This window comes from Hordeum vulgare, chromosome 5H, assembly GCF_904849725.1.
Source record: "Hordeum vulgare subsp. vulgare chromosome 5H, MorexV3_pseudomolecules_assembly, whole genome shotgun sequence".
NCBI classification, from domain to species: domain Eukaryota; kingdom Viridiplantae; phylum Streptophyta; class Magnoliopsida; order Poales; family Poaceae; genus Hordeum; species Hordeum vulgare.
This window is the reverse complement of record NC_058522.1, coordinates 569,485,850-569,557,938: the sequence shown is the minus strand read 5'-3', so window position 1 is coordinate 569,557,938 and position 72,089 is coordinate 569,485,850. Positions and strand designations below refer to the sequence as shown.

The following is a 72,089-nucleotide window of genomic DNA, read 5'->3' as shown; positions in this document are numbered from 1 at the left end:
ATTGCTCTCTAATATGTATGATCTATTAGTGTGTGGAAAATAAACTTTGTACGAACCTGTGATGAGGAAGACATAAAAGCAAAAGACTGCATAATAAAGTTCTTTATCACATGAGGCAATATAAAGTGACGTTCCTCCACACTAAGAGGACACACATTCACACCTCAAAAGTGCATGCCAACCTCTGCTTCCCTCTAAGAAGGGCCCATCTTGTACCTTTACTTTTTGCCCTTGTAAGAGTCATGGTGATCATCACCAATTCCCTATTTTTGCCTTTGTCTTGGATACCGTCACATGCTTGGGAAAGATCTCTATTCATATATCAACTTGGGTTGAGTACTTATGCTTTATTGTTGTTGACTTTACCTTTGAGGTAAATGGTTGGGAGGCAAAACTATAAGCCCCTATCTTCCTCTGTGTCCAGCTGAAACTTTGACACCATGAGTACCACGTGAGTTGTAACAATTGTGGAAAACAAAATAGATGATTGAGTATGTGGGTTTGCCTTACAAGATCTTATTTGACTCTTTCTGATGTTGTGATAAATTGCAATTGCTTCAATGACTATGGTTTATTGTTGGTTACTTCTCGGTAAGGTTTTTTTGCTTCATGCTTTGCTTTGTGAAGGAATTGTTACATTCCCATAAGAATCTTTATGATGTATTGTTGTCCTATGTGTGATCATGATGCCCTCATGTTCGTATTATGTTTTATCGACACCTTCGTCCCCAAACATGTGGACATGTTTGTGGAACTTGGTTTTCGCTTGAGGACAAGCGACGTCTAAGCTTGGGGGAGTTGATACGTCCATTTTGCATCATGCTTTCATGTTGATATTTACTGCTTTTTGGGCTGTTATATTACTTGTGGTACCATATTTATACCTTTTCTCTCTTATTTTGGAAGGTTTATTTGAAGAGGGAGAATTCAGGCAGCTGGAATTCTGGACTGGAAAAGGAGCAAATCCTAGTCCACTATTCTGCACATCTCCAAATGCCCTGAAAAGTTACGTGGATTTTTTTGGGATTATATAAAAATACTGGGTGAAAGAACTACTAGAGGGGGGCTGCCAGGGCGCCACAACCCCTGACACCGCCACCCCTTGGTGGCGGAGTGGGGGCTTGTGGGCTCCCTGACGGCCCACTAGCCCCCCTCTTTTGCTATATGAAGCGTCTTGGTCCAGAAAAAATCAGACGAGAGCTTTTTTGTGGTTTCGCCGCCGCCACGAGGCAGAACTTGAGCAGATCCAATCTAGAGCTCCGGCAGGACGATCCTGCCGGGGAAACTTCCCTCCCGGAGGGGGAAATCGTCGCCATCGTCATCACCAACACTCCTCTCGTCGGAGGGGAGGCATCCTCATCAACATCTTCATCAGCACCATCTCCTCTCCAATCCCTAGTTCATCTCTTGTAATCAATCTTCGTCTCACGACTCCGATTGGTACTTGTAAGGTTGCTAGTAGTGTTGATTACTCTCTGTAGTTGATGCTAGTTGGATTACTTGGTGGAAGAGTTTATGTTCAGATCCTTGATGCTATTCATTACACCTCTGATCATGATTATGATTATGTTTTGTGAGTAGTCACTTTTGTTCCTGAGGACATGGGATAAGTAAAGTTAATAATAGTCATGTGAATTTGATATTCGTTCGGTATTTCGATATGATGTGTGTTGTCTTTTACTCTAGTGGTGTTATGTGAACGTCGACTACATAACACTTCACCATATTTGGGCCTAGAGGAAGGCATTGGGGAGTAGTAAGTAGATGATGGGTTGCTGGAGTGACAGAAGCTTAAACCCCAGTCTATGTGTTGCTTCGTGAGGGGCTGATTTGGATCCACTAGTTTAATGCTATGGTTAGACTTTGTCTTAATTCTTCTTTTGTAGTTGCGTATGCTTGCGAGAGAGGTTAATCATAAGTGGGATGCTTGTCCAAGTAAGGGCAGTACCCAAGCGCCGGTCCACCCACATATCAAACTATCAAAGTAACGAACGCGAATCATATGAACATGATGAAACTAGCATGACAGAAATTCCCGTGTGTCCTCGGGAGCGTGTTTCCTCCTATAAGACTTTGTTCAGGCTTGTCCCTTGCTACAAAAGGGATTAGGCCACTTGCTGCACCGTTGCTACTACTTGTTACTTGTTACTTTTTGCTTGCTACGTTTCACCTCGCTACACAATCACTTGTTACCGCTACTTTCAGTGCTTGAAGTTATTATCTTGCTGAAATCCGTTTATCAGAGCCTTCCGCTCCTCGTTGGGTTCGACACTCTTACTTATCGAAAGGACTACGATTGATCCCCTATACTTGTGGGTCATCAACATCGTACTTAGCAAGCGTTTTACGGAAAGCATCATGAATGAAATGTGAATCACCGTCGGTCATTAGATATCTAGGGACTCCAAATCTAGGGAAAATAACTTCTTTAAGCATCCTGATATAAGTGTTGTGGTCAGCACTACTGGTTGGGATAGCTTCTACCCACTTAGTGACGTAATCAACAACAACTAGGATATGAGTATACCCATTGGATTTTGGAAAAGGTCCCATATAATCAAAGCCCCAGACATCAAATGGTTCAATGACAAGTGAATAATTCATAGGCATTTCCTCACGTTTACCGATATTACCTATTCTTTGACATTTGTCACAAGACAAGACGAACTTACGGGCATTCTTGAAGAGAGTGGGCCAATAGAAACCTGATTGCAATACCTTGTGTGCAGTTCTATCTCCCGCATGGTGTCCTCCGTAGGCCTCGGAGTGACACTTCTGTAGGATCTGTCCCTGTTCATGTTCAGGTACACAACGTCTAATGGTGAGGATCATCCCAGAAGTAATGTCTCAAGTCAAATAAGAATTTCCTCGTTTGCTGGTATGTGAAACTAGGTGGTATATATTTGGCAACGATATAGTTTGCATAATCAGCATACCACGGTGCACTACGTGAAGCATTGATGACATTCAGTTGCTCATCAGGAAAGCTATCATCAATAGGTTGTGGGTCATCAAGAACATTCTCCAACCTAGACAAGTTATCTGCTACGGGGTTATCAGCACCCTTCCTCTCGACAACGTGCAAATCAAATTCTTGTAGCAAGAGAACCCATCTGATAAGTCTAGGTTTAGCGTCTTTCTTCTCAATGAGGTACTTAATAGCAGCGTGATTAGTGTGAATAGTGACTTTGGAATCAACTATGTAAGACCTGAACTTTTCACATGCAAACACGACTGCTAAAAATTCCTTTTCTGTAGTGGCATAGTTTCTTTGGGCACTGTCTATAGTTTTACTAGCATAGTGAATAACATTCAACTTCTTGTCAACTCTTTGCCCTAGGACAGCACCAACAGCATAATCACTATCATCACACATGATTTCAAAAGGTAAGTTCCAATCAGGTGGTTGAACAATAGGTGTAGTTATCAAAGCCTTCTTAAGTATTTCGAAGGCTTCCTCACAATCATCATCAAAAACAAAAGGAATATCCTTTTGCAAGAGATTGGTAAGAGGCCTAGAAATCTTAGAGAAGTCTTTAACGAACCTCCTATAGAAACCAGCATGACCAAGAAAACTTCTTATACCTTTGATATCTGTGGGGTATGGCCTTTTTCCTCGATTGCATCAACCTTAGCCTTATCGACTTCAATACCTCTTTCAGAAATTTTATGTCCTAAGACGATACCTTAATTAACCATAAAGTGGCACTTCTCCCAGTTCAAGACAAGGTTGGTGTCTTTACATCTCTGCAAGACTCGATCAAGGTTGCTGAGGCAATCATCAAAAGAAGACCCATAGACGGAGAAGTCATCCATGAAAACCTCAACAATCTTTTCACAAAAGTCAGAGAATATAGCCATCATACATCTTTGAAAGGTGGCAGGTGCATTGCATAAGCCAAAAGGCATACGTCTATAAGCAAAGGTACCGAAAGGGCAGGTGAAATTCGTTTTCTCCTGATCAGATTGTGCAACTGGTATTTGGGAGAAACCAGAATAACCGTCTAGAAAGCAGAAGTGTGTGTGTGTTTAGACAGTCTTTCTAGCATTTGGTCGATAAAAGGCAAAGGGTAATGATCTTTCCTAGTGGCTTTATTCAATTTCCTAAAATCGATCACCATCCTATAGCCAGTAATAATCCTTTGTGGGATCAATTCATCCTTATCATTAGGGACAACGGTAATACCTCCCTTCTTAGAGCAAGTCTAGTAGAGCCCTCAAACCCTCAAACCCCTAAAAATAACTGCTTTTTTACAGTTTTCGTCGAAAAAAAGTCGTAGACTAGAACCCCTAAACCCTCAAACCTGTAAAAAAAATTAGTGGTCCAACCCTCAAACATTTTCCCAGCTTGTAGAAGTGAGGGTTGGGAGGAAAAACTCCCCCAACCCGCACTCCTCTTCCGCCCTCACGCGGGAGGGAAGTTTCATCCCCGCGCCGCGCCCTCCCCCGATCCCGCCGCCGCCGCCAGCCCGTCGCCCCTCCGCGCCTAGCCAACCGCCCCTCCGCACCGCCGCCGCCCGCCGCCCGCTTGCCCCTCCGCGCCACGCCCCTTCGCATCGACGCCGCCCACCCGCCGTCCCACCGCCCCTCCGTGCCCCGCCCCGGCCGCCCGCCCGCCGCCCCTCCGCCCCCGCCCCGGACGCCGCCCGCCCGCGCCCCGCCTCGGCCGCCCACCCGTGTCCCCACCCCGCTCGACGCCGGCCCCCGACGCGTCCCCGCCCCGCTCGAAGCCGGCCCCCGACGCCGGCCCCGCCCCGCTCGACGCCGGCCCCCGGCTCCCGAAGGTGAGATTTTTTTTATTTTTCAGTTTTTAATTTTTGCTTCATTGGCACTCACAGTTGTTGCCACTCGGTATGTAGATGGATGTGAACAACGACGACATGGACTGTTGTCCGATTCATCGGATTGGTCGTCATCCGACAATTCGGACATTGACGAGTTGTTGCAAGACGACGACGTCGAGATGATGAGCCTCCTCATCGACGTGCAAGCATTTGAAGACCGCATGAAGCTTATGGATCAGAGGAGAGGGTCTAAGGTGGGGTGACTCACCATCTACTGGAACCGCGCTCTCAGACATGAGCATTTGATGCAAGACTACTTTTGCAAGCAAGATTTGCCATAGTTCGGGGTCCAGCTCGGTTTTGGGACAAAAAAACCTTGGTGAACATCATGAATTGTTGTGTGATTCTACACAACATGATCCTAGAGGATGAGAGAGGGTTAAACTTCCCTTGTTTCTATGACAATGTTGGTACCCGTGTGCACCGGAAAGAAACCCTTGTCGCATACGCGCTTTTCTTCAAGCACATCGTGAGAATGAGGATGCAACCACTCATGGTCGGCTTCGTGATGATCTAGTAGAACACCACTGGCAGTTGGATGGGCGACGCATTGGCCCATGATGTATCTTTGTTTTACTTTTCTATGTCCTATTTGATTCGAACAATTATTGTAATTTTCTCAAACATTGTTGTAATAATTTGAATGATTATTGTTTTATTCTGTGGTGTAATAATAACTAGAATGATTATTGTTTTATGTCAAATGTGATGGAATTTGTGATATGTCATATGATGAAATGTGTGATATATGAAATGACAATTTTAAAGGTTTGGGTTGAGGCAAAGACTAGAACCCTCAAATCCAACCCTTAAAGCAGTTTAAGGGTTGGGTTTGAGGGTTCTAGTCTTTGCCCCTGTTTTTCAACCCTTAAAAGTGCCAAAAACTGGCACTTCTCAACCCTTAAAACTGCTTTAAGGGTTTGAGGGTTTGAGGGTTCTACTAGACATGCTCTTAGGGACGCAATGCACCGGACTCACCCAATCACTATGAGCAACAGGATAGATAATACCCGCTTCCAGGAGCTTTAGTATTTATTTTCTTACCACCTCTTTCATCTTAGGATTCAATCTCCTTTGATGATCAGCAACTGGTTTGGAATCAGGATCAGTTTTAATCTTGTGCTGGCATAGAGTGGAACTAGTGCCCTTAAGATCATCAAGAGTATATCCAATAGCAGCATGGTGCTTTCTTAGAGTTTTTAGTAACTTCTTTTCTTCATGCTCTCAGAGGCTAGCACTAATTATAACAGGATATATCTATTTTTCACCAAGATAAGCATATTTAAGAGTATCTGGCAACTGTTTAAGCTCGAACACAGGATCATCCTTTGGTGGAGGTGGATCCCCAAGCAGTTCAACAGGCAAATTATTCTTAAGGATATGATATTGTTCTAAGACAACTCTATCTATCTCATCCCTTTCATCCATATGCATATCATTTTCATGCTCAAGCAAGTATTGTTCTAAGGGATCAGTAGGAGGCACGGCAATAGAAGCTAAGGCAATAGTTTCATCCTTACTGGGCAATTATTTTTCATGAGGTTATCTACCAAACTTGGAGAAATTGAACTCATGTGACACACCTTCAAAGCCAACAGTGACAGTTTGCTTCTCACAGTCAATATGAGCATTGACAGTATTGAGAAAAGGTCTGCCAAATATGATGGGACAAAAGCTATCTTGAGTGGTAGCAAGAACGAGGAAATCAGCAGGATACTTTGATTTACCACACAAGACTTCAACATCCCTAAAAATTCCCACAGGGCAGATAGTATCTCTATTGGCAAGCTGAATAGTGACATCAATATGCTCTATCTCAACAGGTGCAACCTCATCTTTGATTTCATCATATAAGGATTGAGCTTTTGCACTAACACTAGCACCCACATCACATAAACCATGATAACAATGATCTCCTATCTTAACAGAAACAACAGGCATGCCAACAACATGCCTATGTTTGTCTCTAGCGTGTGGTTTAGCAATTCTAGCACCATCTTCACAGAAGTGAATGTCATGGCCATCAACATTGTCAGATAGGAGATCTTTGATAATAGCAATGCTAGGTTAAACTCTAATTTGCTCAAGGGGTGTAGGTGTTCTAATGTAGCCTCTACTTATCACAGTTGAAGCTTTAGAATGATCCTTTTATCCTAACAGGGAAAGGTGGTTTCTCAATGTAAGAAGTGGGAACAATAGGATCATTATAGGCAATGACTTTCTCTTCAACTAGATTGGGTTTAACTACATTGACTTCTAAGGGAGGATGATATTTAAACCACTTCTCTTTGGGGAGATCAATATGAGCAGCAAAGAATTCACACAATAAAGCTACTATCTCAGAGTCAAGTCCATACTTAGCGCTAAAATCACAAAAAGTATTTGTTTCGACAAAGGATTTAACGCAATCAAACTTGAAATTCATACCTGACTCCTTACCTTCGTCAAGCTCCCAATCTTCAGAGTTGCGTTTAATTCTCTCCAATAAATTCCATTTGAAGTCAATATCTCTCTTCATAAAACAACCGGTACAAGAAGTGTCAAGCATGGTGCGATCATCTTGAGAAAGCCGAGCATAGAAGTTCTGAATGATAATTTCTCTCGAGAGCTCACGATTGGGGCATGAATATAACATTGATTTAACCTCCCCCAAACTTGAGCGATGCTTTCTCTGTCACGAGGCCAAAAATTATAAATATAATTCTGATCACGATGTACTAAATGCATAGGATAGAACTTTTGATGAAATTCCAATTTCAACCGATTGTAGTTCCATGATCCAGTATCATCACATAGCATATACCATGTCAATACCTTCTCCCTAAAAGATAAGAGAAAGACCTTCTTCTTGACCTCATCCTCGGGCAAACCTGCAAGCTTAAATAAACCACAAACCTCATCTACATAGATTAGATGCAAGTCTGGATGTGGTGTCCCATCTCCTGTAAAAGGATTAGCCAACAGTTTCTCAAGCATACCTGAAGGAAATTCATAGCAAATATTTTCAGTACGTGCAGTAGGTTGAGGAACAACTCTTTGTGCTTACGTTTGAGGTGAAGATACCCCGAACAAGCCTCTCAAAGGATTAGTTTCCATAGTGACAAGTGATAATAAATTTCAGCATACTATATAAATGTTTCCTTACCAATTTCCAATTACCAAAGGCGCTTCACTCCCCGGCAACGGCACCAGAAAAGAGTCTTGATGACCCACAAGTATAGGGGATCTATCGTAGTCCTTTCAATAAGTAAGAGTGTCGAACCCAACGAGGAGTAGAAGGATCTAACAAGTGGTTTTCAGCAAGGTATTCTCTGGAAGTACTGAAATTATCGGTAACAAGTAGTTGTGTGGTGAGATGATTCGTAGCAAGTAGCAAGTAGAAAAAGTAACAACGGTGCAGCAAAGTGGCCCAATCCCTTTCGTAGCAAGGGACAAGCCTGGACAAAGTCTTATAGGAGGTACAACACTGCCGAGGACACATGGGAATTTCTGTCAAGCTAGTTTTCATCATGTTCATATGATTCACGTTCGTTACTTTGATAGTTTGATATGTGGGTGGACCGGCACTTGGGTACTGCCCTTACTTGGACAAGAATCTCACATATGATTAACCCCTCTCGCAAACATCCGCAACTACGAAAGAAGAATTAAGATAAAGTCTAAGCATAGCATTAAACTAGTGGATCCAAATCAGCCCCTTACGAAGCAACACATAAACTAGGGTTTAAGATTATGTCACTCTAGCAACCCATCATCTACTTACTACTTCCCAATGCCTTCCTCTAGGCCCAAATAATGGTGAAGTGTTATGTAGTCGACGTTCACATAACACCACAAGAGGAAAAACAACATACAACACATCAAAATATCGAACGAATACCAAATTCACATGACTACTTATAGCATGACTTATCCCATGTCCTCAGGAACAAAAGTAACTACTCACAAAGCATAATCATATTCATGACCAGAGAGGTAATGAGTAGCATCAAAGATCTGAACATAAACTCTTCCACCAAGTAATCCAACTAGCATCAACTACAAAGAGTAATTAACACTACTAACAACCTTACAAGTACCAATCGAAGTCGCGAGACGGAGATTGGTTACAAGTGATGAACTAGGGCTTGGAGATGAGATGGTGCTGATGAAGATGTTGATGATGATGAGTCCCCTCCGATGAGAGGAGTGTTGGTGATGACGATGGCGATGATTTCCCCCTCCGGGAGGGAAGTTTCCCCAGCAGGATCGTCCTGCCGGAGCTCTAGATTGGTTCTGCTCAGGTTCCGCCTCGTGGCGGCGGCGAATCCTCTGAAAAGCCTCCTCTTGATTTTTTCCAGACCGAAACCCTTCTTGTAGCAAAAGAGGGGGGCAGTGGGCCAGCAGGGAGCTCACAAGCCCCCTAGGCGCGGCCAGGGGGGTGGCCGCGCCTAGCAGGCTTGTGGCCACCTGCTGGCGCCCCTCTAGCACTTCTTCAGCCCAGTATTTTTATAAATCCCAAAAAAATCCACGTTGATTTTCACGGCTTTTGGAGTTGCGCAGAATAGGCATCTCAAACTTGCTCCTTTTTCAGGCTAGAATTCCAACTGTCGGCATTCTCCCTCTTCATGTAAACCTTGCAAAATAAGAGAGAAAAGGCATAAGGATGGTATCGTGAAGTGTAATAATAGCGCAAAAAGCGAGAAATATCAACATGAAAGCATGATGCAAAATGGGCGTATCAGTCACCAAGGTAGAATTATGTAGAAGTGTGTAGTGTGCTTGAGACCAAGAATGCCCGTTCATACATATTATTGAGTCCGCTCCTAGCGTGCCTTTTGTAGCCAGTCTCCACTCATACCACGATTGAGGGAGACCAATCTTTTGAAGGTCCGGAATGAAGTCAACACAAAACCCAATGACATCCTCTGTTTGATGGCCCATCGAGATGCTTCCTTCTGGCCTAGCGCGGTTACGAACATATTTCTTTAAGACTCCCTGAACCTCTCAAAGGGGAACATATTATGTAGAAATACAGGGCTCAGAACGACAATCTCGTTCCGAGAGATCCTTAACCTTGGCAGTATTTCTAGCTCGATCACCTTGAGATTGCATTGAGGAATGCACATAGCTTCACAATGGCTAATCGAACGTTTTCCGGTAGAAGCCACCTCAATGCAATTGGAAGCAGTTGCATCATAATCACATGGCAGTCATGTGACTTTAGGTTCTGGAAATTTTTCTCTGCCATATTTATTATTCCCTTTATATTCGACGAGAAGCCAAACTGGACCTTCATACTGAGCAGGCATTCAAAGAAGATTTCCTTCTCTTCTTTGGTAAGAGCGTAGCTGGAAGGACCTTCATACTGCTTTGGATGCATGTCGTATTTTTCATGCACACGTTGATGTTCCTCCCGTGCTTCTGGTGAATCTTTTGACTTCCCATATACTCCCAAGAAGCTAGCAGGTTCACGCAAAGATTCTTCGTCACGTGCATCACATCAATTGCAGAGCGGACCTTAAGGTCTTTTCAATAGGGTAGGTCCCAAAATATAGATTTCTTCTTCCACATGGGTGCGCGTCCCGCATCGTCAGTCGGAACACATAGTCCGCGAGGACCCTTTCCAAAGATTACATGTAAATCATTGACCATATCAAGTATGTGATCACCAGTACGGAGGGCGGGCTTCTTTCGGTGGTCTGCCTCACCTTTCAAATGCTTTCCTTTCTTTCGACATTGATGGTTGGTCGAAAGAAATCGACGATGCCCCAGGTACACATTCTTCCTACATTTGTCTAAATATATACCGTCGGTGTCATCTAAACAGTGTGTGCATGCGTGGTATCCATTGTTTGTCTTTCCTCAAAGGTTACTGAGAGCAGTCCAATCATTGATGGTTACAAACAGCAACGCATGTAGGTCAAATTCCTCCTATTCGTTCTCATCCCACACACATACACCTCTTTCATTCCATAACTGTAAAAGTTTATCAACTAATGGTCTTAGGTACACATCAATGTCATTGCGAGGTTGCTTAGGGCCTTGGATGAGCACTAACATCATAATGAAATTTTGCTTCATGCACAACCAAGAAGGAAGGTTATACATACATTGAGTCACAGGCCATGTGCTATGCTTGCTGCTCTGCTCCCTAAAAGGATTAACGCCATCTGCATTTAAACCAAACCATACGTTCCCTAGGTCACCTGTAAAGTCGCTCCACTTTCTCTCGATCGAACTTCAACTTCTCCCGTTCACTTTCGCATTCTCTCTGTGCATCAACAATGATCCGGCGAAGATCATCATGGGGCATATCATTTGGTTCGTCTTGATCTTCAGCTTCCCCCATTGCAGCATCACCGTATTCAGGGGGCGGGTAGTTGTCATCATCCTCTTCTTCTTCTTTGTCTTCCATCATAACCCCTCTTTCTTCGTGTTTGGTCCAAACATTATAGTGTGGCATAAAACCCTTCTCAAGAAGGTGGAAGTGAAGGGTTTTAGAGTTGGAGAAAGCCTTCGTATTTCCACAGACAATACATGGACAACGCATAAAACCATTCTTCTTGTTTGCCTCAGCCGCTTCGAAAAAATTATGTAGGCCCTTAATATACTCGGAGGTGCGTCGGTCACCGAACATCCATTGCCAGTTCATCTGCATGCGTTATATAATAAAGTGTATTAAAAACTATTACAACCTATCATGAACAGAGAAGTGACTAAATTAATAGAAATTCAGCATCACATTAAAGCCAAAGTACTATAGTGACCAAAATAAATACATAACCTTCATACATAGTTCTCATTATTGAACAACATATAGCTCTCTAGAGCATATAATTAAAACATACATTGAAACTACAAAATTAAGTTGCAACAACAAATGCGATCATAACCGCAACTAAGGTACCAATTGATTCAACGACATAATGATACCATGCCTTAGTATGAATGGCATATTTTCTAATCTTCAAGCGCATTGCATCCACCTTGATCTTGTGATCGTCGACGACATGGCAACATTCAACTCCAATTTCATCTTCTCCTCTTCAACTCTTTGTACTTTTTCTTTCAAGTAATTGTTTTCTTTTTCGACCAATTTTAACTTCTCGACAAGAATTTCTATGTCGGTTTGAATTTCCGGTTCACATACCTCCTAGATTAAAAAATCTATATCACGTTGGTGGGCATAATTGTCATAAACACTAAATAAAACAAATAGTTATAAAAGATAATATATACCACATCTGAATCATAGACAGGACGAGGACCAACGGAGGCGGATACCAAAACCATCGCACTACGTAATAACAAACAATAATAAAAGGAAGAAAATTACACACGTATCTATCGAAATCATACAAGTAAGAACTTTTTTCTTTTATAAAGAAGATAAGAAGAAGAGGCTAACCACAGTGGTGCCGGCGCCGAGATGGGCGTGGGCGATCGACGGCGGTGAGGACGGGGACGGGACAGGACGGACCGCCAAACCTAGACAAATCTTGAGGAAAATGGAGCTTGGACAAGGAGCTTCGAGAGGAGAAAGTTTAAGTGTGGCTCGGGCATTTCATCGAACACCTCATGTGCATAGGAGGTGAGCTAGAGCACCACAAAGCTCTCCCATGGCCGGCCAAAAAACAGAGCAGTGCACTGCTCTGCTCGCACCGGGTATATATAGGCCAACCATTGGTCTCGGTTTGTGGCTGGAACCGGGACTAAAGGACACCATTTGGTCCCGATTTCAGCCACAAACCGGGACCAATGGTTGTGGGCCAGGAGCGAGGCCCATTGGTCCCGGTTCGTGTGTGGAACGGGGACCAAAGGGGTCAGACGAACCGGGACCAATGGCCCACGAGGCCTGGCCGGCGTCCTGGCCTCACGAACTGGGATCGATGATTAATTGGATTTCAGGAATGGACCGAAGCCCGGTTTTCTACTAGTGTCATTTCGTTTCAAGGAATCAAAGTATAGTGCATAATATGTTTTCGAAAGTCGAACTTTGTAAACTTTGACTAACTTTATAGAAAAAATATCAACACCTAGAATGCCAAATCATTATCATTAGATTCATCATGAAACATTTTTTTATATGGCATAAATTCCGTATCCTAGTCATGAAAAATGTCTCCTTTTTGTTAGAAGTTTCTCTCTATAAATTTTGTCAAAGCTTAAGAAACTTGATTTCTAGAAAACCAACTATGTATTAAGGAATTTGGGAATAATAAGCCAGATGAAGCCAGTATTCAACTCTCTTAAGTTTTGTGCAGCCAACTATAGTGTGACGTCTAGCACTGGACGTCGACCTCGCTTCCGCAACAAATGGCCAAGCTCATCATGCTCCAATGCTTCCAGCTGAACAAGTGCAATCTGCTTACATCGTTCACATTCAGGCAGCAAACATTCCAGCACAGGCAAAAAAATAGCTATACAAGACCGCACCAAGCATTGACCCAAAGGCCCACACTTCCCATATGCCCAGCCAAGCAACAATATCGAAAAGGTAAACGTTTGTGGCCGGTGCGCCGGCCTAACCGTTCGGCCGGCCGCACGCGACCCGCGCACACAGCTGATTAGGCATGCAACTTTTTTCATCTAAATTTGTTGCAATCAGTGTTCATATTTGCTACAATCATTTTTTATTTGCTACATTTGTCCAGTAAAAAGCTGTATATACGTTTGGTTGCAACTCCAGTTCGTCGAATTTTTTATTACAATCGGTGTTTTTACTTTTGCTATAACCGTGTTAATTTTTGCTACAACCGATATCATTTTTTGCTGCAACCGTTCACTAAAAAAGTTGCATCCACGTTCGTCAGAGTTGCAACCCGAGTTCACCGGATTGTTTTGCTACAACCCTTTTTTGTTTTGCTATCACGCATCATCAGCTTCGTTTTTTTTATTACGACCACATTGATATTGTTTTTGCTACAACTAGATTTTTATTGCAACCATGAACGAAAATTGCTGCATCGTGGACGAAATTTATTGCATCGAGAGAATAATGCTGCATGGAGATCTAACAATGCGGCCTGCGTACAGCTGGCGGATCAGGCGGCCCACACGCGACCGGCTGAACGATTCGGCCTGCGCACCGGCACAGAGGACTGCCCTATCCAAAACTATAACTGAAATTCCATTAAAATTTGTCAGACTCACAACTGCAGCATGGATCCAACAGATCGGTTACAAGACAACGACCAGCGCAGAGAAAGTTTCTCCACATAGACTTTATGATACAACATGCAACAACATAGAAAGGCAGCACGTACACAAACACACACATACAACAACATACGAAGGTAGCAGCCGGTCGACAACACACAGGATTGCCCACATAAGCTACCCTGTTCATTGCCCGGGGCTGAAACTAAAATTCACCACTGAAGCGTCTGATACTGCACACAAGACACGACCCAACTCTGCTGAGTGAGATATCATCATCACGTCTGTAATTCAGGCTGCTCCACCAGAGTCAAGTCAGCTCTCAGATGTAGCACACCATCGATGAAGAGGCTATCGTCAGCAATGAACATCGACCATGGCATTCCAAAAAGATCACCGCATCCCTGCAACCAATCACCAGTCATAGTGTTCTTATATCCGTACTTCCTCACAAATTTTGCAAACCACTTTGTCTCGAAAACAGGCTTTCGTCCCATTTTATATATAAAGCAAATATTTCAGCATCCATACAGCCACAACCTAACAGAGTGAAAAAACATAAAATTACTCGGGCCACAACAGTCACGCCCAAAAGAAAGAAAAAGAAACATACAATACCACCATAGGGGCAAGCTAAGAGGCAGGCGAACGGACGGAGAGCCGTTGGACGGACGTCAGCAGCACGTCCAGATAGCGCTGAAGCCGGTCACGGTCTCGGGGCCTAGCGAGCGGATGCCAGAGCTGCAAGAAGGCAAGGAATTTGAAGAACGAGTCAGATGCATGTCACTGAAACACGCGCTCAATCATCATTTTGTTGCGAGTAGTCCAAAGAGACCACATCATATTTACGAAGACCAGCCAAAACAATCGGCGCTTACGGCCAACTTGGGTGGCCCTTACCTGCAAAAACTCTGCAAGATGATGAGCCTCCCACTCCGGTCCTAGAGCCTCGCGCACAAAGCACCAAAGGGCCCGTGCCGCGACGCAGGAGAATAGAATGTGAGTTCCTGTCTCCGGGACGTGGCACAGGGGACAGGTGCTGTTACCCGGACCATGACATTTCAGCACCTCGGTCCCCGAAGGCAGATGGTCGAGGAGAAGCTGGAAAACGAAAATCTTGATCTTCAGGGGCATCGGTGCCTTCCAAAGTGGGGATAGCCACGAAAGGACCGGAACCCGACAGAGCGTCTGATAAGCCGAACTAACGGAGAATTCTCCCGAAGGAGAAAGACTCCAAGAAACACTGTCATTGACCGAAGAATCCGGGAGAGGGACCACTTCCTTCAAGACATCCCATTCCTGGACCTCGGTTGGTCCGAGGGAGCGACGGAACCCCAAATGCCATTCCTCCAAAGCAGCCGCGGAGACAAGGACAGCTGGGTCGTCACGAATAGCAAAGAGCCTTGGAAACCGCAAGCGCAAAGGTTCTCCAGCAAGCCAAGGGTCCAACAAAACTGGGTCCCAGACCCATTGCCCACCGAGAACCGCAAACCCAACCTAATATCGTCCTTGATGTCCTGGATAGATTTTCAAAACTGAGACCCAGCCGAGTGCGAGCAGGCCAAGAGGGGTCTACCCTGCAAGTACTTGGCCTCAATCAGCTGTAGCCACAAACCCCCATCTCCCTGCAGGATCCGCCACACCCAACGAAGCATGAGGGCTACGTTCATGCGGAGAGACGCAGGGATGCCCAAGCCCCCTCGGTCCTTCGGCAGGCAGATTTCGGCCCACTTCACCTAGGGGCGAGCCCACGTTAGCCCAGCAGGTAGCCCATGACACCGGGTAAAAAACTGACTTACCTTATACATATAGAGCTCAGGAGGACGTAGACACCCCTAAAATTCGTAATGGGACACCTGTACAGACCAAAAGGCCACAACTAGCTAACTAAGCCCAGACCCAGACCAAGGTAGTACATTAGAATCGATCTGTACGTACACCTGCGCATCGATCGCCGCTCGGCCAGACGCCCAGACCAATGTAGTACTGGTACATCAGAATCGTGAATCGATCTGTAGCCTGTAGGATTCATCTGTACATTCATATGTAGGATTCATCTGTACGTACTGTCTGCCTGCCTGTTCGTCTCTCCAGGGGCTTGCATCTCTCGCCGCTCGGCCGCTGCGGCGCTGCGCTTTGGCCTGTTGCCTCGCCGCCCTAGCCTGATAATCTAGTTCGTCAGATCGTCCCAATTCATTCAATATCAGTAAAGGTATGTTGCATTAGACCCAATTCGCAGTATGTCTGTCCCTATTTCAATTCGTAAATTCTGTTGTAGTTCTTACTTTGTCTCTCTAACCCTAGGAATTGGTGCTACTGGATAAGACAACAAATTTTAACTGTATTAGCTATTGGACTATTTGTCTTTTGTAATGGTTAGTGGAGAATAATACTACAATACTTAGGAGATTACAAATTACTACTGCCGGAAGCAGCGGCAAGGCAGCAACATGTCAAGTACGTTGTATTTTACTTGCAATCCCCTGAATAATTATACACTTGATTCCTAGTTTTTCCCTTTTGTGAAGAAATAGATGATTATCTAAATAATTACAAATTGCAGGAGAAGCTTAGTTTATGGATAGGTTTCTAAAAAAAAGGAAAATCATAGTGCAAGATGAAGGTCCATCACACGAAGATAATCAGAATGATGCCTCGATCCCGCCACAGATTGACGTCCCAGCCTCGCCATCACCACCTGGACAAAATGATTCCTCAACACCTGAATCTAGTTCTACCAATAATACAAGGAATTCAATTCAAGTTGAAGAAGATATCAATTGGGGAAATGGTAGACCAATATGTGAATCCAAAGAAGCCACGGGCAAAATCAGTTATCACTAATAGGCATCATTATGAAGTGGATTGTTTTAATGATGTTATTGATTGGCTGCTTCAAAAACTTGGTAACCGTTTCAATGAGCCACATGAATCATTTTGTGATTTTAACTTAGAGCATTTGATGAGTCTAGCCAAACTTTATCCAAAAGATTTTGATGATGGAGAACTCAGGGACCTTAGACATCACATTCATCTTTACATTGCTGATGTCCGAGCAGATGATCGTTTCTTTGGTTTAAGTAATATTTGTGAGCTCTCTCAAAAATGGTGGATACAAGGAAACATATTGTATATCCCTTGGTTTATCGCCTTTTGAAGCTAGCACTAGTATTGCCAGTTGCCACGGCTACAGTTGAGAGATCTTTTTCAGCTATGAGAATTGTGAAGACATATTTGTGCAGTCGTCTTGGTGACGCCGCATTGAAGTACAACCTTATTTGTTATGTGGAGAAAAGAGAAATGAGGAAGGTTACTAATGATGTAGTGATTGGTCGGTCTGAGGACATGAAAGAACGTAGGAAACCATTTTAGCAAGGTAATGGCTTTAACTTCTTTATTACACAGCTGTAATTAATATGTTGCTAAGTGGCTTTTTTTATTTGTAGGCAATCAGGATCTATGATGCATTTTCTCGTCATCAGTTATACTTTATTCATAATTTGGACACTTTAATTCCCCTTCATTGTTTAATTCCCAGCAATCAACTAATATTTTGAGTGAACTGTTTATTTTGGACCTTTGACGATCATATCCATGGTCATATCATATTCTATATATATTACACCGTTAAATATATTACTTTTATCTATATTATGACTTGTTATCCACATATATGTGATAGACATGGGACCCCGGGTCATTTTTGTCCTGGGTCCGCCCCTGACTTCACCATATGGTATTTGGGTCGACCATCCCCTGCGTGCCAGAAGAACCTAGACAGCTCCTTGTCAAAGGCGCTATGCACACCTTCGGGCAAGATGTACATCCCCATCATATACATGGGGAGCTTGCAAGGTTAGAGCTAATGAGGACGGTCTTGCTGCCCTTAGACGTGAACGTGCTTGCACAAAACTTAATATCTAAACATATTGAGCCTGGCGGCCCATCAAAAGTATTTAACCAGAAGGCAAAGCTGTACGATGTTGCCTGCTCAGCCATTTTACAGTTTGCCATGAGAAAGAATTTGTGCCCTGCGAGAAGGAGCATTTGGGAGCATACCTCCTGATGGGAAGAGTCGGGAACACTCATCACGCTTTAGAGCCATGTAAACTGTAACCTGTGGGTAGGGTTGATTAAACGCAACCACTCTCACAAGTTTGAAGAAGTAAGCTCGCTCAGCAAATTGCCAACTGGTTGTCACGTCTGCTGCAAGAGCACCTTCCATGATCTGGTATGGGTAAGCTTTGTGTAGAAGTACCTCAGCAATACGCTTAGTTATGTGCTCATGGTCTATATCAACATCATCACATGTTAGGACTTTCCACAGTGGACCACAGCTCATATTACTGAAGCGTACCAGTGGAAGTAAACGATAACTCAAGATCCTGCGTCTTCACATAGCACGTGTAGGTCAGTTGAGCAAGAAGTAATAAACCACATCTTCACATAGCACGTGTAGGTCAGTGCTCGAAAAGATGGCTTCAATCCCAACAAGAGAGATGTTCATCAGTTCATCTTGGAACCTGAAATGAGATAAACCATGCTATGAGTGACATATACACGATATAATGAGATCAATGCCTACATTTTCTCCGAAAATAAAAGAAAAAACCATTGCTCCATAAAATAGTGATCACCTACTTAAGAAAATCCTTGTATTTATTGGCAAGGAATTCCTTGGCTGCATGTAATAAACACTGAACTTCAGCAGCCATTAAAATGGAGCATGGATAGTCTAGGTATAGCAGTGCAGATTCTGTGGTCATAGGCATGCTTGTGAGTAACTGACTGCAGTACCTCATGCAAGCAGGGACCTCAAATTTGTCAGCAGCCACTAAGATGTCGAGCAGAACAATGGGCTCAATTGTTGTCAGATTTCCACTGTACATGAATCATAGAAGCTCCATAAGAGCATTTTCCTCTGTTCCAAGTAGAATGAAAACAGTAAAGGTACAACAATTAAGAGAGCAGTACAAAAAACAGTACGAAAAGCTCCTTGGATTAACCTTTTCCAAACATGGAAAAATTATATCTACTATAATTAAAAAAGTATGAGTTGGTGGAATCCAAAGTTTTTTTTTCGATCCCGTGATTTTTTGGGGTCGGACCGGAAGGGCTTGTTTCTGAAAAATCTAGCAAATTTCGGTGTCTTTTCATCCGAAATATTCAAACAAATTTTGAATTAAAAATAAATAAACATCAAAATATAATTTGTTTAACCAGAAAACTACTCAAGTTGTCCCTTGCTCTATTGGTCACCATGCATCACATGAACCCACAGGATGCGAGCTTGATACTTGACCGTAGCACCCAACTAATCTTTTTTGTCCCAGAGAATGTCGAGCAGCTAAAAAAAATAATGACTCGACCCTCGATCACACGGGACCTAGAGAAAGAGTATGTCCAACCGGCCAAGCTTCAGTATTTGCAAATTATGCCATAGCCGATGCCATTTAACCTTAATTGGAATGTTTGAATTCATAATGTTTGAAATTTTCGTGCGGTATCTATATTTTTCAGGGGCCGCCGGAATTTCTGGTTTTTGAACCGGTTTCTGAAAATCTCGCCCCAAAAAAAACCATGGTGGAATCCAAACGATCTCAACCATTCAATATTGTATAAGATAGCCAATTAGTACTGGTTACCTACCGCCACCGCTGATTGCTTCACAATCCACACTACAAGTTTGAATTATGAAATGAAATTAGTTACTGTACGATTAATTATGAACCTCAATAAAGGGAAGTTCTTTAGTAATTTTAAGACAGTGCGAATATTAACCTGGGAATGTGTGTGTGAAGTCTCCGTAACTAGTCCTGCAGGTGGTAGAAACTAAAAAACATAATATTTATTTACCACAAATAATCAAGGTTTTAAATTAAAATATATAGACGGTAACACAACCACAATAAAGAATTGGAATGAAATATAAGAGGAAGACTGTTACAGTTAAGCTATAATATTACCTGAATCGGCAATCCTAATTTTTGGATGTGGACTCATCAGATTCTTTCATGTCATTTGTGAAAAGCTAAGAAACATGACGGTTATTAGAAACTCCAGTGACTACGCAACAAATACATTTTACATGGTTTTGAAAATTACCTTTAGAAAGAAAGGACTTCTTGCACCAAGAATCGCTGAATTTATATGAAGGGCATCTACTGCTGAAAATGGTTTGCCTGCCATGGTTGAGGAAGAGTCAATAGTCAATACTCTGTCCTTCATCAGCTGCAATACCAAGATCAATGAGATACTAGACAACTAGGAAAAATAAAATGTACAGAGCAACCATTAGATAGGTTTTCTTCTGTTCAAATGCTGGGAACATTCTGTTCAATGGTGCAGATTCATTTAGTCAATCTTCAGATATATGATAAAATGGTTAAAATTATCACAAAGATTGAAGGGTCATTTACTGCAGGCAGCAAGCATGCTTGTAGCTCACCCAGCAAAATGATCACAGAGGTGTTATCCCAATGATCCCACAGGAATTTCGTATAACTTTATCAGATAATTATTTGTCAAAAGCCAACTTACACTATGCCTTTTGAAAGGTTTCAGAAGCTTGACCAAGAATTTCAAAACCCACAATTCAAGAAGCACAACAAGTAGTGGAAGTTCAGGTTTCAGCTGGAATAACGTTTCTTTCCAAAATTTCAGAATTGCATCACTGAGCACTTCCACTGTCCTGACGCTAGTCTCAATTGCAGTGGATTGATCTTATTTTATGTTTGCGGAATGCATAGAGAAGGAATATTGAAAAAAAATATGTTAACAGAACTGTTACATCAAAATGTGGACTAAATATTGTGGCATCATTGTCATATGTAGGGACACTGTTGTTTTCTCTGAATAAGTTTGATGTTGATTTAGTTGAGCCCAAATTTCATTGTCATTTTTATCATACATTTCCACCAAGAGACCTCAGGTGAAAACCTATAATATATACAACATGTATCTGTAATACTTAAACATCAGAGGGTTGTCAAGCAACCTAATTGACATATTACATGCTTGAAACTGCAGAGTTCTAAAGTTTTATGTAATTCTTCTCTCCACATCTACTCTCCAAATATAAAGGATCATATTACTAACGTATGAAATAGAATTATGAAGCCATGAAATATTTTTTCCAGCGTTCCAAATACAAATCCATAGTCAATCAAGCACTACCATATTTAGTAATAATATGTTCTTCCTTTTCTGGGAAACATTCAGAAACATAATAATTGGCAGATTTGGTGTGTGGATAATGTACCATCTCCAGTTCAAAACTAATGTTCATTGGTTACATTTCTCTACAAAATTGAGTTCGCATAAGTGAGCATGCACAGCTATCAATGTCAGAGACAGAGACCCCCTCATATGGGCCAGAGAAAATAACTCGTAGAAGGCCAGTGATCGTGTGACGTTCCTCCACTGACGCGGGTGCACAAATCTGTTCCAGAGAACAGATTTTTCACTCAGCCTTAACTCTCACTCGCACGCGCACAAATTAGCGCATTAATAAACAGATAACAGATTCGGGGTGTCATTTAAAGAGGTGTATTGCCGTGGTGCGCATGGCTTGGTTACGGGGGATATTTCCTCCCGCCCTATATACCGGACCGGAGGGAGTGACTCTTACATAGACACAACATCCCAATCATGCACAGCACATAACTTATGGATTCTCTCTATTGCATTGTTTATTACACGTTATGCTAAACCCTAAAACCACTTTGATAGAGGGTCAGCTAGCCTGAGCCACTTTCAGAAAGGAATACTAGCGTTTTTTGGAAAGATAAACGCTCAAGTTTTTGGAGCCCATGGATGCTGAAAGCCGACCTCGCTTCCACCATGAATGGCCAGAAGCTCGTCACGCTCGAAGGAAGCAGAACAAGCAAAATCTACCTACATCATCCAGGCACCAAACATTGAGAAATGTGTGATAGCTCCCGGGTGCCTAGGCACCCTTTATGAACAGTAAAATAAAAAAAATAGAAAACAAAATCAAAAAAATCTGAAACTTTGCAGCATCAACGATGATCAAACTTTGTAGGTTCCTACAAGTTTTCATGTCAAAATATCATGTAGAGAAAGATGTACAAACAAGTTTCAGATTACAGCTAAAAAGTGCTCAAAACTTCAAGCATTGAAATATTTTCCGTGTGTAGAGCTCCTCGAATAGTTTTTTGACATGAAAACTTGCAAACACCTACAAACTTTTCATCATCTTTGATGCTGCAAAGTTTCAGATTTTTTTATTTTGTTTTCTATTTCTTTTGATTTTACTGTTCATAGAAGGTGCCTAGGCACCCGGGAGCTGAAAATCCACTCTCCCAAACATTCCAACACAGGAAACACAATAACTAAAGGAGACCGTACCATGCATTAATTGTCTGTAAGAACCAATTGAACATCACAACAAACCAACAACAATATCCGAAAGTATAAGTATATAACTGAGATCCCATTGAAATTTGTCACACTTACAAGTTACAACAGCCAGCATGTATCCAACAAATCCACTACAAGAGAATGACCAGCACAGACAATGTTTCACCACATCAACAGCATGATACAACAAACATAAAACATACAAAGTCAAGCACACAAACACATATATGTTACTAACAACCGACCAACAACAACACACAATTCAGCTAGTCTGTTCAATGCCATGCCCAGGGAGGGGTCAAACTTCCGGACCGCAGCTGCACGCAGCTCAACGAAGCAGAAATCCACAGCGCCACATATAGTTAACTTTCATTGCAAGAACATCCACCAATTCCTTGCATCATTCAGGAGCCCAGAAAATCTGAGACTACAACTGAGATATCATCATATCTGCAACTCGGGTTGCTCCACAAGAGTTAGAATAGCCGCCAAGTGTAACACATCATCAATGAAGAGGGTGTCATCATCAATGAACGTCGACCATGGAATTCCAAAAAGATCATTGCATCCTGCCGTCCAATCATCACCTGTAAATTCGTGCCTGTACTCTAACATGCTCACAAAGTTTCCTAGCGGCTTTGTCCTTACTGCAATCTGAATATCTACTGTCAAACAGACAGAGTCTGTCGGCTCCCCAATGGTCACTATCCAGAGGCCAAAGGTGTAGAAGTTAGTTTGCTCATCCAATGTACAGTGTGGCAGGAGACAGTATTTCTGCCCTCCAAGACCAAACCAGTCCGAGGCTATATTTCCTGTTGAGAAGAGTTGGGAGCACTCGTCACGCTTCAGATCCATGTAAACTGTAACCTGTCGGCAGGGTCGATCGAATGCAACAACTTTCACGGCCTTCAACTCATAAGTTCGCTCAGCAAATTGGTGATGGGTTGCTACTTCTGCTGCAAGAGTACCTTCCATCTGTGTTGGGTAAGCTTTGTATAGAAGTACCTCAGCAATACGTTTTGCTACTTGCTCATGGACTATATCATCATCAGTGCATGCTAGGATCCTCTGAAGTGACAGACCCGTCATATGACTGAAGCGTACCAGCGGAAGTAAACGACAACTCCAGATCTTCCGTCTTTCCTCCAATTCTGGGTATCGCCGACGGACCCACTTGAGCAAGAAGTAATATGCCTCATCTTCAGATAGTAACATCAGGTCAGTACTCGAAAAGATGGCCTCAATCCCAACAAGAGAGATGTTCAGCACTTCAGCTTCGAACCTGAAATGAGGCAATTTGCCATGAGTACACTACATACACGATATGATGACATCAATGTCTACATTTTTGCAGAAATGAAAAAAAAGATTGGTCCGTCCATCAAATGGGTATCACTTACTTATGAAAATCCTTGTATTTATCAGCAAGGAATTCCTTGGCTACACGTACTACACTCTGAACTTCAGCAGCAATTAGAGAGGAGCAAGGATGGTCTAGGTATAGCAATGCAGAATCTGTGGTCATAGGCAGGCTTGTGAGCAACTGACTGCAGTGACTCATGCAAGAAAGAACCTCAAATTTATCGGCAGCCATCAAGATGTCGAGCAGAAGAGTGGGCTCAATTGTTGTCAACTTTCCACTATACATGAATCTTAGAAGCTCCATAAGGGCATTTTCCTCTGTTCCAAGTAGAATGAAAACAGAAAAAACACAATATCAACCATGGATTAAGAGAACACTACAGAAAATAAGTAGGAGGGGGAGGCTCATTTAAACCCTAAATAATTGTTTAAGTTGTCTATTGACTTGCAGTATTAAGGAAAGCTCCATGAGAGATTAACCTTTTACAATGACGGAAAAATTGTATCTACCATAGAAAACGTAGGAGTTGGCGTAATCCAAACGATCTCAGCTATTCAATACAATCAGTTCCACTCATAAACTAAGTTTGACATTGCAAAGTACCTCATATTTGAATATTACAGAGAGAGTTGTAAGAGTTAGTCCCTGCTTAAGAGAGACTTAATCAATCCACAAATTGGCAATAGCGATGATTAAAAGAGATGATGCGCATTAGTGATATTCAGGTAGTGCACCGTATATAGTGCTGGTTACCGCTACCACTAGAGTGGTTCGTGGTCCATGCTACGAGTTTGAATTACCAAACGAAATTGGATCAATACAATTAATTATCAACTTCAATAAAGAAAAGGTCTTCGGTAATTTGAAGAAAGTAGAAACATGCAGTCAGGAAAGTTCGTGTGAAGTCTCCTTAACTTTCCAATTAATTGGCAGAAACTACAAAACATAATATTTCATTTACCATAAATAATCATGTTTTTATTAAAAAAATATAAGTGCTAACACAACCCCACAATATCAAATTATAATAAAATATAAGAGGAAGAATGTTACATTTAGGCTATAATATTACCTGAATCAGCAATACTAATTCTTGGATGCGTCTCATTAGATTCTTTCATGCCATTTGTGAAAAGCTAAGAAACATGAAGCTTATTAGAAACATGAACTGACTACACAAAAAATACATTTCACATATAGTTAAGAAAATTACCTTTAGAAAGAAAGGACTTCTTCCAGCAAGAATCAATGAATTGATATAAAGGGTCTTTACTGTTAAAACTGCCCTTGTTGAGGAAGAGTCAATTGCCTGTCCTTTATCAGCTGCAAAATACTAAAATCAATGAAATACAAGATAAATAGGAATAGTAAAAGGTACACAGCAACCATTAGACATATTTTCATCTGCTAAAAACTTAAAATTCTTGGAACATTGTGTTCAAGTGTGCAGATTCATTCAATCAATCTTCAGAGATATAGTAAAATGGTTAAAATATTATCAGAAAAATCTAACGGTCAAGAGTGCAGATTCATTTCTAAGCATGGTTGTAGCTCACTTAGCAAAGTGATGATAGAAGTTATCCCAATGATCCTACATGAATTTTCCCATAACTTTATCAGCCAAACTTAGGCAGTGCGCCTTCGGAAAAGCTTCAAAAGATTGCCCAAGAATTGTGAAGATTGGAATTTCAAAACCCAAAATTGCACAAATGACAAGTAGTAGAACTTAGGTTTCATCTTGAATAACATCTTGAATGACAAGTATCAGTTGCAGATTGATTTTATTTTACATTAGCGGGGACAAGGGGATTGATATTGTTTGAACACCACCGTACATGAATTATTTGACTATACATTTTGTTGCATCACAGCCTGATGTTGATTAGCCCAGAAAAAAATTTCATGATGTAAGACCTCACACGAAAATATATATACAGTAGGTATTTGTGCTATTAAACATAATAAGTGGTTATCGAGTAGACTAATTGACCTTACACACACACACATATATATATGTATGTTGTACAGGATATGGCTGTGGAGATTGGAAAGTTCTTAAGTTTTATGGAGCTCTTCCCTCGAAAACCTCCTCTCCTAGAAATCATGTTTTTCTCATAAAATCAACATTTACAAAAGACCAAGTCATGAAACAGTAGGCATCCTTAGTCAATTAACACGTTTGGTACTAATATGTTCTTCCTCTCTCTCTTTTTTGGCTACATTCAGAAACATAACAATAATTGACAGATTTTTTGACTTTCTCCCAGTTCAGAAAACAATGTTTCTGAATGGGAGTTGAAGTCTATCATAATAAGACTGCTAAACACAAGGGAATGGGACTACAAGTCTACGTCTGCTCCGGAAAAAAAATCCCATCAAAAAATAATGTTTATATGTTAACTATACTTATCTCAGAAAAATTGAGTTTGATTACGCCAGCAAAACTATCAATGTCAGATAAACCCTCCAGACCTTGCGCTATATGGCGTCAGAGAGGAAAAAACACGTGGAGACCAGTATAAAAGGCCAGCGATCGACACTGTGCCATTTCCTCATTCAATTCCTCGGACGCAGGCGGACAGAGCCGTTGCTGGAAGGGGAATCATCGCCCAGCCTTAACTCTCATCCACACGCACATATACTATATATAGCACACTAAACGAACGGCATAATTACAGCTTCATTAAAGAGGCATATTGCCGCGGTGCGCGCGTCCTTGGTTACTTTGTCGTTGGCACTCCATTATGCCGGTCCGGAGGGAGTAGCTATTACATGTACACAACATCAGCTCACTCACAACACAGAACCTATGAATACTCTCTATTGCTTACGCAGTTAGACGCTCCCCTAAAACCCTAAAACCACTTCGGTAGAGGGTCAGCCTGAGACACATCAAGAAACGAAATTAGCCCAAGCATCCCAGATCAAGCGCAGTAATTCTGCACACGCACAGATCAAGGTTCAAATCGCGTCAATCAAATATGCCTACATAGTAAGTTGATTAATGGCGAGAAGAGGGAAGTAATAAGGGGAGAGGTTTGGATCGGAAGTAGGGGAGGGTCTACGCACCTTTCTCCTGGTTGTTGCTCACCGAGTCGGGGCCAGATCTGCCGCCGGCGAGGACCTCTATCTCCAGCATCAGGTTGGAGAACTTCTCCGAGTTAAACCCGTAGCCGACGTCGGGCCCGAAGCCAGGCATCCCCGCCTCCGCCAGCATCGCCGCGGTCGTCGTCGTCGCTTCAACGCCCTCCATGTTCTCCGCCATCTCCAGAACAGGGCGGATCTGAAATTTTGCGGGGACGGGGGTAAGGTAAAACCCGAGCTCGCCGAGGTTGAGGCGACAGTGATCAGATCTGAAATATTTGCTACACCCGCGTACCTTTTTCAGTTTCGAGGAGAGTCGGAATTGCGAAAAGGACCTTATGTTGTGGCTGAATCACAAGTAACTTGGCAGCGTGTTTGGCAGTCTTTAGGGAAGGGGATTGGGAATTACTAGTGGGAATAGGCTTGTGAAATAGGCTTGTAGTCCCATTTCCTTGTTTGGTGAATTTCTAGTGAGAATTTGATAGGGTGTGAACTAAGACATGAAAAAAGAATCCACGCTGAACACTACTCCCTGGCCATCCCATAATATAAGAATGTTTTTGACACTACACTAATATAAAAACGCTCTTATATTATGGGACGGAGGAAGTATATCAGATCTATTGTAATAACTAAAAGTTCATGAAAGTACAAAGCATCTCAAGTTGACACACGATACACTTCTCTGGGTTAGCTTTGCACTCCCCATCTAGTTTCAAACTCTTGCTCTCTTTGGATTCATTGGCAACACCGCGATACAGAATCCCAATCTAGCATGGAAGGGATGATGCACGTGTTGTATATAGCTAGGATTTTCTAACGTATTACCGGTGATTACCAAGGATTTTCCAGCATATTGCGTTGGTTTTCGCACGGTTTCCATTGCTTCTCTCGCGGGAGGATGGGAATAATTAGAGGGGCATTTTCAAAATATTTTGGCCACCCAATCTCCTCTCCCTTGGCTCAGTCACCTGCCCTCGCGTGGAAAGAGATATCCGGAGTTCCACCCACAAAATTTCCGTTCCCCTTCCCCGATGAATTCCCATGTCCTTGAATCAATCATGAGACTTCAAATCTCACATCTTGCAAACTTCCATTCCCCATGTCCAACTGCCCCAACCATACACGTCGTGGGAAGTTTTAATTTTGACCACATGACGAAGTCGGCGTCAACCAAGGTTGGACCGACCAATGCAGATCATACTCAACATACAAAAAATGGATAATGTTACAAAATGTTTTTTCACACAAATCAACGATATTATGTTTACACCATGTAATTCACATATTGTTGCACAAGATGTTGGCCGAATTAATATAGTTAAATCATGAAAAGTGAGTGCATCTTGTAGCTTAGTCGAAGAGAGTGGCTTTCTGAAATGAAATGACAGTCTCATATTTTAGTAAGACCACTGAGATTGCATACCTTAGAGATGTGAATGCGAAAAAATTGGGATTTTGTCACAAGCTTGGTTGTTTACACTACTACAATGAAGGGCTTTAATAAACCCTCATCCTAGTCGGTTTTTATATAACCGTTTGCATAAGGTTTGTCATTAATGCAAAAAAAAATCTTAGTATTTTAACCACCTGACCCACATGTCACAAAGGCGATGTACTGAGGAATGTTGGCTTTCCCCTGATTTTAACCATCAGGACCATCAAACAAGAGCTATATATGTCCACCATAACCCTAGTTTGTGCCCACCTTGATCGATCTGCCAAAGTACCCCGACATATCCTACTTACATCAACAAGTTCCCTATGACAACAATATTGGTGTTGGTTCCCGAAACGTCAGGAAGCATGGTATCATTGTTGTATTCCAACTTGATCGATGACGACATCCACTGGATTGGACATTGGCAACACTAGAAAGCGGGAATTGCTAGAGCTGCCTTGGCTGACGACGGATCTTGAAGGGAAGAGTGTGAATTAGAGAGGTGGGATAAATAGGTGAGGTCGCTGGCTGCAATCCGTCTATGGGTGCTACCGATGTTCATCTTGTCATCGTTTCAACTTTGGAGTTATGATCCGACTTGTTTTCGGGGAAGAGATGTGCGAGAGGGAGGCTCAATCTTCATGTCCAAGGGTCGATTACCAGATGGGGTAACTTGATCTGAGAAGCTAAAATAGAAAACATTGACTTAAGACCCAACAAGGAGGATGCCAACTATAACTTGCAATTTAAGGCCATCGTTGATCCAAACTCTGCAAAACTACCCCCACACAACCAGCTCAAGACGTGGAGCACGGGTAGGTGTAATTCACAAGGGAATTCAGCAAGACTAACCCACACAACTATGCTTAAGCCATGGAGCACGGATCAGGAGCAACTCCACAAGAAATGACGAGAATAGGTGTAGCATGAACTTTTCAGTTATATCGCTATCTATAAATGGAAATGCCAAAAGTCCACTAAAGATGGGAGCACAAGACAATATACACCTGGGAATTCTTCAATGAAGGTAAAGGTAAGGGCTCATTCTATTTAATATATGGCCCTTTCTACAATAAAAATAAAGAAACCGCAAGTTGTAGTCGCATGGTATATTGGTAATTGGGGTTAGGATTCCAAAGCAAGGTTTTCGTTGACGCCTTGGACGGGTCCCCACCTTGTGGCAGCCTCGGGCCTCCATTTTATGGCATATAGAGCTACATTTTTATTAGGTTTATTTTCGTTGTGGAATTAGAAGGTGATCATGTGATTTTGGGTGGCTCTTGGTGTATAGGAGCAAGATTTCATTAGGTTTTTCCGGGAATAGATTATTCCTTGGTTTAATCCCAATCTGCACGCGCCCGCACTAGCACATTAAATGAACGGTAGATATGTAACATCACTACACAAGATTGTTGTCACGGTCCACACAACCATAATTTCTAAGAATATTTTCTTACCCTATATAGAGGTCACATAACTTATGAATTCCTTCTATTATTTACACAGTAAAACTCTAAACCACCATAATATAGCCATTTAACGAATCAAAATTTTCCCAATAGAAAATGAAGCGCAACGTCCCCACACACACATAAATTGATGACCTAGTCGCATCAAACATGCATGTAATTACAAGTAGGCAAGTCCATCCAACGGCGTTGGGAGTAGGGACGACGACTCCACGCACCTTTCTACTCCTTGTGTCATGCAAAGTCGAGGAGAGATCCTCCCGAGGCATCCTCTTTGATGACGACATCTATATGTGGCGCCATGCTTGGAGAACTTCTCCGCATTGAACACGAAGCTGAAGTTTTGGTTCATTCCCGCCTTCACTCGCTTAGCCATAGTCGTGGTTTCCTCATTGTCGAACCTCCACAAGACGCGTGGGGCAACAACGGTAAACCCTAGCTCATGTAGGTTCTTAACCTCTGGAACCCTAGCTCGCATATGATATCTAGGAACCTTTTCAGTTTTGAGGAACCCAAAAATTGTCAAGATGACCTTATAACATGGTCAAATAAAAAAATACCCCTTTTGACTTCAGAATGTCTCATTTTGATTAATGAATTATACATGTACTACTATGAAAAAAGCAATACTACTACAAAATATGTGTTTCATAAAATCAACAATATCATGCATATCCCATGTAATCCGTGTATTCTTGTAGAAGATGTTGGTCCAAAGTAATAAAATCATGATTAAGTGTGTGCACCTTGGAGCCTAGATGAAGAAAGTGACACACTAAAATGAAATGACAATCTAATGTTTTCATAATACCTAGGGCATTTCATGTTAGTGATGAGTGAACATGCAGGGAATGCCAGTAGTAAGAAACAAATGGAATTTTGTTAGAAGTTTGTGTTTCCACTATGCTAATGAGAAAGGATTTTTAGACTCTCATATATGCCGGCTTTGATAAAACTGTCTAAAAAAAGTTCATCATTATTTCTAAAAATTTGCTTACTATCCTAGGCACCTAACCCTTATGTATCATAAGCGACGTATCGAAGAATTCCATTTGCCCTCGCTTCTAACATACCAGGATCAACAACAAAGAGTGATATGTCCACCATAACCCTTGTATTTTGGCAATTACCGGTAAATATCCCACTACAAGAAGTTAGTTTATATATGAACTGATATCTTTGCTTAAAACCTGTGTGTTAATTAAGATCAAACTTAGATTTACATCCTACCAGATGATAGAAATATCGCGTACCAACCAATTTTAACCAGGAGAAGTGCAAAATGTGTCACTTTTTAGTTGTGCCACAAATGTTGGTAGTGCAGTATCAAGACAGGGCCTGGTAGCACTAGAATTTGACTTCCTTGGATTAATATTTTAGAGCTAGCGCATTAGCAAAGGATGAGGCTAGAAACAATACACTTTTTCAAATAAGTGTATATTATGCCTGACTTTACACATCAGAGACCAGGGCACCAAGTTTGAACAAGCTAGGGAAAAGTGTCAGCTCACACGCACACCATTGCAGATTGATAGTATTTAGCAGAGAAACATTAGCAAAATAAGTTCCATTATAAGGCATATCTTCATGGAATCCACTAACAGTCACTACTAGTAGTTTTTAATATGAATAACTGGGGCACGAATCCATATTTACGCCAAGCCAAGCGCTGCAAGAGGGCAACCCAGCTGAAAAAACCCATAGCCGCACACACGCATCCAAGAAAAGGAACAACATATGTTCAAATTAATCCTACTAGAACTCCAGGGAAAAGGAACCAAAGCATAGCAGAAAACGGCATATAGTAGCAGCATCTTGACGATGACAAGAACTTGCTCATGAAGAAGCAGATAACCCATTCCAGATTTAAAATAAAATAAAAACTCATTCCAGATTAATCCGTGATCTGATCAGCATTAGGCCTACAATTGGTACTGTAAGAGCCCAAGAAATAAGATATCTAGTTCATAATTCTGACTGCTCCACCACCGTCGAATTAACTCTCTGATGCAGCACTCCGTCGATGAAGGGGTTGTCGTCAGCAATAAAGTTCGACCATGCAGTACCAAAGACATCATTGCATCCAAGCTTTGATACACTAGTCAAGGAACCCTTACCCTCAAACTTGCTCATAAATTTGCCCAAGGCCTTGGTCCTTGCAGCAAACTCATACTGTAATGTCACATGAGTTGAACTCTCGCTAACCTACAAGTATAGGCCAAAGCTATACAGCCCACTCACCTTGTTCCTGATATATTGTGCTACGAGAAACAAGCTAAGCCCTGCATGATGCAGCAGATGCGAGAAAACCTTTGTATCACGGTTCTGATTGGAAGAGAAAAATTGGGAGCACTCCTCACACTTTAGGTCCGTTAAATGCAACCAACTTCACAGGTCTGGACAAGTAAGCCCACTGCTCAAGTTGCCAAGTTGGCGCGTCTACTACATGACCACCATACAAGTGTGATGGGTAAGCTGTGTGCAGAAGTACCTCAGTAATACACTTATTTACTTGAGCATGGTCTATATCATCATCAGTGGACAGTAGGACCTTCCGCAGTCCATTAGGACTCATATGAGTGAAGTGGCCCAGCAGAAGTAAACGAGAACTCAGGATCTTGCGCCTTTCCTCCAGTTCTGGGTATCGCGCACAGGCCCAACCAAGTATGAAGTTATATATGTCATCTTCAATTGTTACCTGTAAGCCAGTACTTGAGAAGATGGCTTCTATTACGGTCACCTGTCAACTTGAAAAGAGACAAGCAATCCCTTGAGTACACTGCAAACATGATTTGGTGACAACAATGCCATATTTTTCCAGAAATAAAGTTAAAAAATATGGCTCCATTCAATCGGGATCACTCACTCAAGCACATCCATGTATTTGTTGGCTAGGAATTCCTTTGCTGCAACTATCAAATGTTCAACTACAACTGGCACTGAAATGGAGCATGAAAGTTCTAAGTAGAGCAGCGCAGATTCTGTGGTCACAGGCAACCTTGTGAGCAGCTGACTGCAGTAACTAACACAAGAAAGGACCTCATATTTATCGGCAGCCATCAAGATATTGAGCATATAAGTGAGCTCAGTTGTTGTCAACTTCCCACTATACATAAAGCTTAAAATTTCCATAAGGGCATTTTCCTCTGTTCCAAATGAAATAAAAATAAATCAACAAACAGACTAAGAAAATATTGAAGAAATGGACAAAAAGGGCAGGTTTTTGTGCCTAAGTTATCAAAGTATTATTATTGACTATTAGTATTGACTATTGAGGAAGTCAGCCTAAGCCAAAAACTAGACAAGATATTCATTTGGTAGGTAAGAAGAATGAAAAGACACTGACCATTTCGTTATCGAAGAGAGAAAAAAAGTTGAAGAAACTCAGAAACATAAATCATAAAAATGAAGAATGAAAAGAGACTAACCATCAAAGAGGGAAAAAATGTTGAAGAAACTCAGAAACATAAATCATAAAATTGAAGAATGAAAAGAGACTAACCATTTCATTATCAAAGAAACGAAAAAAGGTTGAAGAAACTCATAAACATAAATCCACTAACTCTGTCTATGTTGTCTCACCATAGGCGGTCCCAAGCCCGGGTAAAGGATGAGAGTTGTGATAGGCTTGGCGAGCCAATGACAAACTCAGGCACTCTTATGGAGAGGAAACCCAAAATATTTTCATTGGGGCGTAACCCTCTCAGCGACGCATCATATCAGAACCCGGGTGTGGTGTAAAATGGGCAAGGACTGGGCCATCACCCCCTTGGTGGTGCGATGTAGCTTGATCTAGATATGGTGGCAAGTGAGCAAGAATCGGTTCATCGCTTCCTTAGTGGCGCGGTATATCAACGCTCAAGTGTAGTTGAAAATGAGCAAGGGTTTTCGCATTTAACTCGACAAGTGCGAAGAGTAAGGAATCTAGCCGAGCTTAGGAGGATCTGCTTAGGTAGTTGGAACATCGGGTCCCTGACAAGTAAGCTTAGGGAGCTAGTTGATACCGCGGTGAGGATAGGGGTTGATATCCTTTGCGTCCAAGAAACCAACTAAGGGTACATAAGGTGAAGGATGTGGAGGGTATCTTCTTCAAGTTGTGGTACACGGGGACAGCTGCAAAAAAATGAAGTAGACATCTTGGTAAGCCTCAAGTATGGAGTGGTAGACGTCAAGAGACGTGTGGACCGGATTATCCTGGTCAAGCTGGTAGTTGGAGACTTAGTTATTCTCAATGTTATATGCATGTATGCCTTGCAAGTAGGCCACAATGAGAACACCAAGAGGGACTTCTCGGATGGCCTGGAGGATGTGCTTAGGAGTGTATCGATTGGTGAGAGGCTCTTCAAAGGAGGACACCTCAATGTCCACGTGGCCACAACTAACACAATTTTTGAAGGAGTGCATGGGGCTTTGACTATGCCATCGGGAATCAAGAAGAAGAAGATGTCCTAAGCTTTGCACTAGCCTACATCATGATCATAGCTAACACTCTCTTTAAGAAGAGGGAATCACATCTAGTCACTGTTCGTAGTAGTTAGCACTGTAGCCAGATTGATTTCATCCTCTCAAGAAGAGAATACAGGCGTGCGTGCCTAGGTTTTAAGGTGAGACCTAGAGAGTGTGTTGTCCTGCAGCATAAGTTTGTGGTTGCTGACTTCCGCTTTCGGATTCGTTTCCAACGGGAAAAGTGTGCCAAAGTCGCTAAAACAAAGCGGTGGAAACTCAGGGGGGAGGTAGCCCAGGCATTCAAGGAGAGGGTCATTAAGGAGGGTCCTTGGGAGGAAGGAGGTAATGCAGACAATATGTGTATGAAGATGACGATTTGCATTGGTAAGGTGGCCTCAAAGGAGTTTGGAATCTCCAGGGGAAGTAAAAGCGAAGCTAATGATACGTGGTGGTAGAACGATGATGTCCAAAAGGCTATTAAGGAGAAGAAAGAAGGTTTCAGACGCCTATACCTAGATAGGAGTGATGAAAACATAGAAGAGTACAAGATGGCGAAGAAGATTGCAAAGCGAGTTGTGAGTGAAGTAAGGGGTCGGGCATATGAGGATCTCTACCGGCGGTTAGACAAGAAGGAAGGCGAAAGCGGCTTCTATAAGATGGCCAAGATCCAAGAGAGGAAGACGATGGATGTTGACCAAGTCAAATGCATCAAGGACGGAACAGATCAACTCCTAGTGAAGAATGGGGAGGTTGAACATAGATGGCGGGAGTACTTCGACAAGTTGTTCAATGGGGAGAATGAGAGATCTACCATTGAACTTTACGACTCCTTTGATGATACTAGCAGACAGTTTCTGCGGGAAATCCAGGAGTCTGAGTTAAAGGAGACTTTAAAAAGGATGAAAGGAGGCAAGGCAATGGGCCCTGATTGTATCCCCATTGAGGTGTAGAGAGGCCTCGATGACATAGCAATAATATGGCTAACCAAGCTTCTGAACCTCATTTTTCGGGAAAACAAGATGCCAGAAGAATGAAGATGGAGTATATTAGTACCAATCTTCAAGAACAAGGAGAGTGTTCAAAGTTGTACTAATTACCATGGAATTAAGCTGATGATCCATATAGTGAAGCTATGGGGGAGAGTCATTGAGCACCGCTTAAGAAGAATGACAAGTGTGACCAAAATTCAGTTTGGTTTCATGCCTGGAAAGTCGACCATGGAAGCCATTTTCATGGTACCACAACTTATGAAGAGATACATGAGCAAAAGAAGGAGATGCATATGTTTTTCATTGACTTGAAGAAGGCCTATGATAATACACCATAGAATGTCATGTGATGGGCCTGGGAGAAACACAAAATCCCAGCAAAGTACATTACCCTCATAAAGGACATGTACGATAATGTTGTGACAAGTGTGTGAACAAGTGGTGGTGACACCGTTGACTTCCCGATAAAAACAGGTTTGCATCAGGGGTCAACTTTGAGCCCTTGTCTTTTTTTACTTTGGTGATGGATGAGGTCATGAGGGATATATAAGTAGATATCCCATGGTGTATGCTCTTTGCGGATGATGTGGTGCCAATCAATGATAGTCGAACGGGGTCAATAACAAGTTAGAGCTATGGAGACAAACCTTGGAATTGAAAGATTTTAAACATAGTAAAACTAAAATCGAGTACATGAGGTGCGGTTTTAGTACTACCAGACAGGAGAAAGAGGAGGAGGAGGTTAGCACTAGTGGAGAAATGGCTAGCCACAACTCTTGTTTGTGGCGCGCCATTTCTCACCAATGCCACCACTAACAATTTCAAATAGTACCGACATAGGCCAAATTCGGACGCCATAGCTATTTGCTTAGTGCTGGCATTGCATAATTAGGCCCAACATTGCACATTAGGCCCATTAAGCCCACACCAGCACTAGTCGGTTTTAACATCTCCCGGCGCAGTAAAAAAACATATCCTTTCGTCCTCCTCTCGATCCCAACTCCACCCCATCCTTCTTTCGATCCCCACCGCCGCTCCGCCCGACGCCGCTGCCACCTCCGCCCGATGCCTCCGCTGCCTCCACCCGACACCGTCCACACACCTCTCCGTGCCTCCGAGCACCTCCGTGGTAAGTCCAAGGCCCCATCTCTCTCTCATTTTTCTTAGGGTTAGGGTTAGGATTATTTAGTTGCATGATTAGGTTCTTTAGATGATCAATGTCCTCCTGTAGACCTAACCCATTGGGAATCCAAGATGGGCAGATATAACTCCAGCATATTTTAGAAAAAGGGCAATGAAAGAAGTGGTGCTCTCTTGTTTTGAATGTCCGAAGGCTACAAAAAAACACAAGTGTAATCTTGAAGAAAGAAATTCTTGCGCAGTAAGAGTGCTCTACTGTTTAACCTATCATGGACCATCTTTCAGCTTTAGTATCACCTTCCCAAATATATGTCCAAAAGTTTAAGGTCTTTACATTGTTTGCAATGACTAATGCATGTTTTTTTATAAATAGGAAATATCTTCATGCAGTCTCTTCACCAGAAGCAACTGTTGGAGATAGGAGTGGATGTGAGAGATATGATTTTGGAGGGTATCTGCAAGTTTTGATAGTCACATTAAATAGGATGGGACTATAAATTTTGGGACCAAGTTGCATTTACATTAATAGGATCTTTATATATATACTCGAATATTTATATGATCTTTATATTTTTATGTGGTATGTTTAATATACTTACCAATTTTGAATATATGTTTGGTAGCACACTCATAATTAGTTTCTCATATGTGTTTGGTAGCATATGTGTTTGGTAGCACACTCATAATTAGTTTCTCATATGTGTTTGGTAGCATATGTGTTTATTCGTATTAAGTTTAGAAGATACTTCTTATTTTCATGCATATTAACAAAACACTCCCATGTGGCCTTTATTCTTTAGCCAAACAACATGGCGGACTCTAGTTTATAGATAGGCTCCTCTGACTACTGGTCGGGGTATGCCGAAGATAAAGGGCACGTGAGCACAAACTAAGTAATTACGGTTACAAAAAACATGCATGAGCATTGCAAACATCAATATATCACTACTAGGAGAAAGCCTAGACATAGTAGCGCTTGTTTTACCCATACGAGTAGCGCTGCCACCAGCTCTACTGCTAAGGTGCTACATCTAACCTTTAGGAGTAGCGCTGGAATACCAGCGCTACACATACGTACGTTAGCAGTAGCGCTGGAATAACGAAAGCGCTACTGTTGGGGAACGTAGTAATAATTCAAAATAAATCTTACGTGTCACCAAGATCAATCTAGGAGATGCTAGCAACGAGAGAGGGAGAGCATCTTCATATCGTTGAAGATCACTAAGCGGAAGAGTTACTATGAACGCGGTCGATGGAGTCGTACTCCCGGCGATCCGATCCAAGCACCGAACGAACGGTGCCTCCGCGTTCAACACACCTACATCCCAGTGACGTCTCCTCCTTCTTGATCCAGCAAGGGTGAAGGAGTAGTTGAGGGAGAGCTCCAGCAGAACGATGGTGTAGTGGTGGTGGAGCTTGTGGTTCTCCGGCAGGGCTTCGCTAAGCACCGTGGAGGATGAGAGTGTTGGGGAACGTTGCATGGAAAACAAATATTTTCCTACGCACACGCAATACCTATCCATGGTGATGATCATCTATGAGAGGGGAGAGTGAATCTACATACCCTTGTAGATCGCTAAGCGGAAGCGTATATAATGCGGTTGATGTAGTGGAACATCTTCGCGATCCAAATTGCAGCCCGCCCTGCGATCCCATCATGATCCGTCCCGCGATCCCATCACGATCCATCCCGATCTAGTGCCGAACGGACGACACCTCCGCGTTCAGCACACGTACAGCTCGATGACGATCCCCGCCTTCTTGATCCAGCAAGAGGGGCAGAGAGGTAGATGAGTTCTCCAGCACGGCGGCATGGTGGTGGTGGTGGTGGATTAATTCCAGCAGGGCTTCGCCTAAGCGCCGCTGAAAAACCGATCTAGAGGAAGAACAGATCTAGAGAGAGATGGCATCACGTGGTTGTTTTTCTATGTCTCAAAAACCCTCAATATCTCTAGTATATATAGGAGGGAGGGAGGGGAGGAGGCAGCCTCATACACTCAAGGTTTGGCCGAAATTGGAGGTGGAGGAGTCCTACTCGAATACTACTAGGAGTAGGATTCCTCCTTTCCACTTGGAAACCCTTTCGACCTTTTCCACCTTTGGGGGTTTTGCCTCTCAAACTTCATGGGCCTTAGTGGGAGCTTATGACAGCCCACTAGGGGCTGGTTTGTATCCTCCCACAGCCCATAAGTACCCTCGGGGCGTGACACCCCTCCCGATGGTCCCCGGTACCATCCCGACACTCCCGGTACACTACCGATGAGCCCGAAACTTTTCCGGTGACCAAAACAGGAATTCCTATATATCAATCTTTACCTCTAGACTATTTCGGAGCTCCTCGTAACTTCCGGGATCTCATCCGGGACTCCGAACAACTTTCGGTTACCAACACCTATAACTCAACTATACCGAAACGTCACCGAACCTTAAGTCTGCAGACCCTGTGGGTTCGAGAACTATGCAGACATGACCGAGACACGTCTACGGTCAATAACCAATAGCGGGACCTGGGTGCCCATATTGTCTCCTACATATTCTACGAATATATTTATCGGTTGAACCTCTATGTCAAGGATTCAGTTAATCTCGTATGTTGTTCCCTTTGTCCTTCGATATGTTACTTGCCCGATATTCGATCGTCGGTATCTCCATACCTAGTTCAATATTGTTACCGGCAAGTCTCTTTACTCGTTCCGTAATACAAGATACCGTGACTAACTCTTTAGTCACATTGCTTGCAAGGATTATTGTGATGTTGTATTACCGAGTGGGCCCCTAGATACCTCTCCGTCACACGGAGTGACAAATCCCAGTCTTGATCCATGCCAACCCAACAGACACCTTAGGAGATACCTGTAGAGCACCTTTATAGTCACGCAGTTACGTTGCGACGTTTGATAACACACAAGGTATTCCTCCGGTGTCTCGGAGTTGCATGATCTCATGGTCATAGGAACAGATACATTGACATGCAGAAAACAGTAGCAATAAACTGACATGATCATATGCTAAGTTCATAGTTTGGGTCTTGTCCATCACATCATTCTCCTAATGATGTGATCCCGTTATCAAGTGACAACACTTGTCTATGGACAGGAAACTTTGACCATCTTTGATCAACGAGCTAGTCAACTAGAGGCTCACTAGGGACAGTGTTTTGTCTATGTATCCACACATGTATTTGAGTTTCCAAAAAATACATTTATAGCATGGATAATAAACGATTATCATGAACAAGGAAATATAGTAATAACTAATTTATTATTGTCTCTAGGGCATATCTCCAACAGTCTCGCACGTGCACTAGAGTCAATAATCTAGTTCACATCACTATGTGATTGCATTGAATCTAACACCCATACAATTGTGGGGTTTGATCATGTCTTTCTTGTGAGAGAGGTTTTTAGTCAACGGGTCTGAATCTTTCAGATCCATGTGTGTTTTACAAATCTCTATGTTATCCTATAGATGCTGCTACCACACACCATTTGGAACTATTCCAATTGACTGCTCCACTATACGAGTCCAGTTCACTACTCAGAGTCATATGGATTAGTGTCAAAGCTTGCATCGACGTAACCCTTTAAAACGAACTCTTTTATCACCTCCATAATCGAGAAAAATTCCTTAGTCCACTAGTTACTAAGGATATCTTTGACCACTGTCCAGTGATCCATTCTTGTCTCACTCTTGTACCCCTTGACTGACTCATGGCAAGGCACTCTTTAGGTGCGGTACACAACATGGCATACTTTAGAGCCTACGACTAAGGCCTAGGGGACGACCTTTGTCCTTTCTCTTTCTTCTACCGTGGTCGAACTTTTGAGTCTTACTCAAATTCACACCTTACAACACAGCCAAGTACTCCTTCTTTGCCGATCTATTCTGAACTCCCTCAAAACCTTGTCAAGGCATGCATTACTTTGAAAGTTTTATCAAGCATTTTGATCTATCTCTATAGATCTTGATGCTTAATGTTCAAGTAGCTCTATCCAGGTTTTCCTTTGAAACACTCCTTTCAAACAACCCGTTATGCTTTCCAAAAATTATACATTACTTCCGATCAACAATATGTCAACCACATATACTTATCATAAATTCTATAATGCTCCCACTCACTTCTTCGAAAATACAAGTTTCTTATAAATCTTGTATAAACCCAAAAACTTTGATCATCTCATCAAAGCGTATATTCCAACTCCGAGATGGTTGCACCAGTCCATAAAAGGATCGCTGGAGCTTGCATACTTGTTAGCATCCTTAGGATCGACAAAACCTTCTAGTTGTATCACATACAACCTTTCCTCAAGGAAACCGTCGAGGAAACAATGTTTTTGACATCCTGTGTGCAATATTCCATAAATAATGCAGCAACTGCTAACATAATTCCAACAGACTTTTAGCATCGCTACGAGTGAGAAAGTCTCATCATAGTCAACTCTTTGAACTTTTCGGAAACATCTTTGTGACAAGTCGAGCTTTCTTAATGGTGACTTTTCACCATCATCGTTTGTCTTCCTTTTAAAGATCCATCTGTACTTAATAGTCTTACGACCATCAAGTAGTTCTTCCAAAGTCCACACTTTGTTTTCATACATGGATCCTCTCTCGGATTTCATGGCCTCCAGCCACTTGTCAGAATCCGGGCCCACCATCGCTTCTCCATAGCTCATAGGTTCATAGTTGTCCAAGTTTCGTGGTCACTATCATCAGCTTCCACTTCAATTGGTGTAGGCGCCACAGGAACAAATTCTTGCGCCATGCTACACCCTGGTTGAAGTGACGGTTCAATAACTTCATCAAGTTTCCACCATCCTCCCACTCAATTCTTCCGAGAGAAACCTTTCCTCGAGAAAGGACCCATCTTTAGAGACAAACACTTTGCTTCCGGATCTGAGATAGCAGATATACCCAACTATTTTGGATATCCTATGAAGATGCATTTATCCGCTTTGGGTTCAAGCTTATCACGCTGAAACTTTTTCACATAAGCGTCGCAGCCCCAAACTTTTAAGAAATGACAGTTTAGGTTTCTCCAAACCATAGTTCATATGGTGTCATCTCAACGGAATTACGTGGTGCCCTATTTAAAGTGAATGCGGTTGTCTCTAATGCCTAACCCAAAAAACGGCAGTAATAATTCGATGAGTGACATCATAGTATGCACCATATCCAATAGGGCACGGATATGATGTTCGGACACACCATCCCACCATGGTGTTCCAGGTGGCATTAGTTGTAAAACAATTTCCACATTGTCTTAACTGTGTACCAAACTCGCAACTCAGATATTTATCTCTATGATCATATCGTAGACATTTTATCCTCTTGTCACGACAATCTTCACTCTGAAATAGCTTAAACTTTTCAATATTTCAGACTTGTGATTCATCAAGAAAATACTCATGTATCTACTCAAATCGTTAGCAAAGTAAGAACATAATGATATCCACTGTGTGCCTTGATACGTCTCAAACGTATCTATAATTTTTGATGGTTTCATGTTGTTATCTTGTCAACTTTGGATGTTTGATGTACCTTTTATATCTTTTTTGAGACTAACTTATTAATTCAGTGCCAAGTGTCAGTTCCTGTTTTTCTGTGTTTTTGACTCTTTTCAGATCTGATTTTGGAACGCAGTCCAAACGGAATAAAATCCCTGTAATAAATTTTTCCAAAACGGAAGAAGATCAGGGGACTTGAGGGCCAAGGCAGGAGAGCCACAGGGGGCCCACAAGCCCTATAGCCGCCACCAGGGGGCGGCGGCTACCAGGCTTGTGGCCTCCCTGGAGCCCCCTGCCCTAGCTCTTTCGCCTATATATTCCCTAAAATCCAGAAAAAAATCAGGGCATCCACGAAAACACTTTTCCGCCGCCGCAAGCTTCCGTTTCCGCGAGATCTCATCTGGAGACCCTTCCCGGTGCCCTGTCGGAGGGGACTTTGGAGTTGGAGGGCTTCTACATCAACATCATCGCCTCTCCAATGACTCGTTAGTAGTCTACTTCAGACCTACGGGTCCGTAGTTAGTAGCTAGATGGCTTCTTCTCTCTCTTGGATCTTCAATACAAAGTTCTCCATGATCTTCATGGAGATCTATCCGATGTAATCCTCTTCGGCGGTGTGTTTGTCGAGATCCAATGAATTGTGGATTTGTGATCATATTATCTATGAATTATATTTGAGTCTTTGCTGATTTCTTATATGCATGATTTGATATCCTTGTAAGTCTCTCCGAGTCTTGGGTTTTGTTTGACCAACTAGATCTATGATTCTTGTAATGGGAGAAGTGCTTGGTTTTGGGTTCATACCATGTGGTCACCTTTCCCAGTGACACAAGGGGCAGCAAGGCACGCATCGTGTTGTTGCCATCAAGGGTAACAAGATGGGCTTTTATCGTAGATATGAGATTGTCCGTCTGCATCATGTCATCTTGCTTAAGGCGTTACTCTGTTCTTTTGGACTTAATACACTAGATGCATGCTGGATAGCGGTCGACGTGTGGAGTAATAGTAGTATATGCAGAAAGTATCGGTCTACTTGTTTTGGACGTGATGCCTATAGATATAATCATTGCCTTAGATAACGTCACGACTTTGCGCGGTTCTATCAATTGCTCGACAGTAATACGTTCACCCACCGTCTACTTGCTTTCATGAGAGAAGCCACTAGTGAACACTACGACCCCCGGGTCTATTCATAACTATCGTTTCCACTTTCACTTTTACTTTGCTCTGTTTACTCTTTGCTTTTAGTTCTCACTTTGCAAACAATCTATAAGGGATTGACAACCCCTTCATAGCGTTGGGTGCAAGCTCTTTGTGTTTGTGCAGGTACTTGTGACTTGACGAGATCTTCCATTGGTTCGATACCTTGGTTCTCAAAACCGAGGGAAATACTTACCGCCGCTGTGCTACATCACCCTATCCTCTTCAAGGGAACACCAACGCAAGGCTCCAAGGCCGCGGGGAAATCCTTTGCATATTTGCCAAGGAAGTCCCTAAAGGCGTAGCCGTAGCAGCAGGATTCCTGGCGCCGTACCAGGGAAGGTCTGTTGTCGCAGTAGCAGAAGGATTTCTGGCGCGTTGCCGGGGAGATCAAGTCAAGAATAGTCTCTCTTCAACGTGTTGATTTCTGGCGCAAGAAGGAGAGATCAAGTCATCTATCCAAGTAGGTGTCACAAACTCATCTCTTGCATTTACTTTTTTTTGCCAGTTGCTCTCATTTTCCTCTCCCCCACTTCACATTTGCCGTTTTCATTTGCCTTTCTCCTTTGCCTTTCTCCTTTTGCCTTTTTTGTCGTTTTCCTTTTCCGTTCCCTTTCGCCCGTTTTCCTCGCCTGCACTTAGGATTGTTCGTGAGAGACCTTTCCTCATGGCCAAACCAAACTATTTCAGAAAATTGGAAGAAATTGAAACTAGTGTCAAAGGTTTCATGTCTTCTCCGTTTGATCGAAATAGTTACTTCCGTAGGGAATTAAAAGAGCAAAATTCTTTTTTGGTCTATTTGAATAAAGAAGTTGATGATATGGCCAAAGATTTCCTTGCACTAAATTCTCAGCTTGCTCTCCTTGAAAAATTGGTGGGCCAAATTTCTGACAAGCAGGCTACCTTAGTCAATAAGATGGCAGCTAAACCTGAAATTTGTGATGCAAATCACGATCTTAAAGTGCGTGGTGTGACTCCTCTTGAATCTTTGTTTTCGCGTGTCAAACCTATTGATGAAGGGGCTGGATATGAATCTACTTTGGTTGAAAAACGCCCAAATGATTCGGAGTCCACCTATCTCGATGTTAAAGGTGTGGAGAGTGGAGTAGAAGAAATCCAAATATTGGGTAGTAATGAAACTCCCACATTGGATTTCAAGGAATTCAATTATGATAGTTGCTCCTTGTTTGAATGCATTTCCTTGATGCAATCCATTGCAAACTCTCCACATGATTATAGCCAAAGCAAAGCCTTTAACGCGCATATCGTAGATGATATGATGAAATCTCTTGAAGAGAATCTCGAATTAGAAGTCTCTATACCTAGAAAACTTCATGATGAGTGGGAACCTACTATCAAAATCAAGATCAAAAACTATGAATGCAATGCTTTGTGTGATTTGGCTGCTAGTGTTTCCGCGATTGCAAAGTCTTTATGTGATATTCTTGGTTTTCATGAGATTGAAGAATGTTCTCTTAATTTGCAGCTTGCGGATTCTACTGTCAAGAAACCCATGGGAAGGATCGATGATGTTCTTATTGTTGCAAATAAGAACTATGTACCCATAGATTTCATTGTACTTGACATAGATTGCAATCCTTCATGTCCCATTATTCTTGGTAGACCTTTCCTAAGGACTATTGGTGCTATCATCGATATGAAGGAAGGGAATATTAGATTTCAATTTCCCCTAAAGAAAGGCATGGAGCATTTTCTTAGAAAGAAAATAAAATTTCCTTATGAATCTATGATGAGGGCTACTTATGGTTTGAGCACCAAAGATGACTATACGTGATTCCATCACCTTTTGCCTAGCTAAGGGTGTGAAACAATAGCGCTTGTTGGAGGCAACTCAACGAATCTATCCTTTTTTATTTCTGTTTTGTGTTTTCCACACTTTCATAATTCTGTTATGATTGTGTTTTTTGTGTTTCTTTTTGCGTTTGTGCCAAGCAAAACCATTATGATTAGTCTTGAGGATGATCGTTTGGTCATGCTGGAAAAGACAGAAACTTTCTGCTCACGAAAAGAATTTTCATTTTTTTTGTAAGAGCTTTTGAGTTGATTCTTTTTGCTGCTAATTTCTACGCAAATTCTTCAGACTGTCGAAATTTGGCAGAATTTTTCGAGTACCAGAAGTATACGAAGTATACAGATTGCTACAGACTGGTCTACTGTTAACAGATTCTGTTTTTGTTGTGTTGGTTGCTTATTTTTATGAAATTATGGATAGTATCGGGGGGTATTAGCCATGGAAGATTGAAAATACAGTAACCCAACATCAACATAAGTAGAATTTAAGTTTGCTACAGTACCTAAGGAAGTGGTGGTTTGCTTTCTTATACTAATGTTATCACAAGTTTCTGTTTAAGTTTCGTGTTGTGAAGTTTTCAAGTTTTGGGTGAAGTTCTTATGGACAAAAAGATAAAGAGTTGCAAGAGCTCAAGCTTGGGGATTCCCAAGGCACCCCAAGATGATTCAAGGATGCCGTAAAAGCCTAAGCTTGGGGATGCCCCGGGAAGGCATCCCCTCTTTCGTCTTCAATCCATCGGTAACATTACTTGGGGCTATATTTTTATTCACCACATGTTATGTGTTTTGCTTGGAGCGTCTTGTATCATAGGTGTCTTTTATTTTTGTTGTGTCACAATCATCCTTGCTGCACACCTAGACAGAGAGACATGCACTCACCGTGATTTTGTCGAGCTTCACTTATATCCTTTGGTTAGACAATTCAGCTCATATGTGCTTCACTTATATCTTTTGAGCTAGTTGATTTTGCTCTATGTGCTTCACTTATATCTTTTAGAGCATGGCGGTGTGTGGCTTGGTAGTTGATCTATGCTTTGAAAGTAGTCTCAAAAAGGGTAGTTATCCAAACTGATATGAAAACTTCCACCTTCATGTGCATTGAATAGTTAGAGAAGTTTGATTCATCTCAATTAGTTTTGAGTTGTGGTTATGGTAATATTGAAGTTATATTAGTAAGGTGTTGTGGATCTAGAAACACTTGTGTTGAAGTTAGTGATTCCCGTAGCATGCACGTATGGTGAACCGCTATGTGATGAAGTCTGAGCATGATTAGTCTATTGATTGTCATCCTTTGTGTGGCGGTCGGGATCGCGCGATGGTTTGTACCTACCAACTCTTCCCCTAGGAGTATGCGTTGAATGCTTTGTTTCGATTACTACTAAAACTTTTGCAACAAGTATATGAGTTCTTCATGACTAATGTTGAGTCCATGGTTGAGATGCACTTTCACCTTCCACCATCACTATCTTCTTTAGTGCCGTGCAACTTTCACCGGTGCATAAAACCCACCATTAGCCTCCCTCAAAACAGCCACCATACCTACCTACTATGGCTTTTTCAAATTCATTCCGAGATATATTGCCATACGATTACCACCATGACATGTGACACCACTTCCACATTGCCATTGCATGATCGTAAGATAGCTAGCATGATGTTTCCATTGATGTCCATGCCATGCTAGATCATTGTCACGGTACACTACCCACTAGTAGAAAACAGGGCTATCGTTCGGCCCTGGCCAGCCCATTAGTCCCGGTTCTTCAAGAACCGGGACCAATGGGGGGTATTAGACCCGGTTCATGAACCCAGGGGGTCGGCCGGGGCCTCGTGGGCATTGGTCCCGGTTCGTGTAGAACCATTTGTCTCGGTTCGTTCCACGAACCGGGACCAATGGTCCTCGCTGCTGGCCCACAACCATTGGTCCTGGTTCATGCCACGAACCGGGACAAATAAGTTGCCTATATATACCCATCGCCGCGGTAGAGCACTCTGTTTTTTTGGCCGGCGAGGGGAGGGCATTTTGGTGCTCTAGCTCACCTCCTATGCACATGAGGTGTTCGATGAAATGCCCGAGCCACACTAGTTAAGCTTTCTCCTCTCGAAGCTCGACCTAGGAGCTTCATTTTTCCCGAGATTTGTCTAGATTTAGGGGTCCGTCACGCCCCGTCCCCGTTTTCACCGCCGTTGATCGCCCGCGCCGATCTCGTCGCCGGCACCACCGTGGTGAGCCTGTTGTTCTTATCTTCTTTATGATACTTGTCTGATTTTCTTACTTTAGATAGATATTTGTCTGATTTTCTTACTTTAGATAGATATTTGTCTGATTTTCTTAATTTTGACACACATAATTATATGTAATGCACGCAGATGAACCGACAATGGATGTATGGTGACAGACACACCTCCGAGTACATTAAGGGCGTGCATATTTTTCTCCAAGTGGCTGAGGCAAACAAGCAGAATGGTTTTATGTGTTGTCCATGCAGTAAATGTGGGAATACGAAGTCTTACTCTGACCGGAAAATCCTTCACGCCCACCTACTTTACAAGGGTTTCATGCCACACTATAATGTTTGGACGAGGCATAGAGAAATAGGGGTTATGATTGAAGATGGCAAAGAAGAAGAGGACGATGACAACTATGTGCCCCCTGAATACGGTGATGCTGCAACGGGGGAGCTGTTGAAGATCAAGAGGAACCAGACGATGTGCCCGATGATGCTGCAACGGGGGAAGCTGCTGAAGATCAAGAGAAACCAGACGATGTGCCCGATGATGATCTCCGCCGGGTCATTGTCGATGCAAGGACGCAATGCGAAAGTCAAAAGGCGAAGCTGAAGTTCGATCGCATGTTAGAGGATAACAAAAAAAATTTGTACCCCAATTGTGAAGATGGCAACACAAAGCTGGGTACCGTACTGGAATTGCTGCAGTGGAAGGCAGAGAATGTTGTGCCTGACAAAGGATTTGAGAAGCTACTGAAAATATTGAAGAAGAAGCTTCCAAAGGATAATGAATTGCCCGACAGTACGTACGCAGCAAAGAAGGTCATATGCCCTCTAGAATTGGAGGTGCAGAAGATACATGCATGCCCTAATGACTGCATCCTCTACAGCGGTGCGTACGAGGATTTGAACGCATGCCCGGTATGCGGTGCATTACGGAATAAGATCAGACGAGATGACCCTGGTGATGTTGACGGCGAGCCCCGCAGGAAGAGAGTTCCTGCGAAGGTGATGTGGTATGCTCCTATAATACCACGGTTGAAACGACTGTTCAGAAACAAAGAGCATGCCAAGTTGATGCGATGGCAGAGTGAGGACCCTAAGAAAGACGGGAAGTTGAGAGCACCCGCTGACGGGTCGCAGTGGAGAAAAATTGAGAGAGAGTACTGGGCTGAGTTTGCACGTGACCCAAGGAACGTATGGTTTGGTTTAAGCATGGATGGCATTAATCCTTTCGGGGAGCAGAGCAGCAATCACAGCACCTGGCCCATGACTCTATGTATGTATAACCTTCCTCCTTGGATGTGCATGAAGCGGAATTTCATTATGATGCCAGTTCTCATCCAAGGCCCTAAGCAACCTGGCAACGACATTGATGTGTACCTAAGGCCATTAGTTGAAGAACTTTTACAGCTGTGGAATGGAAACAGTGTATGTGCGTGGGATGAGCACAAACAGGAGGAATTTAACCTGCACGCGTTGCTGTTTGTAACCATCAATGATTGTCCCGCTCTCAGTAATCTTTCAGGACAGACAAACAAGGGATATCACGCATGCACGCACTGTTTAGCTGACACCGAAAGTATATACCTGGGAAGCTGCAGGAAGAATGTGCACCTGGGCCATCGTCGATTTCTTCCGACCAACCATCAATGTCCAAAGAAAGGCAAGCATTTCAAAGGCGAGGCAGATCACCGGAAGAAGCTCGCCATGCGTACCGGTGATCACGTACTTGCTATGGTCAATGATTTACACGTAATCTTTGGAAAGGGTCCTGGCGGACTAGCTGTTCCGAGTGACACTGGGGGACACACACCCATGTGGAAGAAGAAATCTATATTTTGGGACCTACCCTACTGGAAAGACCTAGAGGTCCGCTCTTCGATAGACGTGATGCATGTGATGAAGAACCTTTGCGTCAACCTGCTAGGCTTCTTGGGCGTGTATGGGGAGACAAAAGATATAGCTGAGGCACGGGAGGACCTGCAACGTTTGCACGAAAAAGACGGCATGCCTCCAAAGCAGTATGAAGGTCCTGCCAGCTCCGCTCTTACCAAAGAAGAGAAGGAAATCTTCTTTGAATGCCTGCTTAGTATGAAGGTCTCGACTGCCTTCTCGTCGAATATAAAGGGAATAATAAATATGGCAGAGAAAAAGTTTCACAACCTAAAGTCTCATGACTGCCACGTGATTATGACGCAACTGCTTCCGATTGCATTGAGGGGGCTTCTACCCAAAAACGTCCAATTAGCCATTGTGAAGCTATGTGCATTCCTCAATGCAATCTCTCAGAAGGTGATCGATCCAGAAATCATACCAAGGCTAAGGAGTGATGTGGTGCAATGTCTTGTCAGTTTCGAGCTCGTGTTCCCACCATCCTTCTTCAATATCATGACGCACGTCCTAGTTCATCTAGTTGACGAGATTGTCATTCTGGGCCCCGTATTTCTACACAATATGTACCCCTTTGAGAGGTTCATGGGATTCCTAAAGAAATTTGTCCGTAACCGCGCTAGGCCAGAAGGAAGCATCTCCATGGGCCATCAAACAGAGGATGTCATTGGGTTTTGTGTTGACTTCATTCCTGACCTTAAGAAGATAGGTCTCCCTAAATCGCGGTATGAGGGGAGGCTGACTGGAAAAGGCACCCCCTCCGACCTCGAGTCACGGTCTATATTGTTTTATGCTATTTTACCTTAAATAGGGTATATAGTTAGGTCCTCACTAATACTAATGATCATGTTGCTGTAAATGTTGTATGACAATGTTGTAAAGGGTAGTAATTGGTCTCTTTTGCTGCTTTTCACAGATGGGGTTCTTCACGGTTATACTTGAGAAATCCTCAAGGCTGTTGCTGCCGCACAATTTTGTGAAGATGCTGGACGGCCATCGGCCACAGAACATGAAGCTGAGGCAGGCCGACAACGGGCTTCGCAAGCTGTGGGACGTGGAGGTGGTGTTCGACACCGATGGCCGCATGTACCTAGATCGTGGTTGGAAGCAGTTCGTCCGTGCCTACGACCTGGGGATCGGGTACTTCCTTGTCTTCAGGTACGACGGCAACGCCACATTCGCCGTGAAGGTGTTCGACACGACTATGTGTCGGAGGCGCTACCAGGATGACGACGATGCATGTACGCTCTGTCTCTTCTTCCTCTCCATTAGGCTATCTCTCACACCCATTTTTAAAAAAACTTTTTTGCATTTGGCAAGGCAATGGGAGCAGGAGCAGCGAGTACTGCGACAGGTACTATGTCTACGGCAGCAGCGACTCTGGCAGCAAAAGTAGCAGCGACTCTCGTGACAGCAAAAGTAGCAGCGACGATGGCCTCGCGATGGATGTCCCACAGCTGGGCGACAGGGCCATGCCAATTGTGGTAGAAGAGTACATCCCACAGCCTGGCCTGGGGCTTCGCCACTCTAAGCGCATCAAGGTGATGAAGGAGAAGGTGAAGAAGCAGGAGTGAATATCTTAAGAACCTGATGGCTTTAATATTTATAGTATAAACCTTTTAAGTACGATAGTGTTGAACTGCTACTGCACTTTTAAGTATGATGGTGGCGTGCCTGGTGAAATTTTGTGCATGCTCATGGATGCTCCTTGTTATTATGATGTATGATGATGCATGATTAGTAGGACTTGTTATTATATATGATGATGTATGATGCGAGCATGAAGAGTTATTATATACACTACAAGGAATATGCTAATACACGACCCTATTTTTTCGTCGCTACATCGTCACGGTTTTTAATTTACGACGATCTCACAACGAAAAATCAAGCGTCAAAGACGGAGCGCCACAAATGAACAACAGCGATGTTTTGATCAAAATCGTCGTAACTTTTACGACGATTCCTGGATTGTCGTAAACTTTATGACGATCCTAAATCGTCGTTGGCAATCAAACCCAGTCCTACGTGGCAGTCCTACGTGGCAAAATTACGACAAAATCAAAACATCATGGTTGAAATTAGCCTAACCCATTTCAATTGATCACATGGGATGGTTTATTTTTTGGGGCTTTTTCTTATTGGGCTTCTTTTTGGGCCTTAGCCTATTTACAACCATAGTATTTTTTCGAATTTTTTTATCATTATAATTTGGGCCCTGGCCTTTTAGTGCCCAAATACATTTGGTCCAGTTTCAGTTTTGACCTTTTTCATTTTTGAATTCAGCAACTTTTTGTTTCAGAACTTGGTTTCATTTCTATTTGTTGAGCCTTTTCAACCCAATTATTTGTCCAATATTAAATCCAACACTATTTCATATTCAAATCAAGAAAACTCCAAGTCAAATTAAAATCATCCATCATATAACATCACATAATACATCTCCCAGGTTTACATAACACAATAACTCATCTCATGAATACATTTCCTTACACATGAATATAGCAAGAACGGACAGAATTATACAATAGAAATGACACATCTACTACTATCCCAACAGTACAATGGACTTCATTCCACTCTCCTATGAGACATGCTCGAGATGCGACAACTTGCCATCCTACAAGAACATTACACTGCACATGAATCAAACAAACGGAAATAAATATAAAAAATATTAGAGTTAGTGTTCAAAACTTAGCAAGTTTGTGTTAAGAACTTGAGCTCCTTACTAAAAACATAATGTACAACAGTTTGGCCACACCAAAACGTATAGTATTTTTTATTACTACTACTATATTACAACTTGGTTAGATTCAACTACTACGTCTCGTCTGGCAAGCTGACAATTAAATTGAGTGTACTAGAGTATACTGATGCAACTAGATTTGCATCCATCGCCTTTAAAAAATCACATGGAAGGATATGCCACCGGAGTCCAGTACCCAACAACCAATGATGCGGTTCACACTGACAGTAAAATAAAACAAATTAAACTTGTATAGATATTGACATGTGGTAGGCTGGTGGCTCAGTCTGCCGTCCAAGTGACCAAGTTTAACCGATATAAGTTTAAGGTTTGTCTCAATGTTGCCAATAATGCAACTTTTAAAGAATTGATTTGCATACTGCAGAATACTTCAATTAAAGTAAGAGTAAAACATGTTGCTATAGTTAATAAGGTAAGATGCCAGGCTGACCAGTCAAGAAATCTGAAGCAAAAAAAAAGGTTTCCAGCAGAAAAAGAAAAAAGCTAAGGCATTCCCATCAATGTTTGGCCTCAATCAACATGCCATTCTTTTTAAGAAGACAAATAGATAAGAAATAAGCAATACTCACTGCTAAATTCAGTGTGTTGTGGATTTCGATTGACAAGCAGATAAGCAATACTCACTCTAAGCTACAAGCACTAGCTAAACCAAGCATCAGTTTTAAAAAGTTCGGTTTAAGATACTTCAACGATGGGTGGCATCTCAGTAGCATCTCCTAGTAACATCATATGCTTAGCTGACAAACTCCATTGTGTACCACAATAACAGAACCACCTCAAGCATCTCTACAACAATATATATATATAGTGATGGGGCATGCCTAGCATCAGTTTTAAAAAGCTCGATTTTAGATACATCAAAGACCAAAAAAGGTCTCAGTGGTCTAAATGTTTCACATCCTCTGCTCAGCATACCATCATCATAATAGTGTTATTGAACTCACCATCATGGTCGATGGTGTCCTGGACAACCTTGGCCAGTTCCAGCATGGTGAACTCACCGGGGTTGCCCAAGTTGAATGGCCAGTTCCAGCATGGTGAACTCACCGGGGTTGCCCAAGTTGAATGGCCCAATGTGATCACCTTCCATCAGCCTCATCAACCCCTCAACTTGGAAGAGTGCTATTTTAGAAAGCGCATTCCAGATAGCATAGCCATAATTATTGTTCATTGATGGTTAGAGATGACCTACCAAATCAGAAACATATTGGAAACTCTTGGTCTGCTTGCCATCGCCGTAAACCGTCAAAGGCTCCTTCCTTAGCGCCTGCCATTATATTAACATAGAGCATTCGGATGTTAGTTCGGAAATGAAAAGAAACTTGCGGTTTTTAAACTAGCACAGCAACAACGCTGTGTGTTTACCTGAGCAACAAAGTTCTTGACAACACGGCCATCGTCAATGCACATGCGTGGGCCATAGGTGGTAAAGATCCGAGCAATCCTAACCTGAATAGTGAACACAACAAAATACACCAATCACTACACATACAGTTTTATGCAGATGGAATGGAAATTCCAGTGCTTGCAACAATATATTAGTACTCCCTCCGTCCCGAAATTAATGTCGCACCCACAGTGTAATGGAAATTTTGCCAAAACCCCCTCGTACCATCAAATCTGTTACAGATAGATCATGTCTCCTTTCTTCTTCCTGCGCCCGTCAACCTGCTCCTCTGCTGCCCACTATCTGCACCTCCGTGATTCCCTCCCAACGCGATCTCGTACCACAACGCAACACCTTCTCCTCCTGCCACGACCACCTCAACCACCGATAACACATTCCATGGCCCCGGCTCAGAGCGCGTCGCCGCCACAGCCCTCGCACGCCGGCTTCTGCGGCGCACCACCCTAGCTTCCGCACGGTGGTCAGAGCGACCAGTGCCACCACACGCAACCACCCAGCCCATTGCACGCCGCCACCCGGCTGTCACACCGACGTCTCACAACGTCCTATCCTTTCCCTGTTGCTGCTGTTTCGACCAAGAAATGGCAAGATTTTGTTTGTATTGGTAAAAAAATATCAGGAAACTTTTAATCAGGAAATGACAAGATTCTGTTAATTTTGGAAACATTCAATTGGGAAATGGCAAGGTTTTGTTAATTTTAGAAACATTTAATCAAAAAACTTTTAATCAGGAAATGACAAGATTCTGTTAATTTTGGAAACATTCAATCGGGAAATGGCTAGATTCTGTTAATTTTGGAAACACTCAATCATGTTCATTTTGGAAACATTCAGTCAGACAAGATTAATGATGCTTACATGTTAAATTTCAGGAAAACATGAAGTCTTGCTTTGAATTCTATAGCTGGAAACGCATGCATATAAGTCTTGAATGATAAGCTGAACGTCTAAACTCCACAGCAAAACAGGAAGTCTTGCTCTGAATTCCACAGCTGAAGTGCCATTCAAAAATTGCCACTCTACTGGAAACTCTTTGTGAACATTTTGCTTCCTTAACATGCTTGCAGTGGGTAAACCACCTACAGTTTTCTCAAAGGTGCAAAGTCCCCATCATTTTTATCCTTGTTTACTAACTGATACTTCAGGAGTATAGAAGAGCCATGGTGGAGCCAACAGGACTTTGTTCAGGCAGTAGAAGCAAAGAATGACTTCCTTTTTCATTCAGTTCGCAAAATCCTGCTCGTGCTACTACTCTTGCCCTGGCAATAATGTGGGACATGATTATTTGGATAATGTTTTAAACTCTTAAGCTTGGTCATGTACTCATGTGGTCAAAATTCAGAATGGTGATTGAACTTAATTGAATTTTTCAGTAAAGTTTCTGTGAAGACAATTTAACTGAGTTTTCAACACATATCCAGATGAATTTTATACAACATGACCATTTTAACACTAGGAGTATTTAAAAATGAGCAACTGGTGCATCTGCAGTCAAGTTTCTTCAGTCTAGTGAAAAAATAAGGTGGTGCAGGAGAATTTTTCAACACAATTTCTTTAGTCTAGTCACACAGTACCCTTTTAACTTACATCATAAAAGTTCTACTGGCTACCCAACACTACCAGAATCAATCTCAATATATCAACACTGGTATATGGTAGGAGTAGTACTAGAAGCGCTAACAAAGAACCAAAGGAACATGTAATCGATCAATCGATAGTAGTAGTAGTAGTATGTGCAATACAGCTACGAATCCAACTAGCAGCAGTAGATGCAAAAATCTCTAGCAAGATCTACATACATAGTAATGGTGGTCAATCGAATCGAATCCAAGCGATAGGAGAGGAGACAAGAGACCAGACCGGCTCGGATCCCCAAACGAGCACCAAGGAATCGAATTCATGGCGGAATCAGAACCAGACCTTGCACGAGGTAGAAGACGCACACCTGCAGGAAGGGTCAAAATCAGTGGCCGTGAGTTCCTCAGGGATTCCAGGGATCGGAGGGGATCTGGGGTTGAAGGGGAGAAAGGGAGGAGAAGGAGCGCTTACGGCATTGCGGAGCTCGGGTCCGAGCGCGAAGCTGCAGGAGACCCGCTGGAGCATCTCGTAGGCGAAGGCCCAGTGCATCTCACGCGGGATCTGGCGCCTGATCGGCCCCACCGAGCCTGACCAGCGTCGCCACCTCCTCCAGTCGCGACAGCAAACCCATCGCCGCTCGGACCGAAAATCCAAAAATCACAAACCAAATCCCCCACCCCACCCCTCCCCCTCCTTCACTCGGCGTGCCCCTGAGCCGTGCATGAGCGCCATTAGCTCGTCGGTGTCGAGGCTGGCCCGCACCGCGCCCTCCGCAGTGGCCACCATGCCACCGGTGTCGTTTCCCTCCTGGGCGACGGCTCCACACAGACGAAGCGGTCACTCTACGGGGCGGCACTCCTCTCCGCGTCGTCGTCGCGGCTACCCCGGGTCAGATCACGGCGGCGGCTAGGGTTGGGCGATCCGTATCGGGTGGGATCGGGGGAGAGAGGGAGGCGTCGGCTAGGTTTAGCACAGAATGAGGAAGAGGAGGACACGATGGGTTGGGTGAGGTTTGCTGCGGGTGGATGGATGGACCGGATGTTTGCCACGTCAGCGATCCATGTCAAAACTCATTCCACCAATCAGATTTAAGCTTGTGTAATTTTCTCTTTTCCTTTTGTTTCTCTTATATTTTTCGTCCTATTATTCGGGGTAAACATACAGTTTGTCAAAATTAATCAATATTATGCATATGTGTCTACTTTGGGATGACAAACAATGTGATTTGGGATATTTTGATTTTCTTATAATTTGTGTGAAAACAGATTGTGTAAAAACAGAATTTGTATGAAACCAATGTGATTTGGGATATTTTCACAAACTAGGATGAGGTGGGGTAGAATGGACCCACGAGTGACATGTCAACATAGTTAGAACATGTTACGATGTTTTTATAATCGTCGTAAAAGTTATGACGATCTCATCTTATGCGGTTACGACGTTTTTGACTCACATCATCGTAATTTATATGTAGATTTGATCACCTCAAATGGCTTACGACAATCTCGGATGAAATCGTCATAGATTTATGACGAATTCATCAACGACATTTTAAAAAACATCATGTATGAGCATATTTCTTGTAGTGATATCAGCGGGTGAAATGAACATAGCAGTAGCGTTGGTAAACCAAGCACGAAGATAAGAGAGGACATTTCTCTCTATTAGCTAGCTAATAACAACCTAAATTAATACCCAAAACCCCTAAACCAGCCACTTTCAAAAAAAAACTCAGCTGCAGCCAGTTTCTGACGCGTGGATGCCTTTTGGTCCCGGTTTATGTCACCAACCGGGACCAAAGGCACCCTGCCTGGGCTGCCCGCAGCGGCCACGTGGATGCCCATCTGTCCCGGTTCGTGTAAGAACCGGGAGTAAAGGGGGGAGGCATTAGTAACGACCTATTAGTCCCGGTTCAAGAACGGACTAATGGCCCTTACGAACTGGGACAAATGCCCTGTTTTCTACTAGTGACCGAAGGCATTCCATATAGAGTCATCGTTGCTCTAAGTTTTGAGTTGTAAGTGTGATGATCAGCATTGATGGAGCATTGTCCCATGTGAGGAAATAAAAGAGGCCAGGGAAGCCCATATACAAAAAGAGGCCAAAGATGCCCACCAAAATAATAATAATAAAAAAAAAGAGGCCAAAGAGCCCACCAAAAAATGAGAGAAAAAGAGAGAAGGGACAATGCTACTATCCTTCCACACTTGTGCTTATTAAGCACCATGATCTTCATGATTGAGAGTCTCTCGTTTTGTCACCACCATATGGCTAGTGGGAAATTTTCATTATATAACTTGGCTTGTATATTCCAATGATGGGCTTCCTCAAAATTGCCTTAGGTCTTCGTGAGCAAGCAAGTTGGATGCACACCCACTAGTTTTCTTTAAGAGCTTTCACATACTCTTAGCTCTAGTGCATCATTTGTATGGAAATCCCTACTCACTCACATTGATATCTATTGATGAGCATCTCCACAGCTCATTGATATGCCTAGTTAATGTGACCATCTTCTCCTTGTTTGTCTTGCAAGCTCCACCACACTCCACACCACTTATAGCGCTAAAACCATGGCTCACGCTCATGTATTGCGTGAGAGTTGAAAAAGTTTGAGAAAGTAAAGGTGTGAAAACAATTACTTGGCCAATACCGGGGTTGTGCATGATTTAAATTTGTTGTGCAATGATGATAGAGCATAGCCAGACTATATGATTTTGTTGGGATAACTTTCTTTTGGCCTTCTTATTTTGAAAGTTCATGATTACCTTGCTAGTTTGCTTGAATTATTATTGTCTCCACTTCAATAGCAAACTATTGTTTTGAATCTAATGGATCTGAACATTCACGTCACATAAGAGGAGTTACAAAGGACATCTATGCTAGGTAGCATGAAAGCATCAAAAATTCATTCTTTATCACTTCCCTACTCGAGGACGAGCAGGAGTTAAGCTTGGGGATGCTTGATACGTCTCAAACGTATCTATAATTTTTTATGGTTTCATGTTGTTATCTTTTCAACTTTGGATGTTTTATGTACCTTTTATATCTTTTTTGGGACTAACTTATTAATTCAGTGCCAAGTGCCAGTTCCTTTTTTCTGTGTTTTTGACTCTTTTCAGATCTGATTTTGGAACGGAGTCCAAACGGAATAAAATCCCCGAAATAAATTTTTCCAGAACGGAAGAAGATCAGGGGACATGAGGGCCAAGGCAGGAGAGCCACAGGGGGGCCACAAGCCCTGTAGCCGCCACCAGGGGGCGGCGGGTACGAGACTTGTGGCCTCCCTGGAGCCCCCCTGCCCTAGCTCTTTCGCCTATATATTCCCTAAAATCCAGAAAAAAATCAGGGCATCCATGAAAACACTTTTCTGCCACCACAAGCTTCCGTTTCCGTGAGATCTCATCTGGAGACCCTTCCCGGTGCCCTGCGGGAGGGGACTTTGGAGTTCGAGGGCTTCTACATCAACATCATCGCCTCTCCAATGACTCGTGAGTAGTCTACTTCAGACCTACGGATCCGTAGTTAGTAGCTAGATGGCTTCTTCTCTCTCTTGGATCTTCAATACAAAGTTCTCCATGATCTTCATGGTGATCTATCCGATGTAATCCTCTTTGGCGGTGTGTTTGTCGAGATCCGATGAATTGTGGATTTGTGATCAGATTATCTATGAACATAAAAAAAATCTGATTTTATCATTTACTTACTCGAGGACAAGCGGGAATCAAGTTTGGGGATGTTTGATATGTCTCCAATGTATCTATAAATTTTTTATTGTTCCATGCCGATATATCATCATTCTAGTATGCTTTTGGAGTATTTATTTACCATTTTCTATTATTTTAAGCACTAACCTATTGAACCAGTGCCACTTGCTATTTTCTGCGTGTTTTTCACTTTCCAGGGTTTCCATACCAAACAAGGTCCAATTGCCCTGAAATGTTGTCATGATTTTTTCTGGACCAAAACAAGACCAACGAGCATCGGAAGAAAGATGGAGGCCTCACGAGGGAGCGACAAGCTATCAGGGTGTGGCCTGGGGGGAACCTGTAGCTTGTGCCCCCCTCATGGCCCTCCCGACTTCGTTCTTCATCTTATAAATTCTTATTTACCCTAAAAACACCATAGGCGGTACTGAAACACTTTTTACACCGCGCAAGTCTCTGTTCCAACGGGAGGCCATCTCGAGCTCCGTTCCGGCACCCTGCCGGAGGGGGGATCGATCACGGAGGGCCTCTCCATCAACCTTGCTTCCCTAACGATGATGTGTGAGTAGTTCACCAGGGACCTATGGGTCCATAGTCACTACCTAGATGGCAATATCTCTCTTTGATCTTCGATACAATGATCATCACATCTTCGCTTTGATCCATATGATGTAATTCCTTTCATGCGGTGCATTTGTTGGGATCTGAAGAATTGTGGGTTTATGTCCAGATTATTCAATATAAATATTTGATTCACGTCTGAATACTGATATGATTCTTATGTGCATGATTATGATAGCTTTGTAATTCTCTCCGATCTGTTGAAATAGTTTGGCCAACTAGATCGGTATTTCTTTGATGAGAGAGGTGCGTTGTGGTAGGTTCAACCTGACAAGTTTCTATATCCCAGTAACATAAGGGGACAAGATGCGTCTTTGTATTGCTACTACTAAGGATAAAATGATGGGGTTTAATCATATTGCTTGAATTTACTTTGTCTACATCATGTTAGCTTACTCCATGCATTACTTTGTTTGTCATGAACTTAATACATACAGAGGCAAACATAGAAGCGCTCTTTAAGTGAAGTAATAGTAATAGGTGAAGGCAATAGTCAGCCTATTTGTTTATGGACGTGATGCTTATATACACATGATCATTATCATGAATGTCATATAACTATTCGCTTTTCTGTCAAATGCCCAACAGTAACTGTTTACCCATCGCATGCTATTTTTCCATGAGGGGTGCCATTAGGGAAAGCTACGGCCCCCGGGTCTTTTCACAACATAAAAATAAAACCTTCATTAACTTTCCATTATTTACTTGTTTTTATTTTATCTTACCATCTACAGTTATCTACATACCTCACTTGCTTGCAAATAACAAGACAAGAGGATTGACAACCCTCTTGCTTGCATTGGGTGCAAGTTGTTTGTTCTTTTGTGTGCAGCCGCTGAAGACAGTTGTTGTTGATTTCCTATTGGTTCGATAAACCTTGGTTTCATAACTGCAAGAAATACTTATCCACTTTGTGCTACGATAACCCATTCCTCTTCACGGAAAACCCAACGTAGATCACGAGTATCAATAGTTGCAGCCGAGAGATGTCTAGCTACACTAAAGAGAGGCAGTGGGAGGAGAGGAGCTCACCAACGACCATCGAAGATGGCTTGGGAAATGGCAGCGCGTCCTGCTGCAGGGCACAGATGGGTTGGGGCGGCGTAGTTGGCTAGAGGCGGACGAGAAAGGACGACCGGACTAGGAGGAGTTGAGGATGGCAATGCACTGGTAGGGGCGCCTCTTGCCGGCGGATCAGGCGTCCCCGGGGCATGGAGTAGGTTGGCAGCACGCCAACCCCATCACGATGTGGCTGGTTGTGGCTCGGGGTCGGGGACAAGGCGAGCTGCAGCAACGGTCAACGCGGAGAGGGTGGCGGCGGGGGATGGCTCGGAGGCCACGAAATGATTACGGTGATCTACGGGAGCCTGGCGGCGTCGTGGTGGTTCGGCGTCGATTGAGGGAGAAAATGGAGAGGAAGAACGGGGCACGGTTAAATACCACGAGTGTTTACTCCCGGTTGGTGCCCCTAATTGGGATGAAAGGGTCTTTAGTATGATGTATTCGCTTCCTTACCTTTTCTTTTTCTCGGTTTGGTAGACATGTCCTTCACATAGAAAACTTGCACTACATTGATATGTCTCCAACGTATCGATAATTTTTGAAGTATTCATGCCATGTTTTCCTATGTTTACAATACTTTTATATGGTTTTGGTGCACTTTATATAACTTATTTAGAACTAACGCGGACTTATGATGTTTTCAGCAGAATTACCGTGGCGTTGTTTTTGTGCAGAAAATGAAAGTTCTCGGAATCGTCCGAAATTTTTATATATTTTTTTCTGGAGGAAATAAGAAATATTGGAGTCAAGAACTACCTAACGGGATCCACCAGTGGGCCACAAGACAACAGGATGCGACCCCCTAGATCGTGGTCTGATGTCGTGTGGGACCCACGTGGCTCCGTTTGGCGTGATCCAATGCTGAAAAATCCTATATATACTAGAAACTCCAGAAATAAAGAGAGAACTTCTGCTCCGCCGCCACAACTCTCTGTATCAACGAAAAACCAAAATGGAGACAAAACGATAGCGAAAAGAGGGCAGAAACAGAGAGATATCCATTCTCGGAGGGGCTCTCGCCCCTTAGGGAGCCATGCGTCCAAGGACCAGAGGGGAGAACCTCTCCCTATCTAGGGAGAGGCCATTCAGGAGGAATCCTAAGGGGGGAGACTCTCTCTCCCTCTCTTCCGGTGGCGCCAGGGTGCCGCCGGAGGAACCATCGCCATGGTGATCGTCTTCATCAACATCTCCTTTCGTCATCCATATATGGCGGTCCACTATCCCGCACCCCGATGTAATCCCCTACTTTAACATGGTGTTTCATGCCGCATATCATTAATCAATGATGTGTTGCCATCCTATGATATTTGAGTAGAGTTATGTTGTCCTTTGGGTTGATTGATGATCTTGATTGATTTGAGTGTATGTTTTATTTTGGTGTTGTCCTAAGGTGCCTTCCGCGAGGCGGACATGTGAAGGATCATGCTGGAGGGTGTTGCAATATGTCTATGATTCTCTTATAGTGGGTGGCTAGACTGACAGAAGTTTACACCCGAGTAAGGGGGGTGTTTACGTATGCGAGTAAAGGGGACTTGATGTTTAATGCTATGGTTGGGTTTACCTTAATGATTTATAGTAGTTGTGGATGCTTTCTAGAGATCCAATCATAAGTTCATATGATCCAAGTATGGAAAGTATGTTAGCTCATGCCTCTCCCTTGTATAAAATTGCAAGAATGATTATCGATCTTTTTATCAATTGCCTAGGATGAATCCGCACTCCATACCATCATTATTCCACACTCGCTATCTGTAATATATTGTAATATATTCTAACTCAGTTTAGTGCAGCAACTATTTCCATATTTTAGTTCTCGAGTATCATGCAAATCTATCCTCTTTATACCCACAACACAGTTTGATTTCTCGTTACTAGATAGAAGCAAACATTCGGTGTACGTAGAGTTATATCGGTGGCGTGTAGGATTTGAGAGAATATAGATCTTACCTTTAGCTCCTTCTCACTCCATACTCACCACTTCCATCTTTGGAAAGTAGTACGATGATTCGTTGCACTTGGGGATTATCACACATCATTGGCTAGGACGAATGGTTCGTTTGTGTACCCAAGATTGTTGAGATCCACTGTTGTCATTCCATACTACGGGTCTACCTTTACCCCGCCTCTTATAAGATGACCCGTTTGCACCGAAACGAAGGGACCTTAAATTCACGTCCACGGTCAAGTTCCCATATCTCCTCTATGTAACCATAATATGTGTGCTTTTCCCTATTGGTGTTTGCTGCATCAAAGCGGACACCACTGTTTTGGTTGGTGCTCTTTTTATCTTGGGCGGTCGTGTAAAATGTATCCCATTTATCTCGTACCCTTGGAAAGACATTACAGTTGAAGATGTGTCCTGGCCAACAAGTATAGTTGATCTACAACAGATTTATTATTGATGAGATGCGTTTGTAACCAACCACTGAAAGTCGCCATGTGTGTACAATTAATCCAGGAGTCAGACTGCTCTGGGTTCTTGGAGCGTACAAAATCCATGTGTTCCTAGATATACAGAGCCACAAACATGGAATTTTGTAGAACTGTGTACTGTGCTTGAGAGAAAGAATGCACGCCCATACTTATTACTGCTTTCTTTCCTAGCATGCCTTTTCCAGTAAGTCTCCCCTCGTGTCGTGACTGAGGAACATCAATCGGCTTAAGGTTAGGAAAAAAGTCAACACAAAAATCAGTAACCAACTATGTTCCATAGCCCTTGGAGATGCTTCCTTTTGACCTAGCACGGTTATGAACATATTTCTTTAAGACTCCCATGAACCTGTCAAAGGGGAACATATTGTGTAGAAAGACTAGGTGAACAAGGGCGTGCATCATAATATTGAAGAAGGATGGTGGGAACACCAACTCGAAACTAACAAGACATTGGACCAAATCATTCCTTGGTAGTACTTATGGATTGATTACCTTCTAAGAAATTGCATTGAGGAATTCACATAGCTTCACAATGGCTAATCGAACATTTTCTAGTAGAATCCCCCTCAATGTAACCGAAAGGAATTGCGTCATAATCACATGACAGTCATGAGACTTTAGGTTTTGGAATTTTTTTCTCTGCCATATTTATTATTCCCTTTATATTTGATGAGAAGCCAGACGGGACCTTGATACTGAACAGGCATTCAAAAAATATTTCCTTCTCTGCTTTGGTAAGATCGTAGTTGGCAAGACTTTGATACTACTTTGAATGCATGCTGTCTTTTTCATTCATACGTTGCTGGTCCTCCCGTGCCTTCGGTGTATCTTTTATCTTCCCATACACGCCCAAGAATCCTAGCAGGTTCAAGCAAAGATTCTTCGTCACGTGCATCAAGTTGATTGTAGAGCGGACCTCTAGGACTTTCCAACAGGGTAGGGCCCAAAATATAGATTTATTTTTCACATGGATGGATGTCCGTCAGCGTCATTCGGAATAGATTGTCCATAAGGACCCTTTCCAAAGATTGCTTTTAAATCCTTGAGCATATCCAATATATCATCACCAATACGGGAAATGCTTGCCTTTCTTTCTTAAGGGATGCCTGCTCGGAAGAAATCGACGGTGTCCCAGGTGAACATTCGTCTTACATTTGTCCAAATATATACTTTCAGTCTCATCTAAAAAGTTCATGCATGCATTGTATCCCTTGTTTGTCTATCCTTAAAGGTTACTAAGAGTAGGCCATTCATTGATGCTTACAAACAGCAACGCTCGTAGGTCAAATTCATGTTGTTTGTGCTGATCCCACACACGTACACCTTTTAGATCCCATAATTGTAAAAATTCTTCAACTAATGGCCTTAGGTACAAATCTATGTTGTTGCCAGGTTGCTTCAGGCATTGGATGAGCACTGACATCATAATGAACTTTCACTTCATGCACAACCAAGAAGGAAGATTATAGATACATAGAGTCACATGGCAGGTGCTATGATTGTTGTTCTGCTCCTCAAAGCGATTAATTCCATCTGTACTTATATAAAACCATAAGTTCCTTGCGTCATCTGCAAATTTTGGCCACGTTCTATCAATTTTCTCCACTTCGACCCATCAGCGGGTACTCTCAACATCATGTCTTTCTTACGGTCTTCTTTGTACAATCACAACAACTTGGCAGGAACCCTCTTCCTCGGGCGCTCGCACTCAACTTCACCAGGGTAATCGCGTCTGATCCTATACCGCAATGCACCGCATATCGGGCATGCATTCTAATTCTCGTACTCCTCACCGCGGTAGAGGATGCAGTCATCAGGGCATGCATGTAACTTTTGCACCTCTAATCCTAGAGGGCATAGAACCTTCTTTCCTTCGTACGTACTGTCACGCAATTCATTATCCTTTGGAAGCTTCTTCTTCATTATTTTCAGTAACTCCTCAAATCCCTTGTCAGATAAACCATTATCTGTCTTCCATTGCAACACTTCTAGTGTGGTACCGAGCTTTGTGTTTCCATATTTGCAATTTGGGTACAACCGTTTTTGTAATCCTCTAACATGTGATAGAACTTCAACTTCTCGTTTTCACTTTCACATTCTCTCTGTGCATCAACACTGACCCGGCGAAGATCATTAGCGGACACATCTGGTGCCTCTTGATCTTAAGCTTCCCCTGTTGCAATATCATCGTATTCAAGGAACATAGGATAGTTGTAATCATCCTATTCTTCTTCATTGTATTTGATCATAACCCCTCTTTCTCCATGTTTGGTCCAAACATTATAGCTGGGCATGAAACCGGATGATAGCAGGAGGGTGTGAAGGATTTTCGAACAAGAGTAATCCCTCGTATTTTGACAGACAACACATAAAACCATTCAGACTATTTGCCTTAGACACACCGATAAAATTATGCAGGACCGTAATTTATTCGGAAGTGCGTCGGTCACCGTACATCCATTGCCGGATCATCTGCATTATAAAATTAAGTATATCAAAAACCATTACAGAACATCATGAATAGAGAAATGACCAAATTAATACAAGTTCATCACATTAAAACCAAAGTACAATAATGATCAAATGTTATTACTGCAAAAATAAATACATAAAGTTCATACATAGTTCTCTTAAATCAACATACAATTATCTGGAGCATCTAAAACATACATTGAAACTAACATACAACTATGTAAAACATTTAAATGCAACAACAAATGCGAGCAAAATCGCAACTAATGTAACAATTCATCCAACAACATAATGATACCAAGCCTCTTTATCAATGTCATGTTTTCTAATCTTTCTAACCTTCAAGCGGATTGCATCCATGTGGATCTAGTGTCGATTGATGACATCAGCAACATGCAACTCCAATTTCATCTTATCTTCTTCTATTCTTTTTAATTTTTCTTTCAAATAATTGTTCTCTTTTTGAACTAAATTTAACCTCTCGACAAGAGGGTCGGTTGGAATTTCCCGTTCACATACCTCCTACGTAAAAATATCTATGTCAAGTTGGTCTGCATAATTGTCATAAACACTAAATGAAACAAATACTTATAAAAGATAATACATAACATCCGAATCATAGACCAGATGAGAGCCAAGGGGGCGGATATCAAAACAATTGCACTATATAATAGCAAACAATAATACAAGTAAAAAAATTATACAAGTAACTATATCTAAATCATACAAGTAAGACTTTGTTAAAAGAGATAAGAACAAGAGGCTCACCATGGTGGTGTTGGCGACAAGATCGGCATGGGCGATCGACGATGGTGACAACGGAGACGAGAGCTTGGAGGAAGAACAGAGGAGAAGTGTGACGCCCCCGATTTTTATCATACACTCATCATACACGCAATGCGTACGACCAAGATTAGGGACTCACGGAAAGATATCACAACACAACTCTAGACACAAATTAAAAACAAACAAGCTTCACATTATAAGCAAGGGGCCTCAAGGGCTTGAATACAAAAGCTCGAAAACACACGAGTCAGCGGAAGCAAACAATATCTGAGTACGGACATAGAAACAAGTTTATGCCTTAGAGAAGGCTAGCACAAAAGATACATCGATTGAAAGAGGTGAGGCCTCCTACCTCGGAACTCGTGAATTACTCCTCGTCGCCAGCAGCCTCCACATAGTAGTACGCACCATCGGGGTAGTAGTCGTTGTCGGCAGGATAAGCCATCTCCTGGGCTCCATCATCTTTTCGCGGCAATCATATCAAGGGGAAAAGGGGGATCAAAGTAACGTTGAGTACTCATCCAAAGTACTCATAAGACCGACATCTGAACTATGCTAAGTATGCACCAGTATCAAAGGAATGGGGTTATATCATGAACTGACTACAACAATGCGGGAATGGAGAGAAGGGACTAGTCCTATCGAAGAATATCATCTTCAGTGTCTTGCAGCATAAGAAGAGAGTAGAGCAATAACACATATATAGTCATATTGTTGTAGCAAATTTAAATAAGTCATGCCCAGAAATTCTTCCTCGACTCCCTGCGAGAAAGCAATCTCGGAGCCAAACATTCCAGTTAAGTAACATTTCTAGTTGTATTAGACCGGGACATAATTCCAAGTCGTCATGTAACCATGGACACGGCTATTCGAATAGTTAATTTTCATCCCTACAGGGGTGCACCAACTTACCCAACACGCTCGATCACTCTCTGACCGGACACACTTTCCTAGGTCATGCCCGGCATCGGAAAATCAACACGTCGCAACCCTACCTAGGCTTAAGAGAGAGGCCAGCCCGCCGGTCTAAATCATAAGCGCGCAGGGGGCCATCACCCTTTGCACTCCTGCATGATGCATGGGCGGCCGAGGTCAGTCCTGACACCTCTAATAAAAGAACAATCACCCGACTGAAAACTAACGAGGAGGTGAACTAAGTTGCCTTCTTTTTCTCCCCTAGTCCCCTGCCCATATGCCCATAGTCGTCAAGTATCCCTCTCTACTAAAAACCTCACACACTGAAGTTGCTCACAACCCTTAATTAATGGCATAGAGTCGCCTACCACCCCAATACATAGTCGCCGCACCATGAGGGGTGTGGTGTGATGGTGTTCTCCATAACCCAAATCTACCAAGTTGCCCAATTCAAAATCCCACACACAAATGGGTCGCCTATAAAAATATGAGTTGCCTCACCTGTCCAATAACGAACAGTTTGGGAGCCAACCGTGAGGTGAACTAAGTCCCCTTCCCCTTCTCCCTATAGTTACCAGCCCATAGTCGCCAAGCATCTGCCTAGTCAGTAAGACACCATAAAAATGAGCAACTATACATTCTATCAGTTTCTCTAAGTTTTCAGGTGCCCTTTTTTGTAGTTGCTCTTGTTTTTCCCTTTTTGGATTTTTATGAAGTGAAACAAATCCCCTACAAAGCAAGCAACAACTGATTTGGAGGTCTTGTTTTCGTGAAGCTACCATCAACTATATTATCTCTGCTCATTCTTCAACATTTCTAGCAAATAGATCCGTTTAATTTTGTTCACCAACACAATTGCCTACAAGGTCCTGAGCACCTAGTTCTTTTTCATTTGCATATTTTTACCTAGGTTTCATGTGAGGACTCTTTTCAGGTTTTTATTTCCAAGGTGCTGCACAGTTGCGTGCATTTTTTACAACACTGACAAACTAAATAATGTTCTTATTTTTCATTTTTACAATGTTCTGACCAACAAGTTTTTTTTTATTGCCGACTGTGCAGAAACCAGGTACTAAGCAGTAAAATATCCCCAAATCGGCAACACATATCAGGTTTGGGGAAAAGAACAGGCAAAAAAGGATCGAAAGGCGTGCAAGGGAAGTTGCAGTAGATCATGGGGTACAGGAGATATTTCTGCAACTAGATCATGAAGCGTGAAGCGTGACAAATATATGACCGAATACTGGACAACGGCAACATGAGTCTTTTGAGCCCTCTTTTTACCTAGCATTTTCTTTTGGTATTTGTAGCCTGATAGGCAACAAAGAGTTGCAGAACCACGTTGCCTTAATTGGCTTTGTCCTCTCTCCCTCTAGCATGAGTTGTTATATGCTTCTTTTTGGACAGAAACAGGCGGGGGAGGGAGGAAGCGGGCGAGGGGGTCACGTGCAGGCAAACATGTGTGACGGGCGTCGGGCATATACGGGAAATATCTGCGTCGGGCGTATATATCTATATGGGTTTGTTGAGGGGTTGAAGCAAACTTTTTATTTTTGGTTCTAGTGGGGGGGACCGCACATGCGTCCTTACCAAAATTGGCCGGCCGCTGGGAAGCTCCCCATGACGCGCGTTCGTTGTGTAGCAACATCCATTTTTTTATACAATGGAAAATAAAGGAAATGCTTGACTTTCTTCATGATGTGTAGGGACATCATTTTTCATATACAAACATAGGCATGTGGCGCTGCTTTCATTAAAGAAACAAAAACCAAGCTTAGCTGGTTACAAAGCATCATCAACACAGAAAGGCTCCCCTCTTCGCAACATATTACCAAACAATGACATCAGCATAATAAAATGAATAAATCCATAATTATCCTCTAGGATGTTCTCATGTCTGGCTGACCTTTATGTATTGTATGCATCATTGTTCCGAACTTTGAGTTGAAGAAATTATACATAGAATAGACGTCATTAACTAGCAATTATTATTCTATTTCAACTATTGTGAATAAAAATAACTACAAATGAGGACCACATTTTGGCACTTGATCATGATATCTTATGGATGCACTTAGATCTCCTTGTCTAGAAGTCCAGATATGACACGTCATTCCATATCCTTTGAAATTTATGTCTTGTCACTCTGGCTTTCAATTGGGACCGCCTAGAGTCTATTAGTATTTGGTAATCATCTTATCTTGTGGATACACCTTTATATGTTTTTTTTTCTAGAAGTTCTGAGTTGCCATTTAATTCTATATCCTTTTGACATTATATATTGTCCATCTAGATCTTATTGAAATGTATAGTGCAAGAATGGACGGAAGGTCTGCCATCGCTTGTTTTCTGGTGATGCTTGTGTTGTTCAAAAGCACATCTGCAGGTGTGTTCTCTCATTTGATGTTTTTAAGTAGAGTTCCTTCACTCTAAAAAAATAGAGTTCCTAGGCAGATGTTATTTCAAAAGAAGAACCTTATAAAATCCACATAATATTTCAAGATCGTATTACCAAGAGTTTTCTCAATTATGCTCTTGATACAAATTGTTTGCATATCCTTGAGGCTTTTCGCGTCGTACCGCTTTTATGCAGCGTTGGAAAAATCATGTGTTACAATCAACGTCTCACTATTGTAGTATTAATTTTCATTTGTTTGTGATACGCAGTCTGTGAGTCGGTTCAATTTCAGATCTTGTTTTGCATCCAATCATCATGCGAGGATACATGCAAGTTTCAGTGGAGGCAATGGAAGGGTTTGAAGGTCTACGAGCCTTGGTGCGATAAGTTTTTTGGTGGCAACTGCCACTGCAAGATTTGCCATGATGGATAGAACTTAATGGATATGCTAGGCGCACTTCAAGTTCGAAATAAATAATTCCCCTGAATCACTGATTTATACATGGGATTGTATGCTTGGGAGAGCGCCATGCCATGTTTTGAGACACAGTCTATACGGTCTCGTGAAAAAACTGCTTAAAGGCGAATATTATATAGTTATGAACAAATATAGCGAACGAAACTGATGAGTACATTACTTTTTTTAGCAAACATTTGACACTGGTCTACAACAAGAAAATAAGAACTTGTGTACTTCATCAGTTCTTGAATGTGTCGCCTGCTCATGTACGATAAACCAGCCATTTGTCCAAGGTGCCATTGCCAGCATTGCCATGTACCCAGTAAGTTACACATATTGAGTAAGAAGCAACCAAGAAAGGCCTACATTTGACCAGCACATTGTGCCAGTCCCAAGATTACCTGTATACAACAGGTATTTGTACCACTTAAAAGTAAACACTCGTCACACAGACTGGTGGTATAATCTTAAGTGTTTCAACACGCAGAAAGAACGGAAATGAAGGCAGACCAATATTGACCTGAAATGCTATGAAACAATGTATTAATCGTTCCAAATACACAAGTACACACAAGCATTAAATCAATAATACATTTGTCAATAGTATTTTCTTCCTTCTTTTTGTTGCATCTGGAAATATAACAATCTGCAGATTTGACATATGGACAACATATAATCGGCCAACTACTTTTGCAGAGTGAATAAATTTGAGTTCACTTCCGAGAGCACAGCTTTCAGTGTAAGATGACTATTACAGTTACAGCAAATCAGCTCAGCCACAAAACTTATAGTAATGGATCCCCCGTGGCCCTAAAACCACAATTACAGTGCCTCTCAAAACCAGAATAAGAGGGCATACAAAAGTAGCCCACGCCTTGCAATGGTTTGCAAGTTTTAGAAGCGCATGTACGATTCCCAACAGCTAAACTCATCGAGAGGCAGGTCTCGGAGGCACCTCTACGAACCTTTCTCCAGGCAGTGTGGTCAGGGAAGGGTCCTCCAGCGACGTCACATCAAAAAGTTGTTCTCGTAAACCTACATGCTAATATCAAACATATATTTATGTTTTTCAACATGATAGAAATATCCTTGTGTCAACCAATGTTACCAAGAAAATTGCAAAAAATGTGACGCTTTGATGGTGCACTGCACTGGTGCCACCATGTGCCGCTAGCGCAATATCGATGCAAGGCTTGGGAGCATTCGATTTTTACTTCTCTGGATTTCGTGCTAGCAATGCACAAGGCTAGAAAATAGCACACTTGTTCAGAAGACGACCAGACCAAAGCTTCAACAAGGGCAAAGCGCTGGGTCTAACCGACAACATTACAGATTTTACCGGAGAAACATCAATAGAATAAGTTACGTATATGACGGTGCCAACTAGGAGGTTTTCAAAGCCCCCAAACACTTTCTTTTTGCCGGGAAGTACATGACAAGCAAACTGGGAGACATATAAGTTTTGCACAAAGTCAAAGTATCTCTACTTTGATCAAACTTATAGAAAAGGTATCAACATTCACCATGCCAAATCAATATTGTTAGATTCATTATGAAATGTAGTTTCATGGAACATATATTTGATACTCTAGATTTTGATATTTTTAAATATATGTTTGGTCAAAGTTTGCACAGTTTGACTTGACACAAATGAAATATGCAGAGTAAAAAGGACCCGAGGGAGTACATCTCGGTTCTGAATCCAATAATTAATAATTGGTTTTGTAACATAAATGTTAAGCAAACTGGGATGGACCTTCAAATCTGTATATATCACGCCAAGCGCTCCAAGAAAAGATACATCAGAGGCACAATTGCAAGTTACCAGAAAGCTCCCAGGTACATAAAGCTCCCACGGACAAAGGAGCAATATCTTGCAATAACCAGAATAGCTAGCAAGGGTCATGAAGAAGCAACAGATAATTTGAAATATTATTAGAGGCCGTGATCCAGGCAAGTGTCGGGCCTATAAATAATTTTGTGGTGTGAGATACCAATTAAGCTGGTAACTCCGACTGGTCCAGCACCGTCCAATCAGCTCTAAGATGCAGCACGCCGTCAATGAAGAGGTTGTCGTCAGCAATGAAAGTCGACCATGGAGTACCAAAGAGATCACCAGTTCATCACATCCAAGCAGCATCGGACCACTAGTGAAGGAACCCTTGCCCTCAAACCTGCTGACAAATTTCCGTGACGCCTTTGTCCTTGCTGCAAACTCGTACTCTAATGCCACACGTGCATGCCTTGAGCTGTGGCTCAAGTATAATGATAGGCCAAAGCTGCACAGCCCACTGAGGTGGTTCCTGTAACATTCTGCTACGAGAAACAAGTCGAGCCCTGCATGATGCAGCGGATGCGAGATAATCCCTGGACGATCGTTCCGTTCTGAAGAGAAAAATTGGGAGCACTCCTCACGCCTTAGATCCCAATAAGCTATAACCTGTGGAAGGGATCCATCAAATGCAACTGACCTCAAGGGTTTGCACATGTAAGTTCGCTCTTCAAATTGCCTGCAGGTTGCCTTGTCTACTGCAAGATCACCATGC

At 42.5% G+C, this 72,089-nt stretch overlaps 1 protein-coding gene, 1 long non-coding RNA gene and 4 pseudogenes across 2 annotated transcripts; 1 reads left to right on the top strand and 5 right to left on the bottom strand.

Moving 5' to 3' along the window:
• Nucleotides 1-14,263: 14,263 nt before the first annotated feature.
• On the bottom strand, nt 14,264-20,138 carry LOC123399484 (annotated as a pseudogene).
• A 2,273-nt stretch (nt 20,139-22,411) lies between these two features.
• Nucleotides 22,412-27,098, bottom strand: LOC123399347 (BTB/POZ domain-containing protein POB1-like). The gene is made up of 5 exons (XM_045093767.1): nt 26,800-27,098; nt 24,944-25,053; nt 24,803-24,866; nt 23,768-24,047; nt 22,412-23,649 (listed from the first exon to the last, which is right to left on the bottom strand). Exons 1-5 carry the CDS (start codon nt 26,993-26,995, stop codon nt 22,812-22,814), a joined length of 1,488 nt encoding a protein of 495 aa, XP_044949702.1. The 5' UTR covers nt 26,996-27,098; the 3' UTR covers nt 22,412-22,811.
• A 4,591-nt stretch (nt 27,099-31,689) lies between these two features.
• Nucleotides 31,690-55,241, bottom strand: LOC123397356 (annotated as a pseudogene).
• Nucleotides 52,356-52,441, bottom strand: LOC123400491 (annotated as a pseudogene).
• LOC123400495 lies at nt 52,528-52,614 on the bottom strand (annotated as a pseudogene).
• A 13,700-nt stretch (nt 55,242-68,941) lies between the features above and the next one.
• On the top strand, nt 68,942-69,683 carry LOC123399346. Its single transcript, XR_006610359.1, has 2 exons — nt 68,942-69,071; nt 69,353-69,683. It is a non-coding gene; the product is annotated as an uncharacterized LOC123399346 (long non-coding RNA).
• Nucleotides 69,684-72,089: the final 2,406 nt, after the last annotated feature.

Excerpts from the sequence above, each read along its gene's own strand:
- LOC123399347 (XM_045093767.1), bottom strand. The coding sequence starts at position 26,995 with ATGGCGGAGAACATGGAGGGCGTTGAAGCGACGACGACGACCGCGGCG. Across the intron at positions 25,054-26,799 it reads GAGCAACAACCAGGAGAAAG|CTGATAAAGGACAGGCAATT; the intron begins GTGCGTAGACCC and ends AGTATTTTGCAG. Across the intron at positions 23,650-23,767 it reads AAATACAAGGATTTTCATAA|GTTCGAAGCTGAAGTGCTGA; the intron begins GTAAGTGATACC and ends GCCTCATTTCAG.